Source organism: Lygodium microphyllum, chromosome 17 (assembly GCF_053477565.2).
Source record: "Lygodium microphyllum isolate KBCC chromosome 17, Lygodium_microphyllum_v1.1.10, whole genome shotgun sequence".
Taxonomy (NCBI): domain Eukaryota; kingdom Viridiplantae; phylum Streptophyta; class Polypodiopsida; order Schizaeales; family Lygodiaceae; genus Lygodium; species Lygodium microphyllum.
Genome location: NC_141151.1, coordinates 39,812,615 through 39,884,703, shown reverse-complemented (window position 1 = coordinate 39,884,703; position 72,089 = coordinate 39,812,615). Strand labels below are relative to the sequence as shown.

The 72,089-nt window shown below is 41.6% G+C and overlaps 1 protein-coding gene across 2 annotated transcripts; it reads right to left on the bottom strand.

The window, feature by feature from the left end:
* Positions 1–36,953: 36,953 nt before the first annotated feature.
* LOC148021808 (putative cystathionine gamma-synthase 2) lies at positions 36,954–58,375 on the bottom strand. 2 transcript variants are annotated; one of them, XM_087697326.1, is made up of 12 exons: positions 57,683–58,375; positions 57,246–57,349; positions 56,705–56,778; positions 56,450–56,618; positions 42,380–42,439; positions 42,219–42,269; positions 38,648–38,851; positions 38,479–38,565; positions 38,028–38,135; positions 37,832–37,927; positions 37,632–37,750; positions 36,954–37,463 (listed from the first exon to the last, which is right to left on the bottom strand). In XM_087697326.1, the coding sequence occupies exons 1-12, from the start codon at positions 58,149–58,151 to the stop codon at positions 37,340–37,342; spliced, it is 1,665 nt and encodes a 554-aa protein (XP_087553452.1). In that variant the 5' UTR covers positions 58,152–58,375; the 3' UTR covers positions 36,954–37,339. The 2 variants fall into 2 exon arrangements, with proteins under 2 accessions (XP_087553452.1, XP_087553454.1); XM_087697328.1 differs by lacking the exon at positions 42,219–42,269 and having other exon boundaries at positions 57,683–58,374.
* Positions 58,376–72,089: the final 13,714 nt, after the last annotated feature.

Here is a 72,089-nt window from a genome sequence, read left to right as displayed (position 1 = left end):
TAGTCATGAAGGGAGTGGACTATGATATCCTATTGGGCCAACCCTGGATGCGCAATGCTAGAGTCATCGAAGATTGGGGTAACAGCCTGATCTTCCTTGGCAATAGAACTGACGCTGTAAGAATAGAGATGGACACTTGGAAGACCTCACCAGTCAACCTAGATGCCATCTCTGCTATGCTCAAAGGGAACACTCAGGTCAGGGAACCCTATGGGTCCTTGACTAAGTATATCCCATGCCCAGAGGATGAGCGGGATTGGATGCATGTTCTCGCTACAATTGACCTGCCATTCTCAGACCATGAGGCGTATGAGCAGGCCATCAAGACAATTGGCAAGACAAACAAAGCACTCTCTGCACCCGTCTACATGATGGCAGCAAGCCTCCATGAAAGGCCTAAGCCTGTTACCTTCCAAGTACCATCCAACAAAAGGGAACTCCAGGGGGTACTGGAATACCTAGCAGACCAGCTAGCAGGTAACCCGGCTGCCAACTTCAAACTGCTCCAGGATCTCTTAGAGGATCCTAAGTGGCAATGGACTAGAGTGCACGAGCTAAACCTCATGTATAACTGGGCCCTGATTCCAGACCAACGAGACAGGGCATTCCAAGCCCTAGGAGACGATGGGCAGTTGAATGACAAAGATTCCTGCGATGAATACGAAGACTGCCAATCCTTCAGTGGTGAGAGTGAGGGTGAAGTGGATACCATAGAGTACGACATGGATGGATGAGAAATTGAGCAGATACGAGCAGATGCCAAGCCACAGAAAAGGCAAGCCCTTAGACTGGAGCAAGGAGTCATGCACATGGAATGTGATCGTGCGTGGTTGGAATGTATGGGGGCCATAGACCTGGAGCAAGTAGGCCTAGCCCAATCAGGAACGACATCAATACTTAGAACCGAATCGCCATCCGAATTGCTGCCACTAGGGGAGATCGTCTCTTCTAGCGAGGGTTTGACTCTGAATCGGAAGTTACTTCGAATAGCGACCCAGAGATCCCTAGGCGGCCCATGACCAGACGCACCAAGGGGGACTTACACGTCCACCTGAGATGCAGACGGTCACACCAGGATAGGGCAAAGCACCCCAAAGATACACGATCAGAAGGGCAGCGAAAGCCGCAGGACCTCCCTAAGTGATTCACTAAATTCAAAAAAGGGGATAGGATAGTGGTTCTGCTAGGTGCCAAGCATCAAGGGCAGACAAGCGAACCGATCGAAGGACCAACCAAGGTCAAGGAGGTAAACCTAGCCCTGGAAGGGGACATACCCCGACCAGTGTTCATTGCTGATGACTTGACTGCTAAGGAAGAGTTGAATCTTGTCGCTCTCTTGCGGGAGTACATGGACGTATTTGCCTAGTCCTTAGAAGAGCTACGGGGGGTAGATCCGAGTGTTGTGACTCACAACATACCCATGACATCAGACGCAACGCCGGTCAAGCAGCGACCGTACCCCATGAATCCAAAACACGCCCATGCTATCAAGGAGGAAATTGACAAGGTAATTAGAGCTGGATTCATTTACAAAATTGAGCACACAGACTAGGTATCACCCATAGTCATTATGATGAAGAAGAACGGCAAATCCGAGTGTGCGTCAATTACAAAAAGGTGAACGCTGCTACAAAGAGAGACAACTATCCCTTGCCGTACACCGAGCACATGCTTGAGAGAGTGGCAGGCAAGGAAGCCTACAGTTTTCTGGATGGCTTCTCAGGGTACAACCAGGTGCAAGTGCATCCTGCAGACCGCCTTTGCCACTGAGTGGGGCATCTTTGCATACGTAGTCATGCCCTTCGGGTTGACCAATGCCCCCGCCACTTTTCAACGCCTCATGTGCGCCATCTTCAAGGACATGCTTCGCAAGGAGTTAGAGGTCTTTGTTGACGACCTATGTGTCCATTCGACCTGGATCGAACACCTAGATAAACTCCGCACAGTCTTTGAACGATGCCGCTTATATCGTCTCTCCCTGAACCCCTTGAAATGTCAGTTTTGGGTGAAGCACGGATGCATCTTAGGACACGTGGTCTCAAAGAACAGTATTGCCACGGACTTCTCGAAGGTCAGGGTTATTGTTGACCTTCCACCCCCAAGTAATTACAAGGGAGTTCAATGTTTCTTAGGTCACACAGGATACTATCGACGGTTTGTACTGAACTACGCACTGATCGCTAGGCCATTGTACAAGCTGCTAAGTGTCTTCGAGTGGACCGAGGCATGACAACGGGCGTACAAAGAATTGAAAAAGGCTCTGACAATGGCACCAATTCTATGAGCCCCAGACTGGACCATTACCTTCCACGTACACATTGACGCTTCTAAGTTTGCCGTGGGGGCAGTGTTGTGCCAACCTGGTGAGCATAACCTAGATTACCGAGTGAGTTTTGCTAGTAGGCAACTCACTGAGACGGAGATGAATTATTCGACAACGGAAAGGGAGGGATTAGCCATGATGTTCACCGTGAAGAAGTTCCGGCATTACCTGTTGGCCACCCCCTTCACCTTCTTCGTGGACCATCAAGCCCTGCTCTATTTAGTGAACAAACCTTGTGCTACAGGACGTATAGCTCAATGGCTCCTCCTGCTCCTAGAATTCGATTTTTCCATGGTGGTACGGAAGGGAAAACAGCATTACATGGCTGATCATATGTCCCGTATACCCACAGGAGAAGCCGTTGGACAAGGCATCATGGACGAGTTACCTGACAGCCACTTATTCCACCTGTCCAGCGAAGGAGACCTATTTAGGGCCGATCTGACACCATACTGGGCAGACGACATAGTCCAAGTGCTCGAGCATGGACTACCCGAACGACCAATAGAACGGGCACGGCTTAGGCACTTGATCCTGAAAATCCAGCCGTACCAGCTGATTGCATGCCAACTCTATAGGCTGGGGCAAGACGGATTGCTATGTAGGTGCATGTGTGAGCATGAGATGCATGATGTGCTCTCAGAGGCGCACAGCGGTATAGCAGGAGGACACTTTAGCGGAGACAAGACAGCACGGAAGGTGCTGCAGTCCCAGCTATGGTGGCCCACACTTTTCCACGATGCTAAGCAATTCGTCAAGCATTGTGACGAGTGCCAACTGACAAAAGTCCCGATTCGTAAGGATCAAATGGAGTTAACCCCTGTTATTGCTCGCCAACGCTTCGAAAAATGGGGGATTGACTTCATAGGACCCATCAGCCCCGCTGCGCAATACTCACAAGCCAAGTACATCGTGGTGGCCACGGATTACCTCACAAAATGGGCAGAGGCGAGAGCCACACGAAAAAACGATGCTAGGACGACTGCCAAGTTCTTATGGGAGCAAGTAATCTCGCGCTTCAGTTGCCCCATCGAATTGGTTAGCGACCAAGGAACACACTTCATAAACGAAGTGATAGCCCATCTCCTATCCGCCTTTCTTATCATCCATCGCAAATCCTCGCCATACTACCCTCAGGCTAATGGCCAAGCGGAATCAACCAACAAAATTCTCATCAACGTCCTGACTAAAGTAGTCTCAGCCTCACGAAGCGACTAGGATAACAAGTTGATGGCAGCCTTATGGGCCTACCGAACAGCTTATAAAATGGTTGTCGGTCAAACACCTTTTAGGCTGACCTATGGGACTGAAGCCATTCTCCCATTAGAATTCTTCGTCCCTAGCCTAAGAATAGCGCTCCAATAACGATGGGAAGGGAAGGAAGCATGGACGCAACGCTTGGTCGAGTTGGAATGCCTATCAGAGACTCGTCTTATAGCCACCCACGCGCTTATCTGCGAGAAAGCCCGACGCAAGAGCTGGTTTGACAAACACGTCAAGCAACGGGAGTTTGAGCAGCGTGACTTAGGGCTCCTCTACTCAGTAAAAGGACATAAGCAAAAGATGAAATTCAGAGGTCTCGGACCCTTCAAGGTTCGGGCAATCAGCCGAACTGGTAATGTTGAGCTTGAGACACTAGACGGCAAAGGAATAGGCTTCTTCAATGGCAGTCGTATCAAAAAGTACTACCCTCCCACTCATCCTTTGCATGAGCCACCAATGTTAGAACCGCCTGTCAAAATACGAGTAGCCACAATTACTGAAATCTACAATAATGAGGAGGAGACTGTAGAACCCGCCTACCTCCGTGTCACAGTCATTGCCAAGCAAACGTGCTCCTTCAATGCCTTAATTGATGAGGGGGTACATTTCAATGTCTTAACACACAAGCATTGGATCCAACTTGGCAAACCACTACTTCACCACAACGGCCAAATTAAGCCCATACGGGGCTCAATCCTACGCGCTTCTCGGCAAATGCAAAGTCACCGTTTCTATCGAGTCTGAAACTGTCGCCATGTTGTTTTACGTATTGCCAAGTACCACGGACGCAGGCATGGAGTCATTGCTCAGGCGAACCTTTAAAAAGCAGACTCACTGCAATGTTGATTATGAGTTGCAGCGCATACACTTAGCAATCGGCAACGTGCACATTGTCACAGCTTTCAGCAAGGGCCTTGTAACACCATCACCGTTCACAGGGCCACCAATAGAAACAGCCATAGGCAAGACTAAGGAGGGGGGTAATGCATGTCTACCGCTCCTAGATTCCCATAAACCACAGGCCGCTGCAACCAAAGCAAAATTCCAATAGCCTCGCTTGCAATGGGTGCCTAAACAGCCTCGAGAACCGCCTAGGACTAGACCCGCATGTCTGCATAAGACCTACAACTCTAAATCTAGGAAACCAAGACACCATCACCGGAAGCGCCGCGTGATTAAGCAAATATGGGTCCCTAAAATCCTCCTGCATGTGCAAGGCTACTATGAGGGGAATGCCTCGCTATGGATCCCTAAGGCCCCTACTACCAAGGGCACTAGTCCTACGCCGACCTCAAGTCTGATCAACCCATGTCCCCCGACACCTCAAAACCATAGGCTGCAGTGCTCTCCAGAGTCCCAGCCATCCGCCTCCTCTATGTGTCGGCCCAAGAGAGTCGCACAACCCTATCGACCCAAACAACTGCCACCACCAAAGGTGGCATCATCTGACCAGGTCAACCCGCCTCTCTGTAGCCTAGCTGACTGCAGCAGCCTAGCTGTTGTGACCGAACCTAACCCACCCATCTTGCCAACAGCCAGGTTGCCGACTCAAAGGAGCCGCAACTCTGTACAGTCAGAACCTCTAGTTCTAGCAAACCTCAACCACCCGTCGGCCTTACGCCCTCCTATGAACGAAAGTCATTTCTAACGCTGGCCGCCGCTGACCTTACAGAGGACACTGGAGATGATGTGGTGGACTGCATCAAACAGCTCGATGCCACCTTTATATCTCTGGCTCTCAGTTATGACCGCTTGGACTTGGGTCTATTAACAGAACCCTTTGCAACAGAAGTGTGCAATATGCCTTGCTCTTGGGAGACTTTTGAATTCGCCTTTGCGCAGGCTTCTCGCTCTGCCGCTGAGTTGCTCGCTAGCGAGGTCTCCAAAGAGCAACCCATTAAGCAACGCCTCATCACATCATATGACCCACGGACAACGTCTGCTATCACCGACCAAGAGATCGCAAGGTTATCCCACCTTGCTGATATGGGATCACCCTTCTTGAGGCAGTGGTATGCTCTTAGGTTGCAATGGGAAGTCGACGGATGTCACATAATGACCAACGCCGAACAACGCCGAGCCATCAAAACGGCCGAGTATGATCCCACCTACGTCGCGCCTACCTCGTATAGAGTGTTAACCACTCTTCGAGATCGATCCATGGATGAGTATATCACAGGACATCCCTATCTTGACCGCCTCTTAACAGAGGAAGAGCTCCACATCGCAAGTCGGGTCGACTCCGGTGATTTCCTCAAAGATGTCCTCACATACATCACACATGTAGGAATTCGGCCCTTTGATCTGGACCGTGCTGCTCAACTGGAATATAACCCCAACTTCTACGCTCTACACAAATAAAGATGAATGCCTTAACCTCGCAACCTCCAATCCTGGGACAAATTCTTCTTTTCCAAAGGGGGAAGGGGTAGTAGGGGTAGTAAGGTTGATAAACGAAATAAAATCTAAAAAGTAAACCAAGTGTGAAACGCTTAAAATTGAAATGCAAAAGTAAAAGGTGGTGATAGAAGTCTGAAAGGCAAAGCTAAGGCTATGTTCAATAAAATCTGCTATGCTTTTGTTTTTCCAGCAAATTAGTTGCCAAAAAATACTAAAAATGGAAATGCCTAAATGTGCAGGTAGCAACCATGGCAAGCCAGGACAAAGCAGGCAAGCTTCCCTTCTTGGAGGAGGAACAAGTAAAGTACGGCCTCACTATGGAAACAAGAGCTTTCAACCAGTTAAGGTTTCGCCACGTCTTCAACCTTGAAGACGTAGCCATCGAAGAACCAGTGGTACATCAAATCATAGAGCAGTGCCACCTACAGAAGTACCTGGATGCAGTGGGCCAAAGGATAGATTACACCCTGTGCGCTAATTTCTTGCGTACCTTCAACAGAAACAGGGGCATCGTCACGGCGCGTGACAAGGAAGCTACCAATCAGGTGCAGATCGAGCTAACCCCCAAGTTGGTGGAAAGGGCACTAGGGCTGCCAAATAAGGTGGAAAGGAAGCCAAAAAGAGACATCTACACCATGTTGGGGATGGATAAAGTGAAGGTTCACACCAATGACGGAATTAGCCTGGCGGACATCCCCAACCAAGAAATTCAGTTGCAGGCAAAGATGGTGCACGCCCTGTTCTCAAGCCAGAGGTACAATAGCATTATGACCCGAATCAATGTACCTCTGCTCGACAGCATTGCAGCGCAATCGCTGGATGAGTTGAACCTTAATGGGTTCGTGAGAAAGACAATTGAGGCCTCGACAAAGGCCCTGGCGACAGGAGGAAGAGCCATGGCAGGAGAGTCCCTGTCGTCTCGATCGACCCGCAAGGCATCATCCTCCAAGGCCTCCACCATAGGGTTTGGAGGTGTCCTTACGACAATCATCCAAGAAGTGATAGGGCAGGGATAAGCAGGAGAAGACAAAGAGGGAGGTGACGAGGAAAGTGGTGGGTCACCGTCACAATCCCCGCCTCATGTAGAAGAGCAGCAGAGGTCGTCTGATGAAACGGAGACGGACGCCGACGAAGAGGGAGAATCCCAGGCTACACCACAAAGGCATGCGGAACAACGAACTAAGGCCTTGCATGGAAAAAGAGAGGAGGAGCGAAAGAAGAAAGAGAAGGAAGATCTGAAAAGGGCTCGAAGGGAGTCGGTGAAGGATGAGGAGGAAAGAAAAAAGAAGGCCGAGGAGGAGCTAAGAAGGAAGGAAGAGGAAGAATTGGAGCTGGCAACCCGTCGCTCCATCGAGGAGCAGCACAGAAGAGACGAGGAAGGAGCAGAGGGTCTGCACCAACTTGAGGCCCCCGTTCCCAGTACCGGTGTTCCGGAAATCACGCCCCTGCCCCTTGCAGAAGGAAAAGGAAAGGACCTGATCAGGCCAACTTTCCCCCTCCTCATACCGTCCATGCCAGCCACTCCTATCATGACGACACCCCTTGCCACCGCCACCCAAGGGCCGACCCCAAAAGTCGACAAGAGCAATGTGGTCACTTGGCTACAATTTTTGGTGGAAAGGGAGCTGGCAAGGGAAGCGGCCGTGGCCACCCCAGCTTCAGGAGCCAAAAGGGCAGCCATGGCTGAACTGGAGCCAGCAGAGTCGGAACTGAAAAGGAAAAAAATAGAAGATGTCGCCACCACTATGACCATGCCCCACCCCCCACCTCCTGCAAGCCAATACGATGAGTATGTTAAGGAACTGCTCTCGTAGTTGCAAAGGGCCAGGGAAGAAAGGAAGATAGCCGTGGAGGAGCTGGCAGCGGAACGAGAATCACAGCTGCCCTCCAGCTGGAGAGAACGAAGCAGATAACAGAATATCAAAGGGAAATCGTTGTGCTCAGGGAGGAAGCCAACACTAAGGAGGCAGAAGAATTAAAAGCCCTGAAGGAACATGATGCTGCCTGGGAGGGAACGAGAAAAATCTTGATGGAGCGTTTCAACGGGGAGAGGGAAACGAATGCCCACCTTTGGCGCAAAAATGATCAGTTATCTGCAATCAACCTAGAAGCGCAAAGCCAGCTTGACAAGATCAGACAGGAGGTTGCAGAGCTAGACCAATTAAGGGCAGAACAGGTGCGAAGGATGCAAGTGAAGCTGGACCAGCCCAATGCGCAGACCACAGATGAACGCCAGGAGCAGTCCCGCCTGCACCATGAGCTCGAGGCCCAGCAGCAACAGATCATGGCAATGACCCTCCATCAGGGGGAGAGCCTGGAAGATATGGAAAGAATGGCAAAAGAATGGGCTGATCACAATGAGCAGAGAGTACGGGACTTAGCATGCCGGCTAGCCAAGGCTAAAGGAGACAGGGTGCTGGCCGAGAATCAGGCAGAGGCGGCCCAACTCCCCATGATAGCCCAGTAGCACACCTTTATCAATGCGCTGCTCCACTCCACCAGACTGGCAGGAGATGAAGCCAATGATCAGCTACAAAGGAAACTAACCATTGCGCGCAGAGCTCTCACAGCAGGCCTGCACGTGTCGCTGTAGCTAGGAGGCCCGCCGTAGAGCTTAGAGGAGCAGAGGAGATATCTTGCACAGGTAGGCCTGACGGCGCAGGAAATAGATGACCTCGGTTTCACAGAGGCAAAAGCACAAGAAGACGAGCAAGCAGAAGGGGGTGAACTGGAGTATGATCTGGGACCTCAGGAGGAGGAATATGTCCCCCCACCCCCTCAGCCACAACAAGCGGAAGTGCAGCCCCGTGATACATCTGCCGAGAGAAGAGCGGCGCAAACCAACCGAAGAAGACAAGAAGAAAGCTGAATACCAGACCCGTTCCAAGACAGCCTACCCCTCTCCTACCGCGCACCCAAGATCCCCCTACTGAGTTTCGTGCCGAATTGATTATCTGAGAACAGCAGGAGCATAACTGCGACCCCTTCGACTTGCGCTTTGAGTTCCCCACTACCTTGAATAGGGTGCTACCCATTCAACTGGTAGAGGACGTCAATGCTATGGGGGCAAGGCTCAAAGCCAAGTGGTTAGTGGAGCGTGAGGCTCACCCAACTGCTTGGGGAGCCAAGGACCGTGAATTTTGGCAAGATAAAGTCCTCCAAGTGCCTAGATCAGTGGACGGCTATAATTGCCAACCCACCTGGAGGAGACGCATTTTTTACGTCAACCTGGACGCGTGGATGGCATTTTGCAACACCCTCCCTTCGGAGAGAAATGACCCTACTTTTATGCCATATCCTCGAAGGGTAGGGGTAGACTTCAATCCGTCCATCCACGGCAAGTTCAATTTTCCCATTATCTATAATACCAATAGCACCTCCCATAGGGATGCCCTTCTCTTCACCCTCCCCAATTTGTACAGCTCTATAGATAGATTTCTTAGCGAGTTCACCTCTTGTCCCGACCCCGCATTCATCACCACTTGTAATTATCTTAGGCTAATTAGGATCCTAGTCCACCAAGAGCCCGCATCCCAAGAACGCCACCTCCCACCCCTCTATTTTGACCCCAACGCCATAGACAGCAACACTATGACTCGCCTCATGATGCGTGCTTCTCTTTTGCCATCTTTCTGTGTTGCACTACTCGAAGACATGTACGACAGCAAATACACCCAGTGCAACCACCCCTTCCTTTCTACCACCACCCTCAAAATATGCCTCCACATCAAAGGCTACTTGTTGAGTCGAAAATTCCTTAACAAGGCCCCCCGCCCTCCACCAACCCCTACCCACCATTCAGATGACGAGGAGTAAACTCTTGTCATGCCCTTGTACCGCTTGCCTCCATGTATACGCCTCCTCATGCTATTATATTTTTATTTTTATTTTTTAAAAGAAAAGAAGAAGAAAGAAAGATGCACCACAATCACCGCACCTAGGATCCTCCCTAGCCCCCCCCCCCCCACTTCACACTTAGGGCACATCAAGGGCAGGACTTTCAGACCTGTCACCCTAAGACTTGCACTGCACCGCCAACAAAGCACGAACTGGGTCCTCAAGTGTGGGATGTTACCAAGGGCTTACCCAAGGTCAGACCCAGCTCCCAGTTCCACTGCCACATGCACCACGCACTACATAGTAAGACAAACACACCCCTTAGGGAGTGCACAACTTTTCTTGCAGGTTATGTTCGCACTTCAAGACATGGCTACCCGCGGAGGAGGATCGCCCACAGCTTCCCTTAATGATCAACACTTCTTTTCCTGTACCGGCATCTGGCCACCTGCCTGCTGATGGCCACCCTGAGTGAATCAAGTCAAGGCAGAGCTGCCATTGGCATAGATCTTGGAACCTCACTGTCCAATGATCCATGCCAAACGCCCCAAGATCTACGGATCGCTTATTGATTCCACCAGCCTGAAGACCTTCAACTCAGAATGGAAGACCTTCAAATCAAAGACAAGGATCTTCAATCGAAGCCACGGGTTTTCAAACCAAACAGTGTTCGAGGGGTTTCTCCAGAATAAATCCCTCCAATACCACCATCCTAAGGGATTGCTTATTACCTCAAGCGTTTCTCATACTCAAAAGACGACCGGCTACATAACCAGTGCCACAACCATGTGACAGACGCCGAGTATCTCCATCGAGCCTAAAGCACGCCGGCATCTCTCCTGGTCATCATCCCTAACCACCCACCTACCTGTTCCGCCTAACTTGCCACTATATCCCTCCGCAGTGCCATGGGACTGGCACTTGGCTAGGAAGGGGGTAATGTTATCGTGTTTTCGACCGTGGTTCCGCAGCACAAAGGAGCGGAAAATGGAAAGAAGAGAAAATAGCAAAAAGGCACAGGATAAAAGCAAAAAAAGATAAAAACAGAAAAAGGCGCCTTGACCGGCAACCAATCCCTAAAAAATTCAAATGATCGAACACGACCTGCAAGAAGCGTCGGTGTCGGGCCAAGGCAACGAAAGAGGAAAAAGGCGCACCATTAAAATGCAGAAGCACCCTCGAATCTATGTAAAAGATTGTCAGGCTCACTCCTGTGCAAAGTGTAGGCATTAGTTGGGAATATGATAAATTAGAATGGTGGGAAATGGGAAAAAGGGCCTAGGCTACGGCCGGCCATGTAAAAGAGGAATGACCGCCCAAAAAGGATTTAGGGATTTGTATATAAAGTTGAAAAAAGAGAATGAGAAGCTCATTCTTTTGGTGTGTGGCAAAAAGAGTCTTCTTCTTCCTCTCTTCTTCTCTCCTCCTTGCTTGTGTGTGCTCTTGAGAGAGGGAGTGTGAGAGTGTGAGGGAGTGAGTGTGTGTATGAGAGTGAGGGATCAAGAGGGTGAAACTCTTCACCATCTCCTCTCCTCTTCTTCTCTTCTCTTCTCTCTTCTTCTCTTGCATGCGCGGCTATGGAGGATGGAGCTTGGAGATGGAGGAGGCTTGAGGATGCTTGAGCTAGCATCAAGGTGTCAAGATTGTGGGAGAGAAGGAAGGAGTCTCACTTGTAGCTTTCTTGCTTGCACAATGGGGGAATATACACAGAGGTGGAGGCTGAAAACAGTTTTCCTCTTCTTAGTTGTGTAAGCCAAAAAGAACTCTCATACAAAGAAATAGAAGAACCCTATATATGGGTCTCAAACCAAACTCAACTAACTAAGGTGGCATACTAACTGAGCCACGAACTAGAGTAGATAAGGATAGCTGTCATGTAGCTATTATTCATGGGCGGTGTACCAACCGCGTCTGCAACTGACAAGTCGATGACATAAATACACAATGGTCACCCTGGCGTATCACGAGTGGAGCTCGATATCTCAACACAAGGATCGTGGAGCTACCGGAGTGCAAGAGAGAGGAGGATACTCAATCGGGCATCAAGGTAAGCTCACAACACTTGTAGGATGGACGGCGCGTCGTCTAGGTGAGAGATAGCCATTAGAGCTCGCTTGGAACGCTTGAACAATAAGCAGTCCGTGGATCTTGGTGGTTGAGCGAAGGCTCCCACAGTGTTAAACTTGAAGATATGGATGATGATGTTTGGATGGAAATTAATGAGCTATGCAAGTCTACCATTATTTTGTCACTCTCAAAAGAGGTCCATCATAATGTTGTTGAAGATGAGAATCAGAGTGCATGGGATTTATGGGAGAAGATTCAGGAGCTCTATGCGCAGCAGAGTTCTACATCATAGATGTATTAGCTGAAGCAGTTAATGGACCTTCGCATGAAGGAGGGGACCTCCCTTTCATCTCATTTCAGTCAGTTTCATACTATCATGAAGAGTCTGTTGTCACAAGGTATTGAGTTCAAAGACAATTTGCACCCATTATTTCTAATTGGCACCTTGCCTGAATCATGGGATGTATTCCGTACTGCCATATGCACAAACAAGCTTGATGGACTGAAAATCAAAGATGTTGAAAGTGCTTTATTGACTAAGGAAATCAACGGGAGAAACAATGATTCTTCCTGCTCTTCACATGCATTGACCATTAGAGGTGGCAGACATGGCAGGCACAATAATGATCATAAGGGCAGGGACTCTCAGAAGTCCAAGTCCAAGTCACGTGGTCACAGTAAGTCCCATGGATGGAATTCTGATCTTATCTGTCATTATTATGAGAAAGCAGGACATATTAGGCCACAGTACCATAAAATGCGTGATGATAAGCACAAGGAAAAGGGAAAAGAAAAAGTAGAGGAAAAGTCTTCTGAGTGCAGTATTGTACCTACAAAGTCTAGTGTGAAGATAGAAGAGGTTAATGTCATGTAGGTCACTGATTCAGATGATGATTACATACTTGTAGCTTCTTTGTGTGATGCCTTACAGTCTTCTAAGGTACATTCTATGTATGCGCAGTGCTGGCTCTTGGATTCGGGTGTGTCCTTTCATGTGATACCCTGTAGAGATTGGTTTCATACCTATCGTACCATGTCTGGCTCTATGCGTCTTGGTGATGACAGGTCTCTTGACATTGTGGGAATTGGAGATGTTAGGCTGCAGTTTCCTTTTGGCAATTCTTTTGTTTTGCATGATGTCCACCATGTACCTGCATTGATTCGCAGCCTTATGTCAGCTCGACAGCTTGATGATGCGGGGTATTTTGTATCTTTTGGAGACTCTTCATGGAAGATTACTCGTGACAGGCTTGTACTGGCAAGAGGTGCCAAGTCTGGCAGCCTCTGTCCCTTACTTTTATCTAGAGCTACATTGGATCATTTTTTGTCTGTGGGTTCTATTCCCCATGTATCCCTTTGGCATGCTCATTTGGGGCATATGTCTCTTAAAGGAATGAAAATGCTTCGCGCTTTGCAGTATCTTCCGCCTTTTGACTCTTCGCATTTTGATTCTTGTGATCATTCTTTGTATGGTAGGCAGACTAGAAATACGCATAAAAATTCCGGTAAGAAATGCATGGGTGAGCCCTTGGCTCTTGTGTACTCAAATGTATGTGGGCCCATGCCATGTCAATCACTTTGGTGGAGCAAAGTACTTTGTTACTTTCATAGATGATTACTCACATAAAGTTTGGACTTATCCCATAAAGAGAAAATCTGATGTCTTAGACACATTTCAATGTTGGCTTGCATTGGCAAAGAACTAGTCTGGGAAAAGGCTAAAATGCCTAAGGTCAGATAATGGGGGTGAGTATGTGTCACGTACTTTTGAGCAATTTTGTGATGAGCGAGGTATTAAGCGTAAGTTGACCGCCCCTTATACCTCTCCCCAGAATGGTATGGCTGAATGCATGAATAGGACCATTCAGGAAAGGGTCCGTAGTATGCTTAGCCAGGCTGGCTTACCGTAGCACTTTTGGGCTGAGGCAATTACTACTGTAGTGCATCTCATTAACAGGTCGCCTAGCAGTTGCATTGACTTTCAGATTGTAGAGGAGGTATGGGCAGGCAAGCCCCCCTCTTATGATCATTTGTGTGTCTTTGGATGTGAGGAATTATGCCATGTGCCCAACGACAAATGCAATAAGCTGGATCCTAAAAGTATCAAATGCATTTTCATTGGCTATGGAGATGCAGGAGAGATGGGTTACCGTCTATGGGGTTCACAAGCGCGGAAAGTGATCCGCAGCCATGATGTCATCTTTCATGAGGACAAAATGCATATGCAGGCTGAGAAAGTGGTTGAGGTAAGCAGAGTTATCTTTCAGGAGGAGCCACTTGCTTCCATTCAACTTGCTCCACGGCCAGCTAGACAGCGTGCAACATCACCTCATGCTCATGGTCCATATGTTAGACATGCTGATGTTAGACAAGATGTCGGTTAGGTAGCAGAGACTAGGTTGAGGCGTTCTAGTATAGAGATAGATGGTCTCCTGACCGTTTTGCACCCTCTATGGCTTATGTATTGGTTACATATGCATGAGAGCCTCTCACTTATGATGAGGCTATGTGCAGGGGTGATTGTCACTCTTAGGAGAGGGCTATGCAGTCTAAGCTCGACTCATTACATAAGAATCACTTGGGATTTGGTTTCCTTGCCTCAGGGTAAGAAGGCTTTGCCATGCAAGTGGGTGTACAAGCTGAAAAGTACCCTTGGACATCCCAAGCTGGAATACAAGGGTCAATTGGTTGCTAAGGGCTTTAAGCAGGAGCATGGTGTTGACTTTGATGAAGTCTTTTCTCCTATGGTCAAGATGACCACCCTACGCTTAGTCTTGGCCTTGGTGACACAGCTTGACCTGAACTTGTACCAGATGGATGTCAAGACGGCTTTTTTACATGGGGACTTGCATGATGAGATTTACATGGAGCAGCCTAAGGGCTTTGCAAACCCTGGCAAGGAACACCTAGTGTGCAAGCTAAAGAAGAGTCTATATGGCTTGAAGCAGGCACCTAGGGAATGGTACCATAAGTTTGATGCATTCATGCAATCACAGGGCTACAACCGTAGTGCTATGAATCCGTGCTTGTACATGAAGAAAGCCCATGACGGTTCTTTACTAATTTTGGTACTTTATGTGGATGACATGCTTTTAGCAGGGACAACTCATGAGGAGCTCTTAAGGCTTAGCTCAAGAAGAGCTTTGAAATGAAAGATCTGGGATAGGCCTCTCATATACTTGGTATGCGCATTACACACGATCAATCTCAGGGACTACTCTATCTATCACAAAGGGAGTACATTCATAAAGTTCCTTGAACGCTTCCACATGCAGGATGTTAAGCCTATTGGCTGTCATTACCTTCTCATGTGAAGGTTCCATAGGCTGATTGTCCGCAGACAGATGAGCAGAGGGCCGAGATGGACAAGATTCCCTATCCATCAACCGTGGGAAGTCTTATGTATGCCATGATAGCCACCCGTCCAGATATTGCTTTTGTAGTTGGGGTTGTGGCACGTTATATAGCTACACCTGGCAAGAAACATTGGAATGCTATGAAGGGTATCATGAGGTACCTGAAGGGCACAGCAAATATGTGTCTTTGTTATGGCAGCCAGGATACATGAGTCGTGGGGTACACTGACTCTGATTATGCAAGATATGCATATAGTAGGAAGTCCACTTCTGGCTATATGTTTACTTATACTGGAGGGGCTATCTCTTGGATGTCTAGGGCCGTAGAAGTGTACGGCTCTTTGTACTACAAAGGTTGAGTATATTGCAGCCACAGAGGCTTGCAAGGATGCTATCTGGTTAGGCCATTTGATTGCATACCTTGGTACGACAGATGCTATGCCTACACTGCATTCGGATTCTATGAGTGCCATTCAGTTGGCCAAGAATCCGGTCTTCCATGCAAAGACGAAACATATTGAGGTGAGGTATCACTTCATTTGTGAGGTCATTGAGGACAGGTCTGCTGACCTTGTCAAGATTCTGATTGAGCAGAATCCTATAGACTTGCTCACAAAGAGCCTCACTATTGAGTGCTTTGCCTTCCTCAGGAGATTGATGGGCATTGGATGAGATGACGTCTTTTTCCTCATCCTGTTGTACATGTGTACATGTTGTACTGTCTTTTCTTTTTTCTCTCTCACTGGGGCAGATTTGCCTTTAAGTGGGAGGTTGTTGGGGGTAAATGCGCCTCCACCTAGCCGCCCGTGTATTACTACACTGACAATACCCACCACTGCACACTGTAGGTGGCGGGCGCCTGTCACAGTCACTTATTCTTTATTCTTTTAGTGACGGTCTGAATAAAGGAAGGCACGGCCACACATTGTGGTTGTTGGAGTTCCCACTTTTGAGTCTCTCTCTCTCTCTTGGCTCTTGTTCTCCATCTACCATAGCTCTCACCGCCAAGCTTCTTCTTCATGGGTTCTACTTCCCTTTCACACATTTCTACCCTCCATCTTCCTACTCCATGGAGACGTCTTCTTAATGCAGAAGACCTAGTGCTTCCATCGAGTCCATAGTCACTTTCAATATGCTCGATGAGCAAGATAAGTAGGTTTTCTTGACCATAACAAAGGGAGGTTGGATAATCATGCAACAAAGAAAGTGGAAGAGATCTTCGACAACCAACCCTTTTTTATCATGTTGGAAGGGTAGAGCAAAGGATTTTAGGCTTGGTGGCTCTAAGAAGTGAATCAAAGAAGTGCATGTGCAACATATTTTCATGTATAAGGAGCTTCACCTTGAGCCCACTACCTATAATCTCCTCTCCATAGACCCAACACACCAAATCAAGTCCATAAGCCTGAAAGCTCATATTATTTTTTGTAGGGGGAGAAAGATTCAATCTATTCTCCTAAGACTAACTCCTACTAACAAGGAAGTGACCATCAAGCAATCAACCTACAATCTATTTTGTAGTAAAACGGTTAATCAAGAAAAATATCGATAAGTAAGTTGTACTTTTATTTTTTCTTTTAAAATAATTCTAATGGACATTAAGTACTTTTGTAAATGCTAGACACAGCTCCACTCCTATGTTTCCCATTCTACACCTAGCATTAATCAAAATAAACTATTGTTTACCACACAACAAAGGGTGGAGTTTGACCTAGAAGTAAGCATATGGAGAGTAGGACCAATACAGTTCCAATTCTTGACAAATAGGTTGATCAACACATATTAAACTATGAGGGAATTGGTTTCCAAGTGTGGTCTGGTCAACAAGGTCCATGCCAATGACACCAATGTTCACATTGCACTAAATAGAGAGCTACCGAATATGCCTTCTACACCAACATGTGAAAAGGATACATAAGGATGTTGTCCTCAACTTAGAAAATAATCATGAAATTGAAAGTACTAAAAATATCTAGAGGCCTACCATTTGAGAAACTTCCTTGACCAATTGGATAGACCAAGTATATGGTGGCATGCTAAGCTCTCATAAGAAACTATCATCCAAACACCAAATCTATAAGGTTCTCCTCTGCTATAAAACAAACAGACGTGTATGTGGAGAGGATCAAAGAAGCTTCCTTAACCTATTGGATAGATCAAGAATATGGCACCATGCTCATCTCTCATCAAAAATCATCCAGACACTAAATTTAGCAGATTCTTCTATGATATAAAACAAAGAGACAAGTATGTGGAGAGGATAGTGACCTTCAAGCTCAATCCACACTTGAAAGAAGAAACTCCAAGCATAAAATGTAAATCCTAAAAATATGCTAGATCACATTAAACACCACAATCCCACAAAGGGGAGATGACACTATCATAAACAATGAAGGAATGCTATTAAAATCCATTGTGGATGATTACCTTTGAGTCATGATACAAGCATTCCACACCTTTTCACCTATAATAAAGTCACCACCATCCCAACCACTGTTCCCAAGTGGTTGTCAGAAGATATCATAATAGACAATATTTCAGTTAGGATTTAAATGCTCTCTTGACAAAATGTATAACTGAGTCCTTAACCAAGGTAAATAAAGTCCTCTTGAAATACCCCAATCAAAAACTCAATCAGACATAGGTGCGCAATAGCATTATCAACTATGATAGTGCATTGATGTGAATCATCGCAGTCAGTATGGCTATGTTATCACAGGATATCCTACCATCCATGTTTATAGCCTAGCAAAACAACATCAAGTACCACAAGAGAATAAAGAGAGTATAACACCCAAGAAAAAGGGAATAGAAAGAGGAAGAAGAGAATCCAAACCCTATCAATGAGGCAAAGGAAATGAAGAAGAACTCGTTTCCTCATTGAAGCATGGGCCAAATCCACCAACTGCACTTATCAGAGGTAGAAGAAGCATGTTGAGCATAAAATATGTTTGCCATGTCTTGCACCCTCCTCGGGCCAATGCGAAACCTATTTCCTTTCAAGTATGCATTATACCTTATGCTCTGTAATAATGCAATGGACGTGTCCAAACCTAATGCTTCAAACAAAGTTAGATGTTATTTGTATCCAACATAAGCCCTCATGCTAGCATGCTTTGTCTCAACAAGGTTTGTATGTGGCACAAAAAATATCACCATCATATTGGGCAACAAATCTTGACCCCCAATGAAATGCTTTGATGCCCCACCATACCATGTCTCAAGAGCAAGGATTTCATTGTCAAATTGCATGTCCTATGGTCCAAAACTTTTTAAGCTCTTACTTGCATATGGCTAATTGCATTCTCAAATGATGCATTTTTCCATTTTGGACACAAGATTTGAATTTCATGTGAAGAAGGTTTGATACATCTCCTATGCATTTTCCATTTTTGACACAAGATTTTATGATCTTCCTTTGAAGAAGGTCTGATACATCTCCTCATATGCATAGTCATGCTTTGCTCATGGCACTATATTCTTTGTCCCTCTAAAGTAAATGGTGCAAATAGTAATCCAATTGGCTTGTGCCTCATTGGCCAAATCCTAGAGACTTAGACTTCTAGAAGCCTCTCTTTTCTATCACAGCATTGACCATCCTCCAAAATGCTATTTGAGCAAAGTTATCCTCAACCTAAAATTCACATGTTGCAATTGTGAGAAGCTCTTCGATGTATGGATCATAAACATGGGGTGACATTGTTAACCAACCCCAAACCATATGTGCCTGCTCAAAATTAACCCACATGTGCTCAAGGTTCCCACCTAGTCACAGTCTATTTACTAAGTCTAGTTGATTGACATCTTAAATACATGAGACTAGTCTCTCAATTCCAACTGACATGAGAACAAAACATTATGAATGAATGGATACCTACACTTGTTTCTTAGTTCAAGAACAAGCTCCAAATCTTTGGAAGTGATGCTTTGTGCACACTTTTAGTCACTTTTTCATTTTATTACTATTGGATAAGAGTGTGGCATATTTTAGAAGCTCTATTAGCTCTCTTTAATCTCATTACCATTTGCACTCTTGCCTCCCACGAGCATCTCAAATATCATGCCCTTGGTATAGAAGTTTCCAATTGCTTTGCTATAGTAAAAGGATTAGATTTAGTTTTTGAGATCACTCTCTCCTCAACTCTCTCTAGATGCAACCTATTTCCACCCTCTTCATAGGGATGATTGTAATTACCAAGATGAAGAATGCACCTAGTTGTTGTTTCATGATCTTTTCGCATGCAGTAGTTTTAACATTCCTCCCCATTGGGTCTCATTTTCATAATTCATTCTTGCATTAAATGAGCAATCTACACTAACACATCTTAGATATCTAGAGCATCTACTAAGTTTTTATATGCTAGGAGAGTCACGGTTAAGGTTGGTTCGTCTATCGAATCCTAGTAACTTTACCAAAGCCATGCCAAGTAAGACATGAAGATTTCAAAGGCGTTTCATATTCTATCTATGGATGACAATCATTCCATTGGTCCATTCCATAGCATGACTTGTCTAGAGCCAGAATGGGGCAACTCAAAGGCAATGTAACCATCATATTGATTTTGTAGTTCCTTGACTTGTTTGAAAGTATTTATATTTTGAAATCTAGTGTGCAAGCTATTGTGTATAGGTAGGAATTTGATGAGTTCAAATATACTATTGTACCTTACAAAAGAATAAACATCAATCTCATCCCTCTCTTCTACAATTCCCCTTGTGAGCCACTTGTACCACTTAGAGTCACCTTATAAAATTGATACAAAACTTGGTTCAGAAGATATATTCCCCGAGTCTAAGAATAGTTGAGTGAGCATTCAACTTTGACACAGACCTAATTTAAACCTAGTGGCATCAAAGAGAAAGGGTGTCTTTTTAGGTTGAAAGCATCTCTCAAAACTGAGAGCTTCAATGGCACCACTCTATCTTGGCAAAGTAGCACTAGTTTATTTCCATTGGAAGGTCCATAGAAAGTGATCTCTTGAGTCATTTTCTTTCTTGCGACTACAAGATCAACAAAGGAGCAAGACAATAAAAAAATCACAAACCTAGATCATTTGGTCTTGTTTACATGACATGATTTTCTTATTACTGCTTCAAAATATCCATTTCATGAAAATCAAATAATTTGCATTCTCTTTGAAATAACTACCACCCTAATTAGTAGAGCATACAGTATTAATTTTCTATTCTACAGCACCAAAAATAATATACATCCCTAAGCTTTTAAAATTTGGTTGAAAAGTAATTACTAACCTTGTCATCATTACATGGATAGATGAACTATTAAAATACAAATTTCACTTTTGTTCTTCTCTCATTTTGTTTGGAATCAAAATCTAGTTGAAAAGCAATTAATAACTTTTTCATCATTATAGGTGATGGAAAGGTTACATTTTTAATTAAGAATTTTGTTCGGAGTCTCTTTCTCTCTCCTCTCTCAAGTATATAGATTCTATAAAATATAGAATTTATTTTTGGTTCATATCTCATTATGTTCATGTCTCAAGTACTTGTTCACTTGGAGAAAAGGAACACTCATGGTTTTCCTTTACCTTTGAGCCCTACCACTTCCAACATTTTTCACTCAGTTTACTCGACGACCTACTAGTGGATAGCGGGTTTGCCATGTGCATGCATTCCTTCTACCTGAAGTCATCACTACAATTGCATAAGTTTGTCAAATAATATCTTTTGAATAAGGGTTGTCTTTTATGAAAGCTCAAGCCATTCCCTGAGTAATTTATTTCTCCTCATTCATCACTTATAACTTATTATTTATTGTATCAAAAAATAGAAAAAAGGAGGAAAAGAAAAGAACCAAAAAGGAAGGAAAAAATAGAAAAGCACAATGTAACCTTATTGTACCTAGGGAAACACCCTAGCCCACTCCCCATATCTCGACCTTAGGAGGTCACATCAAGGGCAGGGCATTCTAAGCTTGCTCAAAAAACCTATCACCCTAAGAAACACCACAATCTCTCACCAAATGGGTCCTCAAGTGTGGAACAACATTCCAAGCTTACTTCAAATTCGATCCAACTCCCAATTACACTTGCATGCATACAAACATTGCACAAGTAAAGGTAGAAACACCCTGTAGGACGAGCATGAGTGACTTAATAGGTACAATGGAGCTTCTCAAGGCCCATCAATATCGTGTGTGTGCACCTTTGCCTTTGATGTTGCCTACTTGCCACTACAATGGATAGGAGATGCTGCACAAACTCAAGATAAGAAGAGAAGATAATATGCATAGAGCTTCACATTCCATGTCCCTTACACTCTCACAAGCTCTCAACTCACTCTCTTTACTCTCACTCTCAAGGGAATGGTTGCAAAAAATCAAGGAGACAAAGTTTGCACATACATGAATAGTCTTTTTCATTAGTTCTCATCTTTTTATACAATAAGGTTAAGATTAGGGTTTCCCCATATCCCTTACACATCCTACCCCCTTTTTTGGCCTTTCTAGTTGGTCATGGCTTTTATTCAAGTTTCTAGACCTCAATATTTAATTAAAAATTGACTAATATAATTTAGTAAGTATCAATTGGTTGTTACAACTTGCCTGGGGGTAGGAGCTCAGCTCTCATCAAAATAATAGTATAAGGTATTACAAGACCATTTCTTTTTCAAAAAATTGTGGGCCTCTTTTCTTTCTTTTCTCCTCCTAAATGAGTGCCAATACCATGGCACTTACATCAAAGGTATGGTGTTGGGCGAGAGGCTTTGGGACGTTTGATAAGGGATCATGGTAGGGCAAGATGGTGGGCTGTGGCAAAAGAATTGAGCTACTGAGAGGCTCGATGATAGGTAGGTTATTTTGAAGAGAGAAGGAGTTTTGGAATGAGGGAGACCCATGCGTAGACCATAATGAAGAAGGTAAGTACAAGTAAGGATGTTATGACATCTTGTCTAGATCCATTGGGTGAGAATGCTAGGTAAAAGCGAGTCACAAATTTCGTAGGTCAAAACTCCTGAAATAATAGAAATGTGTCCAATGGTCCTAATGCATATTGTTTCCTGCTTGTGGAGACAACATTGTATTGGCTTAGTCTTCCCCCAGTTGCATGATTTTTAGCTTGGTTTTGGGGCTGATTTGTTGTTATTACAGTAGCTCGTATTCTCTTTGTTTGGCAAACATAATGGTAGGTGCTTCAAATGCTTCCACTGGTAGTGCTATCATCAACATAAAGAATTTGGATGCAAATAACTTCCAATATTGAAAGACTGAAATTTTATAGGTATTGGTGCAAAGGAATCAAATTGAGCCATTGAAATTATAGGGCATAAAGCTAGAACTTTGTGATACTAAGAATAGGGGAGGCTTGATGAGGTGTGTAAGTCTACCATTATTTAATCATTCTCAAAGTAGATATACTTCATTGTCATTGAGACTGAGGGTAGTGCTTATGCATTATAGAAAAATATTTGTGATCTCTATGATAAGCAGAGTCTTGCAACACAACTGTATTGGCTTAAGAAACTCATGGGCATTCATATGAAGGAAGGGACATCTATGTCTTCTCACTTAAATAAGTTTCATTCCATTTTTAGTCAACTTACTTGGGGGGCCTTGAGTTTGAGTAGAATATTAAGTCTCTTTTCTTGCTTATCACACTACCTAAGTCTTAGGATGCATTCTACACTACTATGACTGCAAACCCTCTTGATGATGGCCTAAAGCTGAAGGATGTAGGGGGTGCTTTACTTATAGAAAAAGTAAACATGAATAATGTTGATGCAACCCATACTTCTCATGCACTTACAATGAGAGGCAAACATGGTGGTAATGAAAATAATAAGTGTGCAAGAGAACTCAAGCCCAACAACAAGGACAAGTCTAAGTCTCGTGGATAATCATGCAGTAAGTCTTGTGACCCTAAATCCTCTCTTACTTGTCATTATTGTGGGAAATAGGGTCACATAAATCCATAGTACCATAAGATACACAATGATAGGTGCAAAAAAGGCAAAGGGAACATGCAAGATAATGCCAAATCTTCTAATGATTATAGCATTGTTCCTAAGTCTAGCGTTAAGATAAAATAGATAAATACCTTGGAGTACAACTCAAATGATTACATACTTGATACTTCATCACTTGATGATTATAGCATTGTTCCTAAGTCTAATGTGATGATTATAGCATTGTTCCTAAGTCTAGTGCTAAGATAAAAGAGATAAATACCTTGGAGTACAATTCAAAAGATTACATACTCGCTACTTCATCACTTGATGCTACTCAATTACTTGATGTTCAATCTACTTATTCTTAGCATTGGCTTCTTGATTCGAGGGTTTTTTCCATGTAAGCCTACATCATCATTGGTTTTATATCTATCACATTGCGATAAGTTCAATCAAACTAGGTGATGATTGTGTATGCGATATTGTTGGCATAAGTGATGTGAGATTATAGTTTAGTACTAGTGCTCCATTTATACTTCTTGATGTATGCCATATCTCGACTTTAACTAAAAGTCTTATCTCCATGGGATAGTTAGATGACAACAGGTACCATGTTTGTTATGGTGATTCTGGATGGGAGATTATACATGGTAGTCTCATTTTTGCTAGAGGTGCCATGGTTAGTAGCTTGTATTCTTTACTTGTATCTAGATCTGTTAGTCATATTTTGGCCATGAGACTAATCTTCCTCATGTATCTGTTTGGCATCGCCAATTGTATCTCTCCAATTGTAATATTTGCCATCTCTTGACTACTCATGTTTTGAATCTTGTGATCTTTGTTTATATGGAAGGCGGACTTGTATCTCTCCTCACAAAAGTCTAGCTCTATGTGCATCGGTTAGCCATTGGCACTTGTGCATTCAGATGTTTGTGGTCCCATGCCATGTCAATCATTAGGTGGTGCTAAGTATTTTTTCACGTTTATTAATTATTATTTGCATAAGGTTTGGACCTATCCCATAAAGCAAAAGTTAAATGTATTGGCTACATTTCAATGCTTTCTAGCTATGGTTAAGAATCGGTCTAGGCATAGGCTAAAATACCTATGCTTTAACAATAGGGCTCAATTTGTCTCTAAGACATTTGAGAAATTTTGTGATGAGAGGGGTATTAAGATTTAGTTAACCCCCCATATACCCTACCCCAAAATGATATTTGAGAGCGCATGAATAGGACTATTTAAAAAAGAGTCTATAGTATTCTTAGTTAGGTAGGCTTAACATACCATTTCTAAGCTAAGGTAGTTACTATTGCAATACATTCAATTAATAGATCCCCGCGCATTACTCTAGGTGGTCAAGTTGTTGAGGAGGTATGGTCTAGCAAACCTCCCTCATATGCTCATTTGAGAGTCTTTGGATGTGAGTCATTCTATCATATTTCCAAAGACAATAGCAATAAGTTGGATCCAAAGTTCGTCAAATGCATCTTTCTTGAATATGGTGGTGCAAGTGAGATGGGCTATCGCCTTTGGGATCCATAAACTCAAAAAGTTATATGCACAGCCATGATGTTGTGTTTCACAAGAGTATAAGGTGCATAAGAAACCTGAGTAGATGGTTGAGATATGTAGGGTAATTTTTAAGGAGGACCCTCTTGTTACAATACAATCAGCCCCCTTAAACAACCAGTAGTAGTAGTTATTGATCATATAGTGGCCCAAGATCCATCTATTATGCTAGATCATGATGCTCTAGTAGAGCCTTACATCCTCGTAATCATTTTGAGATCTCTATGCATTAGATCATACTGATAGATTTTAGTGAGTCCCTTACTTATGAGGAGACTATATGCAGAGGTGATAGTCACTCTTGGGAGAGGGCTGTGTGTTCTAAATCATACATAAGATTTGGTTTCCTTGCCAAATGGTAAACATACATTGCCATATGAACGGGTGCACAAGTTGGAGAGTACCCCTACTTGCCCTAAGCCTACATATAAGGTCAGTTTGGCTGCTAAGGATTTTTATAGGAGAAGGGAGTTGATTTTGATGAGATATTCTCTCCTGTAGTTAAGATGACTACCCTATGCTTCAAATTGGCCTTGGTTATGCATTTGAGTTTGGACTTGTACCAGATGAATATAAAAATGGCTTTCCTACATGGGGACTTACATGAGGACATTTATATGCAACAATCTAAGGGCTTTGAGAAAAAGGACAAGAAACACCTAGTATACAAGTTGAGGAAGAGTCTTTATGGACTTAAGCAAGTACCTAGGGAGTGCTATTATAAGTTTGATGCCTTTATGCATTTACAGGCTTATTTCCATAGCGATATGGATTTGTGTATTTACATGAAGAAGGCCCATGATGGTGGCCTTATCATTTTGGTGCTATATGGTGATGACATGCTAATTTCTAGGAGTGCTCATGATGAGGTGGATACTTGGAAGATTAAGCTCACGAAGAGCTTTGAGATGAAGGACATAGAACATGTCTCTCACATACTTGGTATGCGGATTGTGTGCAGTCGCTCTAAGGGACTCCTCTACTTGTCATGGAAGTACATTCATAAATTCCTTGAGCAATTCCATATGTAGGGTGATAAGCCTATTGGCTACCCACTACCTTCTCATGTGAAGGTCAGTTAGGTAGGCTTTTCTTGAGCAGTTCCATATGCAAGGAGGTAACCCTATTGGTTACCCATTATCTTCTCATGTGGAGGTCAATCAAACAGATTGTCTCTAGTCAGCACATGATGAGAGAGCTAAGATGGCCAAGATCCCATATACATCTGCGATAGGTAGCTTGATGTATACCATATTAGCCATTAGATGTGGCATAGTCTTTGCGGTGCATGACCTCTAAGTAAATTGCAGCCATATTGGGGATTGCAAGGAGGCCCTATGGTTAGGCCCATCTAGTGATATGAGTATGACTCCTACATTGCATTTGGACTTTATGAGAGCCATTCAGTTGGCATGTAATCTAATCTTTCATGCAAAGACCAAGCACATTTAGTGTTGGGGGTAAAGGCACCTCTGTCTAGCCGCCCGTGTATTACTATACTAATAGTACCCGCCACTGCACACTGCAGGTAGCGGATGCCCATCACTATCACTTTATTCTTTATTCTTTTAGTGACAGTTTGAATAAAGGAAGGCCCGATCACACATTGTGACTGTTGGAGTTCCCATTTAGTCTCTCTCTCTTTCTTACTCTTTCTCTCCCACCATAGCTCTTCCAAGAAAGCTTCGATCCTCCTCACCTTTCAACCAGTATCAAATCATGGTTTCTCGAGCATTCCGACTTGCTTCGTGACTCCTTCAACTTCCTATCGATTACCTACACTCACTAGGTCTCCTTCCTGGCAGCCATAGCCGACTCTCCCGAGTTCCCGTCACTCCCCGACTTCCTGAGCACCTACTCGGCCCATTTGGGCACCCTCAAGGCATTCCTTTAGGGTATTAGAGCTTTCTTTTGTTATCTTACTTCAGTCCACAAGCTTTGTGAAGCAAGGTAGCCATGTCCTCTTGCTTCTTGTAATGCCTACTCTCTACCGATGACTTTTCCCTTCAAGAGGGAGCTCCTGGGGATCCTTCACTACTCCCCCAACCCTACCTTGACCTTTCCCAGCCCTTCCACAGGCCCTAGATTAGTTTGGGCTAGCTTGAAGACTTACAAAAAAATCGTTTTTTACTTCATCCTTCCCTTGGCACTCATTGGCAGCTTGAAAACACCGCACTATACACTTAGTTTATGCTTGGCATTTGATCCCGAGCCTTGGCATTGAGCATTGATGTGATTTACTTCAAGTTTGGGGCTGTTATGTTTATAGGAAGCCCACAACACTGCTACATTAGCATTTTATGTTTGGACCACTTTGGCATTGACATTGATTGCCCGAGTGGTCCCAAATGCTAAATGTGAGAAACATTTGGTGCTGAATTTATTCAGTCATTGACTATTTTACACAGTCCACATGCAGCCCAAAACAGGGCAGCCCTCTGTCATTACACTTTATGCTCATGCTACATAGTCATTTGATGCCCGATTGGTGCCTATACATATGGGAAAGTATGCCTATGGTTTATCTATGATTTTGAGCTTGGATTGATCCATTGTTTTCTCAGTTTTGGACATTTATTTTCCATCGGAATATTCAGGGCTGAAGCTTATTTGCTTATGTTTGGATATGCATATTGGATTCGGGCTATGTCTTGGATGTATACATTGATGTAGTGACTCTCTCGGATCGACATAGAGCTTGGATTTGCTCTCGAATCATTGGCTGACCTTGAGCTTGTTTCACATAGCATTGGGATCTTCATCTCTTATGTACTTATGGCATGTATTTTGCTTATGTCTGACCGGTCTTGACATGCTTGGCCTATGTCACTACTACATGCCCTTACATTGTTTGGAGTTGGATGCTACTGAGCCTTGCTTTGGCTTGACATTTGATTTCCATGAGTTTACTTTGGCTATTTCTCAGCTTGCCAGAGTTACAGTTTGGATGTACTTGATATCTATGGATGTTATGTACGGATGCTACACAGCCTATATGCTCATCAAGTCTTACTGATGCTTGATCTTGGATCCTCTAGCACTGGTGCTATCATATGCCCTTGTTGAGCTTCTTTGCTTGATATTTACGGCTTTTGTGCTAGTGGGAGCATCTTGATACGCTTGACAGGCATTAAGCAGGTAGTTTATGCTACTTGAGCATTTGGATACTTGAGACTGGGATCTTCACTTGGATGTTGCATGGTTGACATGCGGTGCTCCTCACGGATGTACTTGGGCTGATTTGGGCTTTGCACTCCCTAAGCATAGACCTCTTTATGTCAAGTCTTGCCAATGTTATGTACACTTTGCCCTATTACACAGGGGGTGTGCCGGCTTACTAACGGATTCATTTGACTTGCTTGGGTGTTTGCTCAATGTCTGTATGACTGTCACATGTTGATTTATGCCTGCTTGATGCTGGTTATGCTTTGAAAATTAGTGGTTGACTTGGTGCATTCATTTTGCCTATAGTTTGCTCTCATTGTACCTGGATGTAATTTATTACAACAAGCAGTTATGCATTGGGGCTGACATGGACTTTTCATGTTGAATCATCCTAATTTTATGTACTTTTGATGGTACTTGGTGGGCAGTATCATTAGCTATCATTTCTGGTCATTTTGCTTGGTTTTGGTGGTATTTTGGTTATTTACAGTAGAAAACAACAAGCAGTTTTGAACTGTCAGCACCATTTTGGATTGCAGTATGGCATCTTCTTCCACTGACAGTGCCATCTTCAACATCACTAAGCTTGATGGTATGAATTATGCCTATTGAAAGAGCCAAGTTTGACAGGTATTGGTGCAAAAATTGCAAATAAAGCCACTAAGGATGCATGGCGAGCAACCTGAAACTATGATTGATGACGAATGGGATGAGCTTGATGAGTTATGCAAGTCCACCCTCATCTTGTCTCTCACTAAACAGGTGCATTACAATGTGGTTGGGGAATCACAGAGTGCTTGGCAATTTTGGAATAAAATTAAGAACCTCTATGACAAGAAAAGTCCAGCAAGTCAGATGTAGTGGCTGAAGCAGCTTATGGACCTATGCATGAAGGAGAATATAATAATGTCTACTCATTTAAGCCAATTTCATGCTATTCTCAAGAACTTGACTTCACAAGCTATTACCTTTAACGATGAGGTTACTCCATTGTTTTTGCTCGGGACTCTAAGTGAGTCATGGGATGTATTCTGCACTGCCTTATGTGCTCCTACTACTATTTTAAACTTGCATGATGTAGAGAGTGCTCCTCTGCAGGAAGAGATCAACTGTAAGAACTTGGATGCCTCTCATGTGTCGCATGCTTTGACTGTTAGAGGCAAAGATGATAATGGAAAGAATGACCATGGGTATGGACGTGGCAGAGACTCACAGAAGTCTAAGTCTAAGTCACATGCTAAGTCGCGCAGCAAGTCTCGTGGGAGAAATGCTAATGTGACATGTCATCATTGTAGTAAGAGGGGTCATATATGCCCACAATGTCATGAGTTGCACAATGAGAAGCGCAAAGAAAAGGGGAAAGACAACATATAGGAAAAGTCCTCTGTCGAAGCATTATGCCTATGAAATCCAGTGTGAAAATTGAGGAGATAAATGTCATGTAGAGACTAATGACTCCGATGGGGACTACATACTTGCAGCTAGTTCTTATGATGCTACGCCATTGACTGAGGTTCACTCTATGTATGCGCAGTGTTGGCTTTTGGATTCTTGTGCTTCATTTCATGTTACATCCTACCGTGAGTGGTTCCATTCCTATTGCATTGTTTCTAGTTCAATTCGCTTGGGTGATGACAGGTCACTTGCTATTGTTGGCATTGGGGATGTACGGTTGCAATTCTCTACTAGCAGTACTTTTCTATTACAGGATGTACATCATGTACATGTGCTTATACGCAGTCTTATGTCTGCAAGAAGGTAGCTTGATGATGCTCGGTTTCATGTTTCATTTGGGAATTCTGCCTGGAAGATCGCCCGTGGCAGACTTGTGCTTGCTAGAGGTGCCAAGGCTTGCAGCCTCTATCCTCTTGTAGTTGATGGGTCCTCTATTGACCATGTTTTATCAATCACTTCCATCCCACATATATCTCTTTGGCATGTCCGTTTGGGCCATATGTCCTTGAAAGGATTAAAAATGCTTTCTAGTTTTGCAGTACTTACCGCCCCCCTTGACTATGCATGTTTTGATTCATGTGAGCATTGTCTTTATGGCAGACAGACTAGAAATACACATAAGAAGTCCGGTAGGATGCACATGAGTGAGCCCCTTGCATTAGTACATTCGGATGTCTGTGGGCCCATGCCCTGTCAGTCTATGGGTGGTGCAAAGTATTTTGTGACGTTCATTAACAATTTTTCGCGTAAAGTCTGGGCTTACCCCATTAAGCTTAAGTCACATGTCTTGGTTGTGTTTCAAAGATGGTTTGCATTGGTTAAGAACTAGACTAGACATAGGTTGAAATGCCTTAGGACTAAAAATGGGGGAGAATATGTGTCATGTGCCTTTACTGCCCCCTATACCCAACCCTAGAATGGTTTGGCTGAGCAGATGAATAGAACCATCCACCAAGAGCGTGTACGCAATATGCTTAGCCATGCACATCTACCACAGAGCTTTTGGGCTGAGGCAGTCAGTACAGTTGTGCATGTCATCAATAGATCTGCTTCAAGTGATTTGGATTTCCAGGTTGCAGAGCAGGTATGGACTGGGAAACCTCTGTCTTATGTGCATCTACTTGTCTTTGGATATGAGGCATTCTACCATGTGCCCAAGGACAAGTGGACTAAGTTGGATCCTAATAGTGTCAAATGCATTTTCCTTGGCTATGGAGATGCAGGCAAGATGGGTTACCGCCTCTGGGATCTGCAAGCGCGGAAAGTCATCCGCATCCATGATGTAGTCTTCCATGAAGAAACGATGCATGGCAACCTGAGAAGGTGGTAGAGATACGCAGGGTTATATTCCAGGAGCCACTTGCTCCTGCACAGCTAGTTGGACAGCCTACAGCAATAGTTGGTACACATGGCCAGGGTGTTAGACAGGATGCTAGACATGCAGCAAAGCCTAAAGTGAGACGGTCTACTAGACCTAAACATCCACCTAATAGATTTGAGCCCTCGATGCATTATGTCTTGGTTATAGATGCAGGAGAGCCTCTCACCTATGATGAGGCTATGCGCAAGGGTGACAGTCACTCCTAGGAGAGGGCTATGCAATTTGAGATGGACTCCGTGCATAAGAATATGACTTGGGATTTGGTTGCATTGCCCAACGGCAAGAAGGCTTACAAGCTGAAAAGTACCCCTGGGCACTCCAAGTTGGCTTATAAGGCAAGACTTGTTGCTAAGGGTTTTAAGCAGGAACATGGAGTTGACTTTGATAAAGTCTTTTCTCTTGTGGTCAAGATGACCACCCTTCGCTTGGTTTTAGCCTTAGTCGTGCAGCTTGACTTGGACATGTATAAGATGGATATCAAGACTGCATTCTTGCATGGAAATTTGCATGATGAGATTTACATGGAGCAGCATAAGGGCTTTGCAGAACCTGGCAGGGAGCACCTAGTGTGCAAGTTGAAGAAAAGTCTTTATGGCTTGAAGCAGGCACCTAGGGAGTGGTATCATAAGTTTGATGCCTTTATGTAGTCACAGGGCTATACCAGGAATGCTATGAATCTGTGTCTTTACATTAAGAAAGCATATGATGGCTCATTGCATATTTTGGTACTTTATGTGGATGATATGCTAATAGCAGGGAAATCTCATGATGAGCTAGATACTCTTAAATCTCACCTGAAGAAGAGCTTTGAGATGAAGGATTTGGGACAAGCCTCTCACATTCTTGGTATGCGCATTAAGCACAACAGCCATCAGGGACTACTCTATCTCTCACAAAGGGAGTACATTCATAAAGTCCTTGAGCATTTCCGCATGCAGGACGTCAAGCCTATTGGATGTCCATTACCTTCTTATGTGAAGGTTTCACAAGCCAATTGTCCGCAGACGGATGAGTAGAGGGCCGAGATGGCCAAGATACCTTATGCATCAGCCGTGGGCAGTTTGATGTTTGCCATGATAGCCACTCATCCAGATATTTCCTTTGCAGTTGGTGCTGTGGCATGCTATATGGCTACACTTGGCAAGAAACATTGGGACCTCGTAAAGGGCATCATGAGATACCTGAAGGGCACAGCAGATATGTGTATTTGCTATGGCATCCACCAGCATACAAGAGTTGTGGAGTACACAGACTCCGATTATGCAGGACATGCAGATAGTAGGAAGTCCACTTCTAGCTATGTATTCAGCTATGCTGGAGGTGCTGTCTCTTGGATGTCCAAGGTTTAAAAGTGTACAGCTTTCTCTACCAGTGAGGCCGAGTACGTTGTAGCCATTGAGTCTTGCAAGGAGGGCATATGGTTGGGTCATTTGGTTCATGACCTTGGAATTGATTTCTCCATTCGAATTCTATGAGTGCTATTCAGCTAGCGAAGAATCTGGTTTTCCATGCGAAGACGAAACACATTGAGGTGAGGTATCACTTCATACGTGGGGTTGTGGAGGACAAGTCTGTTGACCTTGTTAAGATCTCCACTAATGAAAATCCTACAGATCTACTCACGAAAAGCCTCACTATTGAGTGCTTTGCCTTCCTCAGGAGATTGACGGGCATTGGATGAGATGACATTTTTCCTCATCTAGTTGTACATGTGTACATTGTATTGCCTTTTCATTTTCTTTTCACTCCTCACTAAGGCAAATTCACCTTTAAGTGGGAGGTTGTTGGGGATAAAGGCACCTTTGCCTAGCCGCCCGCGTATTACTACATTACACAATACCCACCACTGCACATTGCAAGTGGCGGGCGCCCGTCACCGTCACTTTATTCTTTATTCTTTTAATGACAGTTTGAATAAGAAAGGCCCGGTCACACATTGTGACTATTGGAGTTCCCATTTGGTCTCTCTCTCTTTCTTGCTCTCCTACCATAGCTCTTTCAAGCAATCTTCGATCCTTCTCATCTTTCATTTAGGTCCATTAACACTTCATTAGAGAGGGGGTTGAGAACAAGCAGAAGAGCTTGTCAAGATCTCGATTGACAAGAATCATGCAAATCTTCTCACTAAAAGTCTCCCAGTGGAACATTATGCCTTTCTTAGGAAAATGATAGGCATAGGATGAGATGGCATCTATTCCTCATCCTATTGTACTTATATATGCACATTGTACTTTGTTACTTTTTTCTTGTTTTATTTACACTTCGGCACATTTGCCTTTAAGTAGGTGGTTTTGGGAGTTAAAGGCTACCTATTCTTAGGCACCTATATTCACTTGAAACAAAACTGAGCTATAGCCACCTCTTCAAGAACATTAAATGTGACAAGAGAAAAGAGAAAGAATATATATTTTCACCAAAAGTAGCATACTTGAAGCAAGAATTTAAGAACTTGATTGAGAACTTAGGCTTTCATATCTACAAAATGTCAAGTGCATCTGCCAAACAAGTGCCCATGGCCTTGGAAAGTATGACTGTGCACTAATTTTGAAGGTACAGCCATGATGTAGTATTATGTGCTGCACCTAGAAGGATCCCCTGTAATCTATATCCTATAAATAAAGGAGCAATCTATGGAAAAGAAGCTCCCTTTGCACTTTTAGCATGACAAGAATAAAGGCAACATATCCTATGATAGTAATTGATCCATTAGAAATATCTAGGCCACATGCATACTTTGTGACTCACCCTTCTAGTAGCTTCCTAGCTCACTATGTGAAAGAACCCATAAAAGAAGTCTATGCAAATCCTTATATGGCCACCAATGAGGATGGAAACTTTATCATTATAGACTACCATCATGTCACTATCATGATTGTGCTTGGAGGAGATAAAGGTAGAAGTATGAGACAATCAAGAAATAGCATGGTGGATTTGTGGCCAACCCAATCACATCTCTTTATAAAGCCTTGGAAAGCAGGAAGCAAGAAAGACAACTAGCTAGATCAAAGATGATCTTGTAGGAAGCAAGAACATAGTACCACAACACCTAGAAGGGTCCCTTAGAGTTTATTTCCTATGAATAAAGGAGCAATCTATGGAAGAGAATCTCCCTTGGCACTTTCAACACCACAATAAGATTCAAAATACAAAAATGGGCTTCATGAATGGCAAACTAAATACAAGAAGCCCCTTATAAAGTGCTAGCAAACTTATTGTTGTGCTAATCATGGTATCTAGCATAGATAGTACATAGATAATCAAGGAGGATTAAAATAAACTAAGACAATCATAATTAACAAGAAAGGATAAAGAAATTGTACTCTCTAACAATTGTTCTCAATGTCATTCCATACAATAGTTGCATATATAGAAGGGGATACCTCATTTATGTCCTTATGTGACACATTACTACTCACACTTTACATGTATGCATCTACATGACACACTTCACATATCACATCCATGCTATACAACATACAATCTGAAGCACCTAAGAGTGTTTTCACACACACCTACAAACACCGAAGCTTACATTCTCAACACCCCCCTCTTTAACAAGGTGTTATCGTCACATCTTTACTCACCCAAGTTAGCATGGCACAAATGCAATTGTTGTCTCTCAATAGCAAAACAATACAATTCTATATTCCCGTTGTTATCCATAATGACCTTGTAGGAAGCCTACTTAGACTCTTTAGCTCATTCACTTATCTTCATATCCATAAACCTCTTGACAGAGACAAAAAATGAGTTCTTGGGGCTCACAACGACCTATCCCTTGGCAAGGTCAACATTTCCTTTGATATTGCAGCTACACTTCAAGCAATAACTTTGGATCCCTTCCTTTATTATCTCACTGACTCAATTTTGAACTAAAATGGCCATTGGCTCCACTTGACTTACAAGTAGCTATCTACAAGCCTTTTCTAGTTCCACACTCCTTGACCAACTCATCCATGTTTAGACACCATAAAACCTCAAGCACCTTAGAGTGCTTTCACACACACACACACACACACACACACACACACACACACACACACACACACACACACACACACACATACCCCAATGCTTACATTCTCAAGATAAGAGGTTCTTAGTTACATCAATTTAAAGTGAAGACCAAATTTCACCCTCTCTTTAGGGGACCCTTTTAACGTTATTGAAGGAGTATATAATGACATGAGGAAATCAACTTGGAGAAAACCCACCCCATGTATATGGATGCAAACTTGATGCCTTTGTATGAATTTTAACCACATTTGGAAGGGAATCCCATTCAAGTTAGTAATACACCACCCTAATGGAGCTCAACTTTATAGTAGCAAAACAATGACAATAGATTATGAATACATAATACGCAACTCATGGAAAGGAGACTTTAGAAGTTCAAGCACATTAGGTTGACCTACAAATTGAGCACGGTGATTAGCATCCACCATTGTGGTTACAGAAGAATCTACATACAATCGCTTTCAACACCGCAAAATGGATTATCTTCTCTTGCCTAGCTATCATCTTCATCCTACCAACAAACACTCTTACAACTTTCAAACAACTCATGCACCATTTTCAAAGACATGCTTCATAAGCTTCTTCGAGTGTTCATGGTTCATATAATCTTACTAATTGTAGGGCTTGAAAAGGTTGGCAAACCAACCCCAACTTTATGTTGACTCTTTTGATTTTTGTTCCACGTCTTCTCTTTCTTCTTGATGAAATTCTTTTCCTAACATTCTTGAAGACTATCATGCTGTTCTTAGCAGCTTGGGTCTTCCCCTCTATACTATGAAGATTTCTATTGATGGTTATCTTTTCTCCACTTGAGCCTTTGAGTGGTTTCTTCAATACTACCTAGCCATCCTTACTAGAGCTCTTGTTTGACTCTTAAGGTAATTTTATTCTCTAGAGAAGATACTATTGATGTGTCAAGCTCAACACAAGCTAACAATCATGTACCTTCATCATTTCTACATTCATACCATTGCCATGGTTGGTGTCTACATTGGCATATGCTTCCAAGGATACTTTATAGTTGAAAATCCATTAGTCCACTTATGCAAGTTACAAGATATCTATCTAGTCATATTAGTGAACGCTTCAAGAAGGAAAGACTTTGATTAAGCGATCAACAAGCTAAAATGAGGCTCACTTATTGCTTGCCACATGTGCTATCATTGTGATGAGAACATTGGTCTAAGAACCATGTCAAACTAGGCTAGTTTGGGATTTATAACCAAATGTTATCATACTCTACTTAACCATATGTTGAAGGAACCCCAATGAAATGAATTCCAAACCCAAGGTCATGCAATTTGTTCGCACCATTCACTTCATCCAATAAGAATAAACCGTATGCCATAAAGTTGTTTCTTAAACTAGTGAAATCAAGTTGTTTGGCTTAATCATGGGATCTACAAGAAAAATATTAGGCACACAGCCATGTATTGCTGAGCACCCAATGACAATTGAACCCCAAACCTCCTAGAGCAAGCGACTATCAAAGAATTTCAAAAGCCCCCCCCTCATGCTTTAAATCAATTTAAGTTCTAGGGTCAACCACATAACAATATTTGGCATAGAATGGTTGCGCTTCCTTTTACTTCAACCAAACAAGCCAAAACACTATTAAGTTGTTATGTTTTGTTAAAAAGGATATTTCACTTTTTTTATTCCCAAGAGTTGTCAAAACATTTGAATTATTGATGGATTAGAAATTGAAAGGCAAACCCATTGGTGCAAAATACTACACAAGATTGCTATAAAGTCCTCATCAAACCATGGACAAGAAAACATGCAAACAATAAATGGGATATTACCAACTCTCATGATTGGTGTATAGCTGTAATGATTGCACTCTAAAAGTCCATTCCTCGTCTAAGATGGAAGTTATTTGTACAATGTTATTAAGTTATTATCAAACCAAAGACATGAAAGTATAGAAACAATAGATGTCATATTAATAAAACACAATGCCTTCTTTAAAGAGCTTTGGTATGGAATGCAAGCTTTTACATGAGCATCAAGCTTTTATCCATGGTGGTGCATCCACCCACTCCCATGTAAATATTGCTCATTTATGTCCTTGAGTGGAACGTTGTTTATGTATATCTTTGACTAAACAGGAACTTCAAAAGCTGTTAAACTGCTGCAGACTAATCATAAGACAACCGCGTTGCAATTCCCAAAACATGACATGCTTACATTGACAAATGCCTGATTAAAGAATGAAGCTTTGAGAACACTGTATTCTAAACTGTGATCTCTAAAATCTGGCATATCCTAAAATCTGAGGCCCAGTATTGGAACTAGCAGGAACAAAAGAAATCTCTAAAATGTACTGAAAGCTAGTCCACAAAGGAAACCAGTCTGCTGCAAGTAGTACCTACTCACTGTCCCCTAACCCCAAACTACAACATAGCACTGGACAGTTTTTGAGACAAAGCCAGCTTTACCAAAACACAATATCTGCTATGTAAAAAAGAGCTCAATCGCCATTGAAACAAAACTAAACACAATAGGCATTATTGTTTGATTCTAACACTAATAAGAGGACATGCCATCTGTGAAATTCCTTGAAAACATCGTGCAGGAGATCACAACACTCTAAACAGCCTCTAAAGCCTGCAAAACGTCCCTATATATGTCTTCATAGTCTTCAATTCCACAACTGAAACGAACAAGGTTATCCTTGATTCCCAGTCTTGCACGTTCAGTTGGACTTTGATCCCTGTAATGCATTATAGAGACAAGGTAAGCTACCATAAGGAAGCTGTGCGCACACACAGGAAGATTATCCATCAAAATACTTTCTACTACAACCACAGGTTTAAATATTGAAAAAAGCATGAACTCATATACCGCAGATTTACAACCAAACTAAGTTTCTGCACCATACCAGTAGGATATTATTGTCGGCTGTTCCACTAAACTCTCACAACCTCCAAGAGAGGGAGCAATGTATGGAATTTTTAAAGAATCAATAAACCTAGATGTTGCCTCTAAATTCCCTGCAATCTGTGTTCAACCATTGCTAGTTTAGCTCCACCATTTTATATGCTGGACTTTGCTCAACTTAATGAAGAAGAAAAGCCTCACCTCAAAACTGAGAACACCACCAAAGCCAGACATTTGTCGCTTGGCAATTTGATGGTCAGGGTGGCTTTCAAGACCAGGATAATGTACACGAGCAACCTGATACAGAGATTAAAAAATAACTTCAAAACAAGAAACCACCAAATTTTAACATGTACACATTGAAAGCCAGTTCAGCCAGCTAGGCACTTGCACAAACCTTTGGATGGAAATCAAGCTCTTGAGCAAGCTTGAAGGCTGTCTCATTCTGTTGCATGACGCGCAGATGCAGCGTCTTCAGACCTCGAATGATTAAGTATGCTGAGTTCTGTTCAAGAAATCCCAGATAAATTTTGAGAATGTCAGAATATGGGCATCCACACTCATTAAACTGAAGAACTAAAAGCTAACACACAATAATTTGCATATCCATCACTTAATAAGATTCAGCTTCGTCCACTTCTAAAGCATTAAGTTCTCAACTTGTTTGTTTGTTACATTCACTCCACAGTACTGGAAACAACATTTCCAGTCCAGCAGACAATAACTTACTTTCAAGTAAAATCTACCTGTGAAATTCTATGATAGAACAGAGATGCTAATCATAAAATGTTCACCAAAGAGTTAAGTTAATGTCCAAATGTTAGGCACACAAACAAGGGTACACTTACTGGGTCAATGACGCCACCCAAAATATTATGCAACGCCTTGACTTTTCCAATCACCTCCTTTGAGCCACTCACGCTGCCTGCAAGGACCTGCCCCATGCACATTATACTTAGTCTTGTAATATAACTTGAGAGTCAGACCTCTTTTGAGGGGTTTTAGATAAGAACTCACATCATTGTGGCCAGCCAGGTACTTGGTTGCAGAATGTAGCACAATATCTGCTCCTAGTGCCAAAGTATTCTGGTTAACTGGAGTGGCAAAGGTGCCATCAATGCAAACAAGTACATCCTTGCTGTGGCAAAGCTTGGATGCACATTCAATATCGATGCACCGTAGATATGGATTAGTTGGGGACTCTGACAAAAAAATTGAGACCTGCAAATGATTCCGTTACAAAATTAAAATCACTCATCCAAAGTAGCAGCCTTCAACCTCCTCTTTATACATAAAACATTGAAAAGCAGTTACAATTTCTAGTATAGACAGAAAAATAGGTTCAATCAGTTTGAATATTAGAAATGGCCAGCTAATGGTTTCTAGTAAAATGAGCATTTGTTTGTCTTGGGCTTCAGAGTTCTATCTGGGCTGTGAACTTAATTTGAGCCTGAATGTCCACTTGAGTCTGTCAATAATCTGGGTTCCCAAGGCCAATCACACTTTGAACATCCGGAAGCTAAGTTTTGAAACACCCAAAGCAGCACACTATGCCACATCAGTAATGCAGCAGCCCAAAAAAAAGGAGCAAGCAAGCACAAACAATGGCAATGCTCACATGCATAAATAAAGCTTGCGCCCTCTAAAAGGCTATTATCAAGTTGGTAACAACCACAAGTTGTGCATGGTAAGCAAACAGCTGTTAGAAATTCAGCATCACCATGAAACATTTCAGCCTTGAAACAATTCAGCTTGAAATGTTTCACTGCTAGACAGATCCTCGGAGAAGTGCTAATTGAAACAACTATGTACCTAGATGCGTACATAGGAAAAACAATGAATTTTAGAACATGGACACCAAGGGCCTTTTAAGCATGGCGGCAATGGTTAAGTGCTTCAAGCATGAAACAAGTTTCAGAATGAAGTATGCTTAGAGGTGCCATGGCCCTAAGTGATTCTAGCAACTTACTAAGCTACGACTACGCAATGTCTCTGTTTAAAATCCTAACCCAAAACTATGAATGTTCACACATGGACACAAAGGGCGGTGGGTGCAAAGTTGTGAAGTGCACAAAGATAGACAATGAAGCACTAGTTTGGTACATCAAGACTTGAAGTTTCCATTTGTTATGATATTTGGCTTATTGCTCTGAAAACAAAATGTTGTTTATTTATTTTGGGGATTATCGTTATTACCTTCTATTTAGTGCGTAATAATGACTTGTTGCACATATATATAGTACCACTACCAACATTGTGCCAGGTGAATAGGCATGGAACTTATGTGTTTTGTGTTTCTGGTAAGCAAATTATTAGTACATGGAGTAATGCATACACAGTAATTTTTATACTCACCAGTACAACATCTCTAGTTTGTGGATTTATTTATACGCTTATACTCAAGATTATTTACTATTACCATAGCATTTGTATGATAGCCTTGGGGCAAGACAATTATTTTTGTTAGGTTATATTATGATTTAAGCCTTAGCAAAGATTAGATAAGCCTTAGAAATCATAGCAAAAGCAAGATATTCGAGCAAAGAAACCAATAAGCCCAACAAGATGCTTTTCATGATTTTTAAGCACAAAAAGCAGAGAAATATATCATTAAATACATGATGAGGGAGGTTTCCACTCAAGCAAGGAGGATTTTAATACCCACGTGTCAGAATCTAATAGGATTGAAACAAGATTCATGTGGAGATTTACTATCTACAAAAATTGGGTACTCAAAAGTGCATGAAAAACAATTAAGACAGCAGTCATAAATTCCTATCTAAAAAGTTGATAGCTTTTAGCAAATTGTAATGATCAAATGCATGGTGTATATACGAACATATGTTGCATGAAAATTCAACCTAACAATCTTTGGAATGAGTATGAAAATTGTCCTACTTTCTACAAAAATGTTCTCAAAGGTGGCCATGAAAATATACACTTCATAACTTAATTTTTTCCCCTTTTATTTTGTTAAACTCTATTATCTTAAGCCATCACCTTTCCCTAAAACAATTTCTCCAAAATCTTTATCGTTGAAAAGAAAATGAATTTTAGTAGAGAATCCAAATAGCCACAAAAGTGGCTTTTCTCCGACAGGATTACTGTTAAAAAGCATGTCTTTCTTGGATACAAAATTGTCAAAGGTTGAGGAATGCCTTAGCTCTAATGCAGTCCTTCAGCCCTAAAGAATTACCCCATTTGGAGTCCACCTAATCACTGGAGACACTTTGGTGATTGCTGCCAAATATTAATCACCCTTGTAGAGAAATGCCATCACTTAGCCAATCCTTCCAATTTAATAGTATCTACAGTTCATGCATAGTCTCATAATAAGGTTAAAACCAACAGCAATATAATAGTATCTATAGTTGTCATCATCATCAAGTATACTCATCAAAGTTGAAGTAAAGTCTATAACAAGGTGGCTTTTCACACTATCTTCTGCAGCCAAATATTCAAGATACTCGGTCTTCCGTACACCCCAACACACAACTAATTGACAATCAGGAACACATTGTCAACCTCCACTTTAATACAAGACTGATACCTTTCCACAAAAAATTTCATTTCCCAGGAAGTTTCAAAGATGTTCATCACATTTAGGACTTCAAAGAGGCACAAATTGAAGCACCACTTTGCCAGGTAAATGCAAGCCCATGAAAAGAACTATACACAAAGTGATTCGAGCTATCTCAAATCATTTCCAGGATTCTAATCCACAAAGAAGATGAAAGTAAACAAAAAGGTTTACACCAACAGCAATATAATAGTATCTACAGTTGTCATCATCATCAAGCATACTTGTCAAAGTTGCAGCAAAGTCTATAACAAGGTAGATTTTCACACTATCTTCTGCAGCCAAATATTCAAGATACTTGGTCTTCCACACACACTAGCACACAACTAATTGACGATTAGGGAACACATTCCCAACCTCCACTTAAATACAAGACTGATACCTTTCCACAAAAAATTTCATTCCCTAAGGAGTTTCAAAGATGTTCGTCACATTTAGGACTTTAAAAAGGCACAATTTTGAAGCACCACTTTGCCAAGTAAATGCAAGCCCATAAAAAGTACTATACACAAAAAGTGATTCGAGCTATTTCAAATCATTGTCACGATTCTAATCCACAAAGAAGATGAAAGCAAACAAAAAGGCAGAAGCTGGAAGATCCCACAACCAGCACACCAACTAGTTTAGTTTTCCAAAGAGGATTATTGTAAACAAGTGAAGCATGCAAGTGGTCAATGTCAATCACTTGAGTCTAGGGAGTGCTTGTAAGTTGCATTATTCACGAAACCCAAATAGATTTTTGGCAAAATAAGTGCAACACGCAAAATCTTCATGTAGTCCAAAATTAAAACTCTATTAAACAACTGTGTCTGTCACAAATATAATTATTATCAGAAAACACAACATTCAACAGGCAAAAAGAAAAGGTGCATATCAACTATTGTTTCTTTGTTTTTCCAAAAATTGAAAAACAAGTCCACTCAAACCAGAAACTTTTATTTCCCAGTTATTGTAAATGCCACAATACATCCAGCATACAAGAAATCTAAGGGGTATAAAAGCATCAACCTGCTCAGTCCTTTCACTGACATCTAGTGCTTTAGGTTCCACAATCTGATACTACATTGCCCAATACGATGCACACGCAAGACACCACAAGAGTTAAGCCACACATGAATTTACACATATAACTGAAGCCTATGCTGATTTAAATGATAGAAAATAAATACCTCATGTTCATCCAAGGCACGCTCTAAAGAAATCATATCAGCTGGATCAATCACAGTGACCTGTGGTAGAAACAAGTCTCTCTCTCTCTCTCTCTCTCTCTCTCTCTCTCAACTCAAGAAGAAGAAGTTTGAATTAATGAAGTGAAATAGAAACACGAGGCCTTCTAGCCAACCAAGCAAGACTCAAAGACAAGAAGAGAAAATGGCTTTGAGCCCACTTGATTGGCCAAAGACAATTTTCTCCCCGTCTTAAAGAAGACTCAAAGACAATCTAAAAGATACTCTCTCTCTCTCTCTCAAAGCATAGTGTTGAGCTAAAAATAAAGTCCAAACTTAATTAGCTCATAATAACAGCCCCAAAACTCAAAATTACTAAACTTTTATTAAAAAGAAATGCTATCTTGGAGAGCATTTGTGTCCCATAAGCCAAACCCTAATTTGGGAGGACCCATCCATCTATAAATAGACAGGCTGCCCATCACTCAGCCTTAATCTCATTGTTGTAGATTGCCAGTGCCAAAACTCTGCTGTCCATATATCTCAGTTCAAGTCACTGTCCACTGCTGTATACTGTTGGCACTTGCTGTCCATCCCTCCCCAAGTGTTGATGACTGCTGTCCACTGCTGTCCAGCCTGCGTTAACTGCTGTACAACCATTTGCTGTTGCTGCTGCTGCTGAGACTTTCCAGCCGGTTGCCAGCCGTGCCATGGCAGTTTTGACCATGTTTGCTGCTTCAGACTGCTGCTGGGAGTGCCACATCAGCAGCTGTACCTGTGTTTTGCTGCTGCACCGTTGCAATGCTGCCATGTCATCAACAGATCTACGTTTTTGCTGATTCCGCCCATCAAACACTAATCCAGCCTCTTCTAAGCTGCATTGGCTGCTGCTTGACATCTCCCGAGGCAGGTTGCTGCATTTCGCAATCCATCAAAATACAACACAATCTGCTGTTCATACTCTCTGCCCCGGTCCTAGAGACACAGGAGTTCACGTCAATATTTCACCTTTGCATAGTGTGTTTGTTGCATTAAGCATCATATATATTCAGCATTCGCTATTTGTTCATTATCTTCTTCGATGTTCATTGTCTCTGACTTACCCTAACCCTAATCCTAATGGTGTTCTTTACCAATCTATGCTTTGTAGTACAATTGTGTTTGTTATCTATAGACGAGTTTTTCTTTACATGGTATCAGAGCTAGGTACACATTGAAGAAACCTAGGCTTTTGATTAAAGAGATCATCATCAGAAACACGTTCACAAAGAGAAGATGACTTCGAACACATCTACACCACTTCAGTCTCCAAAGACCTCCATGCAAAGACCCAAGTAGAAGTGAGCTTCACAACTTGCTTCACAAGATTAGAGACATTGGACTACCATGGAATCCAAAGACCATATGGTATTACACAAGCTGAGTACGATCTAATCCTAATGCATCGGGCTTGCTGGAAGGTAAACCTTTGTTATGTAGTGACGGGTGAGGCACAAAGATCGAGACAGTCAGTCGTCACGCGCAACGGAGAGACAAAGAGAGTGAGAGAGAGCAAAGCAGAGAGTGAGCACGTTTTTAGGTACAATGACAAGTGTGTACCTTGAGGTTTTTAGATAGATATATATGTGTAAGTACAAGTGCTAAGGGTGTGTTCACACCCGAGCACGATTAAAGGCACAAGGGCCTTTATTCCCAACAACCTCCCACCTAAAGGCAATGTGCCTTAAGAGGAGAAAAGAATCAGCTAAGTCTAGGTATGTACAAAGCTGAAATACATATATCTATCCAACTCCCATCATCTGTCTGCAATGAACAAACCGCTCTGCTGGAAGATCCTTCATGAGAAGATCTGCAGGATTATCATCTGTATGCGCTTTGACAAGCTCAATGCTCTTGTTGTCAAGTACATCTCTAATGAAGTAGTACTTCACATGTATGTGCTTTGTCTTTGCATGAAAGACAAGATTCCGTGCAAGCATGATAGCACTCTGAGTATCACAATGGAGAACAAGTAACTCTGTGATGCCAAGCTCTCCCACCAGACGTGAAAGCCATAAAGCCTCCTTGCATGCCTCAGTGGCAGCTATATACTCTACCTCTGTAGTAGACAATGCAACACACTTTTGTAGCCTGGAGATCCAAGAGGCTGCTCCTCCTGTGAAAGTAAACACATACCCAGAAGTAGACTTCTTGCAATCCGCATGACCAGCATAGTCTACATCCGTAAAGCCAACAACAGATGCCTTTTGCTTCCCAAAACAAATGCACAACTCCTTTGTGCCTTTGAGGTATCTCATAATACCTTTCACTACATCCCAATGCTTCTTGCCAGGGGTTGCCATGTATCTGCTAACCACTCCCACTGCGAAGGCAATGTCAAGACGTGTAGCAATCATAGCATACATCAAATTGCCAACAGCTGAAGCATATGGTATCTTGGCCATTTCAGCCTTCTCATCATCAAATGTAGGGTTGTCCTCTGCACTGAGTTTCACATATGGAGGCAATGGAATCCCAATCATTTTCCCCTCTTCCATATTGAAATGCTACAAAACCGTGGAGATAAACTCCTACTGAGATAGATAGAGTAAGCCTTTTGACCTATCTTTGAGTATTCGCATGCCAAGAATGTGATTTGCATCACCAAGATCCTTCATGTCAAAGCTGCCATGAAGACTTTGCTTCAGGAAGTCCAAGGCATGAGTATCCCTGCTAGCAATCGACATGTCATCAACATACAAAACCAAGATAATCAAGCTGCCATTTGCTGCCAACTATCACATGTGTGTACGTCCATGTGGATATTGAAAGGCCAACACCAAAGCACACAAAGCTCATAGCCGAACCCCTAACTTGGGGCGAGTAACAACATGTTTGCTCCCGCTATGTAGTTGTCGCTGAGGAAGCCATGAAGGACCATAGCTAGAGAATTACGCTTGATACCCTCACTCTTTATTGCTCAATGTGAGAGAAACAAGGAAAAGCTCGAAGCAATCAAACGAAAAGGGAAAGAACAAGGTGACTTTGTGCAGAAATGGTACTCCAACCAAAGTTTGGCAATCAAAATTGGCCATCGACGAATGACATTCGCCGAGTAAAGGAAAGCCCTTTGGACATCAATACATGATCCCACGTACGTTGCCCCGACCTCATTAAGAGTGTTGGCAATGGTCCAGGAGGTCCAGCTTTCTGCCACTATCCAAAAACATCCCTTGTACGATAAATTGCTTCTAGAAAAAAATCTACACATGGCTAGCAAGCTAGGAGTAGGGAGCATAGTTCTTGATGTTAGCGCATATGTCTTCTACCTCACTCAAGACCCTGCAATCCTAAATCTCTATGCTTCCCATCAATACAACCCTTACTTCTTCAACTGGTTCCATCCAAGCCTACAGGACAGGAACCCTAAACCGTCTCTTGGTTCTACACTAAAGTCACCCGAACCTCCAGAGCAAGAGAAAAATAGCTCTAAACACAACACCTACTCTGATAAGAAGCAATGGAGGCATGTTCCAATGGGTAAGGATAAGAGTCTAAAGCAAACGCCCAACCAAGAGCAACTGCCAATGCAATTCGATAAGGGGCTAAAAGCAGGGGAATTAGCTGAAGGGCTAGACTCTCCAAGAAGAGAGGCAGTTGTACCCTCACAACCTAGCGAGGCTATACAACAGGCCGCGGCTATGTCCCATGAGGACACACCAGAAACAAAGAATGTTAAGGCCCGACCAAGCACATCAACGGTTAACCTAGTTCAGGGTCCTAAATCTTTAAAGAATACACCTCAATTGCCCAAGAAAAAGAGGAAAAAACAACGAAAACAACGAAAACAACGACAGTTGCAAGTGGCTGTAGACACCAAGAAGATTGAGATCAAGAGTACTCGAGAGCTGAGAAATGAAGCATCGAGTCCACCCACAAATGAACCCATTGCCATCTCTCCTAACAGCGGTGAAACCTCAGACACATTTGTGTGTTCTAATAAGTCAAAGCAACCAATACCATCAACGGTTGCTTGCAACACTCAATCCACTGACAACAGAACTTACATTGACCAATTAAGAGTAGATACAACACTATCACAACAAGTTGACAAAACTATACCAGTCATATCCAAGGAGAACCATGATATAATAACAGCAAAGCCTCAAGAGAAACATAAAAATCTCAAGGATATAAGCAATCCTAGCATTGACCAATCTTGCTCATCTAAGCCTAAGCCCCCAGCTATGCTAAAGCCTAGGGAAACTACCAGAACCATGCATGAGATAGCAACCGAGCAGGCCTTCATAGAACATAGAAGTGTCACAAAGTGCTTGACTGAGTTGGATGCTAAACTCAAATTATTCGCACGTGTCTACGTCCTTGTAAACATAGGCACATTCCCTAGGGAGCAACTTAAGAAATACTTGTCATATCCTCTATCTTGGAAAGAGCAAGAATATTTAACGAGCACTATGACAAGCTCCTACATGAACGCATGCAACTCATCTCTGACGAGAAGGCCGACGAACTACGCTTAACTGTGACATTTAATGAAGCGCTTTGCTAACCAAACCTCTTTGAGATAGAGCAACTAAAGCGACAATCGGAGGATCGAAGTCAATTTGAAAAACGTCAGTTTGAAAACCGCGCTACAATGGCCAAACTTAGAGCCCAGATTATGACAGTCTCAAAGGAGCGATTGGCTAAATGGTGGTCTTAAAGAGACCCAACCTATGTGGCACCAACTTCCTTTCGAGTACTAACTATCGTTCGGGGTATAGACTTAGCCGGAGCTAGCCAAGAGAACTCTCCGATTGATAAAATTTTCACTAAGGAGGAACTACATGTTGCCAGTAGACTCGGACAAGGTACCATACTACTCGATGTTGCAAAATATTTGTTGATATTGAGTAAGCTGCCACGAGTACTAGATACGTGTGCCACACTCTAGTACAATCCTGAGTTCTACAATTGGTTTTTATCCTCACGAAGTAACATAGATTTATAAACATGTATATAAATAAACAATGTATTTTGTGACTGTGTATAAATAATACTAAAAGAAGCAAAGCTAGCACACACACACAAGCAATGATAATCAAGCGCAGGTAATATGCATCGAAGTCAACACTGTGGAATTTAGATAAGTGATGTCTTTTTAAGCTGCACCTGTTCATTATGGTAGAAGCATATGACTTACACATACTCTCATGAGTTGCCAAGTGAATGCATGACGACATAGGTCTCTGTATGAAAGCGTTCAATATCCAAGTCACCACAAGACCACCAACCCCACAAGAACCATTATGGAGAAAGCAACAGAAATACCAAGAAACAAAGAGCCATGATGGAAGCTCCGCTGGAAGAGAAAATCACCCCTGCAAAGAGCACACATTGCATAGTCATTGGCTACTCCCCCTTTCTTAGCTAGACTCTACATTCGGCTCACTGCAATTGCTACCTTGATTGTTCCAATGTCTCACAAGTTACAAAGAGGTTTGCAAAATCTCAAATGTATCTCTTTATCTCAACAATTGTTCCGCTAGCATCAAGGCTAGTAACACAATCATCCTTCATCTTTATAATATCCATTTTTCACAGCCTTTGGATCTCGACATGTCTTAGTGCAAATGAAAGACTGATAGTCTCAATGTGTTGCATTGGTTGTATTCATTTTATCAAAAAAAAAAAACAAGAGAAAAAAGAAAAACAGAGAAACCAACAAAAAAAAACAAAAAAAAAGAAAAGAAAAGAACCGAAAAGAACAGAAAAGAAAGAAAGAAAGAAAAAAAGCACTCACGATCCCAGCACAGCACCTAGGGGTCCTCAAATTAGGTATGTCTAGTGACCTTGGTCGACTAGCTCCGTCCCTAGTTCCCTAGCCCTTTACACATCCCCCACAATGGTTCAAGGCACATCAAGGGCAAACATACCTAGGGAGCTTGTCTCGCCTATAGTTAGACTTGTCACCTTGAACTATTTGCACAATTCTTTGTCGCACTCCATCTCAATAGTACCATTACAATCAATAGTGGTAAGCAAGGCACCAAAGACCATGGAAAGTACACCATACTCTTCAAACAATACAAATAGCCACCAGCTACAAAAAACTAAGGCGTCAATGAACTTAATTATGCTACATCGTGTTATCAAAATCGCAAATAATGTCTCAAGAAGCCTTTGTGTGTACTTCTCCTAAACATCAACAATTTTTTCCACCCCATTGAACCCTTGCTTCATCCACACATTGCTACAAGGAACCAAACTAGCAATCTTCTAACTACGTAATATCTAAGCATGCACGTGCACTCACATAATATCTGCACCACAATCTATACACAATTTGGGTCCTCAAGTGCAGGACATTACTCTCGGCTCGCATAGAGTTCATCGACCTGTCTCCCAAACTAATCAAACTATGTCTTATACACGATAAGACAACTAGCACTACCCCCAAGGAGAGACCACATATAAGAGGCTTTTCAATTGCAAGTATTGAAGACTCCAACGAAAGTACCGTCAGCTCTTCATTAACACTCAACTCTAACCGTGCAATTTATAAAGATAGATGAGCAGTAGGAAGAAAGCTAGGAAGATAGGAGGACCATGGAAAAAAGAACCTAGGCCACAGTTGACCATGTAAAAAAAGGGATAAGGGAATAACCGCCCAAAAGGAATTTAGAATTTTATATATAAAGTTGAAAAGAGAATGAAAAGCTCATTCTTGTGTGTGGCCAGAAGTAGCTCTTCTTCTTCTTCTTCTTGCTTGCTTGCTTGCTTAAGCTCGTGGTTGAGAGAGAGTGTGAGTGTAAGAGAGTGAGTGTGTGAGAGTAAGGAACCGTAGTGGAGCTCTCCATCTTCTCCTCTCTTCCTCTCGTCCCTTCTCCTCTTCTCTTCTCTTCTCTTCTCTTACTCGCGGCAATGAAGCGTGGAGCTTGAGAATCGAGCTTGCTTAAAGCTTGCACTTGGATCGTGGAGCTACCGGAGTGCTCGTGAGAGGAGGCAACTCGATCGGGCATGGAGGTAAGCTCCCTACATGTCATAAATCGACTGATAAAAATGAAGAGAACGGAAGGGAACATAGTCCGACTTTCAAATGGCACGAGCTCCCTTTTTGCCTCCCAGCCTTGCCTAGTTATTGCTAGCCACTCGTATCGTAATCCGATTGCCAGCCGTCATTTGTTGGTGAGTCCTACTATTCCTAGACTCTCTTTAATTCTAGGCTCCCCTAAACCCCGTTCGGGCGCCCAAGGCCCCGGACGGTCATCCCTCGTGCCTGTTTCCCGTAATTTACCTTATAAATATAACATTTCCTTCCCCTTAAGAATCGGTTTCGTCCTCGAAAACGATACTTGGAAGGTCTAACTGTGAATTGGGAAACCTTTTCCTTAGGGTACTTACTCGCTCCCATGTTGAGCTTTCTTCTGAACAATCTTTCCACTTAACCAAACATTCTTGATAAATAGCGTCTGTTACGAACATTTAATATTCTTTCTGGTTCATGTGGATTAGATTGGTCATCTAATAGCTCCTTAATGTTATCATTTAAGATTAGATTATCCAAATCACCCAGCTTCTTCCTTAACTTACTTACATGAAAAACTGGATGTATTTTACTACCAGCAAGTAGTTGGAGTTTGTAAGCCAGTTCTCCCACCTTTTTAAGTATTGTGAAAGGACCACAATACTTGGGTAAAAGCTTTGGACATTGTCCCCTTTTCATGGTTTTGGTTTGTTCAGGCACCTTAAGATAGACCAATTCTCCTTCTTCAAAGGAGATGTCTCTTCGGTGAGGATCTGCATAAGCTCTAGCTCGATTTTGAGCTTTTTTAATATTTTCTTGAGCAAATTTTAACATACTATTCATATCCTCCAAAAAATCCTTAGTTGCCTGAACCTTTTCCTTATGCAGTCCTACTGCATGAGGAGCTATGGGCTGAAACCCATATATTAACATAAATGGACTATATCTAGTGGATGGCACTATTATATGCAAACTCTGCTATCGGTAGATACTCTTCCCAATTAGTTTGCCTTTTACTTACATATGCCCTAAGCATATCTTCAAGGATTTGGTTAACCCTTTCAGTTTGCCCATCAGTTTGCGGGTGATCCGCCGTACTCATGCTAAGTTTAGTATCCAACTTCCTAAATACCACACGCCAAAATTGACTATCAAATTTTCTATCCCAATCAGAAACTATATTTGCCGGAAGGCCATACAATCGGTATATGTTCTCTACGAACAATCTAGCCAATTCAGGTGTTTTAACATCAGTTGAAGTTGGAATGAACCTAGTCATTTTGGTTAACCTATCCACAATCACGCACACAGAGTCGTGCCCCCTCTGTGTTCTGGGTAATGCAACAATAAAATCCATGGAGATACTCTCCCATTTTCCTGAAGGAATCTCTAGTGGATGGAGAAGTCCTCCCATTTTCAATCTTTCAGCTTTATTAACCTGGCATTTATTACATTTGACCACATAGTCAAGGACGTCCTTATTCATTCCAGGCCAATAGAACTACCTTTTAATAAGACTATAAGTCTTATTAACTCCTGGATGTCCCACACTAGGGGTATCATGACACTCAAAGAGTATCTGGCGCCTTATTTCTGTATCTTTCGGGACACATACCCTACCCTTGTAGAGTAAATAACCATTATCAATGGTAAAATTATTCCACTTGAATCCGGTTTGAGCAACCCCCAATGCTCCATTTCCTTGTTGAACATCCTCAGATATTCCTTCCTCAGTAGAAGCACTTTCATTTGGATCCGCATTTTTTATTGCTTCCCATATGTTGGAATATGCCAGATCAACCTGGCATTTCCCTTTTAAAGATTCAAGCAAGTCGGAAGTGAACTGAGTAAAACTCAATTCATTTATGATGGGCATTCTGCTAAGTGCATCAGCTACTATATTATACTTTCCTTTTCTATATCTTATCTCATAGTCGAACTCTTGGAGGAGTTCGGCCCATCTGGCTTTACGCCCTTGTAGATCCGGTTGATCATTAAGCCACTTAATGCTTTCATGATCCGACAGGATCAAAAGTTTGGCACCGTACAGATAGTGCCTCCATTTCTTCATTGCATGTACTATTGCATACAGCTCTCTCTCATAAACAAAATAATTCTGTTTTGCACGGTCTAATTTCTTGCTTTCAAAAGCAATTGGTCGACCCTCTTGTAATAAGACCGCGCCTATCACCTTATCACTAGCATCAGCTTCAACCACAAATGGTTTATTGGGATCCACAATTAATAATATTGGAGCTATAGCAATAGCTACCTTAAGTTTTTGAAAACTTTCATTTTGGTCTGTTCCCCAATTAAAGCTCTTTCCTTTCCCTTTAAGTTGGTCTGTCATTGGAACAGCTATTTTGGCATAATCTCGAATGAATCTACGATAAAATCCAGATAAACCTAGGAAGATCTGCAACTCTTCCAGGTTCCTTGGGGATGGCCATTCAATAGTTGCCCTTACTTTTTCTGGATCCATCTTGATTTCCTCTTTCGAGATAATATGTCCCAAATATTTGACCTCTTGTGCGAAGAATTCACATTTAGTTTTCTTCGCATAAAGGGAATGTGTTCTTAACAGTTGGAATACCAATTGTAAGTGTTCCAAATGTTCTTCTCTTGATTTGCTAAAGATCAAGATATCATCCAAGAAGACTACTACAAAATGTCCTAGATAGGGCCGTAAGACACTATTCATCATCTTCATAAAGATAGCTGGTGCATTAGTGAGGCCAAAAGGCATCACCAAAAAATCATAATGCTCGTATCTAGTACAAAATGCTGTCTTAGGAACATCTTCTGCCTTAATTCTTACTTGGTGATAGCCGGATCTAAAATCTATCTTTGTGAAAAATTTTGCCCCTTGTAATTGATCAAAAAGATCTTCCATTCTGGGCATAGGAAATTTATTCTTCACCGTTATTTTATTACGTGCTCTATAATCAACACAAAGTCGCATAGAACCATCTTTTTTCTTTACTAATAAAATTGGTGAAGCCCAAGGTGAATTACTGGGTTGTAAAAACCCTTTATCAAGGTAATCCTTAATTTGTCTTTCAACTTCTTGGTGTTGTGTTTCACTTAACTTATACGGAGGTTTAGAAATAGGGTGTGTATCCTTATTTGTATCAATTGGGTGATTTATATCACCCCTATCTGGTGGAAGGCCACTAGGTAAATCAGAAGGAAACACATCTTTAAATTCATCTAACAAACTACTTAATTCATTATTTACATTCAACTCACAAACATAAGAAAATTGTTGCTTTATATTACAGAAAGTAAAAGTGTTTTGTACAGGAAGAGACCATAACATGTATACCTCACAAACTTCCTTCTTTATCAGCTTCTGAACCTCAGTGGAACACAACAAAGGCTTATCAGATACTTCATGTTCACCTTGAATGACAAAAGTCTTACCATCCCTTTCAAATTCCAGTGTATTATGATGATAACTACGTTTAAAGGATGGTTCCAATCCCCATAGCCACTCCCTCCCTAGAGCAATATCGGCTCTTTCCATGTTTATAATTTGAAAATCAAGTTTATCTTTATATTCTTGAATCTCAATTTCCAAATTGGATACCATTGTATCCCATATTGTATTATCTTGACCTTGCATCATACGAACAACATATTGATGCCCACTCTTTTGTTGGGGAAGTTTCAATTTTTTGACAAGTGCATAATTTATGAAATTGTGGGTAGCAGAGTCATCAATCATGACTCTAACCCTCTTTCCAGCTATCAATCCATGCACTCTAACTAAATCATGTGGCCCAAAGGTAGGCTGCCACATAGAAGTTGACATACAATACTTGTGTTGTACATCCATGTGCAAGACCTCTAAAGATTTATACCTTTCATGCCCCTTTAATTCTAAGGTCTGCACTACATGGATTTGTTTTTCTTTTCCCTTGCCCTTGTCCTTATCCTTTCCTTTGTCTTCCCTCTTTTTCCTTTGAGGGCAATTCCAAGTAGCATGGTTAGGGGATAGGCAATTGAAACACAGCTTTTCTTTTTTCGCCTTATCAAAGTCATCTGGACTTAACTTTGGCCTTACATATTGTTTCTATTCAAAAGATTGTTTTTTACCCTTTAAAAATGGCATTTTCCTTTTAAATTTGCCCACAAATTTTGAGGTTTCCAATTCCTTAGACTTGGGCTCCGTATCAGTGAGACTAGTGAGTGTACCTAGACGTGTACTATCTTCATTGATTAATGCAAATTTAATTGCCTCTTCCAACGTCTTAGGTGAACTCCTTTTTATTTCCTTTTTACAGGCCTTATCTAGTCCCCTAATGAATCCTCTTGTCTTTTGAAACATTCTTTCCTTTGTCTTTACCTGTAGTGCTACTAGATGCGCCTGAAGATGTAGAGCTACTCCTTAGTCTCCCACCCAATCTTCCCAATTTCTTTCCATTTCATTTTCAGGAAGGAATTCTTTCAAAAAGACGGATTCAAATTGAGCTTCGCCTCCTTTAAAGTTTGCCACCATTTATACGCTTTTGGCCCCAAAGTTAAACTAGCCTCCAGTGCTTGGAGATGTGGTGGAGTATTTTTAAGTTTATGTAAATCTTCCCATTTTTGGAGAAAATTAAAGATTGTGTCTTTATTTCTATCTTTTTCCTCCCCGTGAAACTAAGGGGGTTTCATATCTTTTAGAACTGGATTATCCCTCAACTTGTGGTGGGTTTCCTTAGGATCTCGCATAGTCACATCTAAATCTTTCGATGAAGATGGGATATCCGAGGTTTCTATCTTATTTTTATCCCTTTCTAACAATAAAGTTAATTGAGATTTTATTGCAATGAGTGTTTGAGTTAAAAATTCCATTTGAACCCCCTGAGCCTGCACACGAGCAGTAAGATCATCAAATTGGTCTCGTATAGCAAAAAATTCTTCCCACTGTTCTTCTTACATCTCCGTTTCATGGGGATCTACCATAGGGTGGTCCCCAGAACTAGAACCTTCCATTACTCCTTCTTTCCCTTTTTCTGCCATTAATACACTGGAATTGGAAAGCAAAGATAAGAAATTTGCATACAAAGTAAAGTACTTCCCTGGTTATGATGACAGGGCAACTGTTGCTGGTTTTATTAATAAACCCGAAGAGTGAGGAATAATTTTTATCTTCCCGAACTAAGCCAGTCACGCCGGAAAAGAAGTTCTTTGGCAGAAAACGGGACTATCACGTGAACCACCAGTATGTCTTTTATGTGTAGGACGAGTCTGACTGATTTCAGTCAGCTGATCACGGATTTGGCTCCTAACTTCGGTTAGCTAGTAACGAACCGTTGAATGATTGCTCTCCCAAGACAATTGCTGTGACGTGAGACACGTGAAGTACTGTCTCACGCTTTTGATCTCCCTGCGGCGTCTCATGCGAAGAGACGTCTCCTTGCGGCGTTTCACGCTTTTCACCTCCCCATGCGACGTCTCTTCGCTTTTCGTCTCCACACGGCCAGTTTTAACATATGACGGGTGACGTGTCCGTCAAACACCTGGCCCTCGCCTGAAAAAGACTTCACGAATAACTAACAAAATCAGGACCCGACGGCTCCAGCAAGATGCGATGGTAGCTCTAATACCAATGTCATAAATCAACTGATAAAAATGAAGAGAACGGAAGGAAACATAGTCCGACTTTCAAATGGCACAAGCTCCCTTTTTGCCTCCCAGCCTTGCCTAGTTATTGCTAGCCACTCGCATCGTAATCCGATTGCCAGCCGTCATTTGTTGGTGAGTCCTACTATTCCTGGACTCTCTTTAATTCTAGCCTCCCCTAAACCCTGTTCGAGCGTCCAAGGCCCCGGATGGTCATCCCTCGTGCCTGTCTCCCATAATTTACCTTATAAATATAGCACTACACTTGAAGATAGATAATGCATCAACTACGTAAGAGGTAGCCATTAGTGCTTGGCTTGGAACACTTAAAACAATAAGCGATCCGTGGGTCTTGGCGGTTGATCGCCTCTACACAAGAGATAACAAAGCATGACAAACATCACTACTAATATGAACAATAATACATCAATATGACTTTCTTTTTGTTTTTGAAATGGTAAATGAGCTCAAGAAAAAAGATGCTACAATGAATTTACAAGTGTGCTATCTCGTAAAACAACACCTAAATAAAAGGAAATATGGATATATTTGATGATGAAGGAGTGGAGAATGATGATGGAGGTGGATAGGATCAGCTTTAGGTTATCTTTAACTGCTGTACAAAAGTCTACAGCCAAGAAAGCTTATATAAAATGATCAAAAACAAGCTCTCTTTATAAAATAATAAAAAAAGCTAAGTGACTACCATAACCTTTGACCACTCATCAATGAGCAACTCTAATGCACTTTTTTTTTATATCAAGTAAGTGAAAAGAAAATAAATTTAATAAATAATTAAATATACAAAATAATATAAAGAATACAATTTTTTTTCTATTGTGCTATGACATGGGAGGACTACTATTTTACCCTAGATTCCCTCTAGGGAGATCACTTTTTACAATAACAGTTGAATCATCAACTCTAAAAACTTGCTTCTCCCTAAGATAGCTTTGTTTGAACTTGAAATACTTTTCCTGCTCAATTTTGATATTCTATTAGCTGAGACAATCCGGACACTACTTTTGTCCAAAAAGCCTAAATCACTATGCAATGGATATTCCATAAAATTTTATGCAACACCTAAATAGCCTTCACCAATACCAAGGAGTGGACTCCTAAATAAGAAAAAAACAAAGAGTTTAAAAATCCCCTTAAAATCATTTAAAAGGGTATCCCTGATTGCAATCCTTTGTATTGAGGTGCTACAACCACCATCACACACAAGCTCCAAGGTGAATAGTAATGAGGAAATGTCACACTCTTTACACTAATTCACAAATACTTGGAGTTGTTACACAATTTAACTCATCCATAGGAGTAAAATCTTAAGCAAGTAACATGACTCTTTAATAATTAGCTAGATCTCCATAAAATTCTAAGATGACATAATTTCAAAAGTAAACCCTAATTAGTCCAAATATCTCAAACAAGAATAATAGACTTTGCAAACGCACCGTAATGCCCATTTTGGGTAGCACTGTTTGAATAAATTGTCTAGTTCTACGATAGCAGTCGGTGGTTGTAACTATATGCCCATTACTAGGCACCAAAGCTAATAATAGAGTTGTTGCTGCATTCATGCCTGAAGACATCAGCAGAGTTGCTTCTGCCCCTTCAAGTGCACTGTACCAACCAGGAAGGTGATCTCAGCCTCCTTTCTATCCATCTGTGTTTCATGAAAGCCATACAGAAATAAGAAACGTTTATACCTTATTTTCTCCTCAGCAGTATGAGTCGTTGGGTTCCCATACCGACCATACTCAAAGCTGGTATACCTTCCCTCCTAGTAACATAGAAAGAAAGACATCTTAATAAGACCAAACACTGGAACCAGGGCTGACATACAAGTGTACAATAAAGACATCAACAACCCTTTAACTGGGTAGCATTTCCAAAGACTTCAAACATTAACTCCTAAAAGAATTCTTTCATGCAGAAAACAAGCAGTTAGGCCATCCAAAGCTATTCAGAGCTCTGCTACATAACTAACCAATTTCTGATCTCTTGAAATGTGCTCCCCACAGGAAATCTCAACACACATGCCTGCCTCTACTTTGTTAGACAGTCTTGCCTAATACAGGAACAGGATTACAAGTGCAAAAGAGGCAAAGAGTTGACTGCCATGAATAGAAGGATTGTTTTCAAGAACCAGATAATCTGAGACTGGCACTATTTTGAATAAGGCATGACACATAGAACCTAAAACTTCAAAAAAACTTGTTAAACTAGCTATCAAAGCATTTGGCACACCTGAAAGGCAATCAGCTCTGCTGTATTACTAAAGAAGTATGTTGAAGTTTGAACAATGGGAGTTGTCAGTGCATCCGAAACTTTAGGTCGACCTGTCCGTTCACCTGCCATGTGAATTCTGACATGAGAAAAGGCATCTAACTCTTACCGCACACTGTCCTTTATGAAAGAGGAGAGCATGATAAAACAGGTAAAACAACACATTGCATCACTTGTAAAGTCCACAAAAGTCAAAACGTCAACTTCCAGATGAACATTTGCCTTTCACAAAACCCCAGATGAACATCATTAGTTTCTCGCTATCCGCATGGCGCTGGGTATGGTAGAGACAAACTAACACAAAACAGAGTCGAGACTACACTCCAAGTTGAACCAAGAAAATCAAGTTGCACAAGTTAAGTTGTCATCATAACCAGACGATATCAAGGCAGTGCTACCTGCATGAACAGCGAGGGTCGAGGAAGATGTAGGCCTCTGACTTGCAGACCCATTTATAACAGTAGTATTACATGGAGGAGGTGGAACAGACAAAACCGTCTCATCGGGTTCTGTCATAACCCTGGTGCCGCTGGGCACCCCTCCTACCGTAGCCGTTTTCACGGCTGCATTTTCAGGGGTGAATGCAGGGGAATTCATTGCAGAAGCCGCAACGACCTGGGCGACACCAATGTTGCTGCAGTTGCGCCGGGCCTTGATGCTGAGCTGCCGCGCAAAATTCGGAGGAAACCGGAGGATCAGAGGCGGGGACGGTGGTGGTTTTGGAGAATCGAGGCATCGCCGCAGCAGGGGAGGGGAGGGATCAGAGGAGGGCATGCCGGAGGAGAAGGAATCGGACGGCCCGCAACCAGACTGCGGTGGGAGTATGTTGGAAGGGAACAGGCATGCGCTGCAGAGAGAAGCCGCCATTGCCGAGAAGCCCTGCTTCGACCCTCGATCGGAAAAGCTTGAATCGCAGGGAACCAGATCGGAACTCGGAAGCACTTCTCCTCTTCTATCGCTCTGATTCCTAATATGGCTGACAATCTGAAGGCAATGGCCTCATGTGTGGCAGAGTCCTGCTCTGAGGAACCCTCTGTAACCTGTCCTTCCTTACCTTTTTCCAAGGACCCTTTGGCAGAAACTTAAGGAAAAAGAATCTGAGAATGATGATGTGGTGATCATTCATACTTCTGACCATAAGACCCTGTTCATGCAGCGCTGTAAGAGTGCCTTCACACGGAGCAGCCGAAGTGCACCTTCTGCATTAGATGCCATCAAAATTTTACATTCGCCTAGCAAACAAAGCCTCACTTCTGCAAACTTTTGCTCTATGAGGTTATACTTTGGAAAGGGAAAGCTCTACGACGAGATTCATGGCATACAACTAAGCCATGTGTGAAGTTCCTCTAAGATGTCAAGGTTGTGATCAACCCATGCAAGTGATGGTAGTACTTGTTTACTAGTGTGAGAATGTGCTTGTCGTAGCATTCCTGCATGTTGATCGACCTACATGGGAAAGGCTTCTTACCACGACCCAAATTTGTTAGCATTGCCCTAAGGCACAATGGTTAGTAATTGGTGTCAAGTTGAGATTTAGATTATCTTGTGCTATGCATAATTGGTAGGCTTACACAATCTAACGTTGTTGGAGTCTCTCTTGCATGCTTGGTGATATTGTTATTGTTTCTTAGCTATTTAACTTGAGGCATTATATTTGCTTTGCACTATGTGCCTCCTTACCAACACTTGCAAGTATGTTTATGTGACCCTATTAGTGTTGCCCATGTTTGTACATTGTGATGACATTACCCTTGTATATCGTGATGATAATGGCATGTTTCCCAATGGTGTTGTTGTGCATGATGACAACCAAAAGGCAACACTAGATAAATTTTGGTCTTTAGCCACCATTAGCTACCCATGTCTATGGATGATGGCAATGTTGTGATGTTGATGGTGTCGCTATTGTGTGCATGAGGACGATGTTGCCCCTATGTGTGCATGATGACAATGCTCAATGTATTGATTTTCAAGAAGCAAAACAAAAGGAGCATGAGGATATATGTGAGATCTATTTCAAGTCAACTTGCTCCTATTAGGAGCACTCTTGTAGCGAAATGGCATGCTATAAAACTTTGTGATTGTTTTAATTCATTTGTTTGCTGTACAAGTGTCTAGGTTTGAAAGTATAAAATAGCTAACAAAGATTTGTTGTAATAGTTGATTGTTAGGTGTTTTCCTATGTTTGTAAGCTTGTGCAATTGTCTATCCTCAATCAAGTAAACTTGTCAAGTGCTATAGAAAAGTTATTATCTTGGACCATCTAAGCTTTACAAAGCAAAGTTATCAAAGTGGCAAGGAAAGATATTGTCTTATGTAGGCAAATTAAGTAAATAAATGTGTTGAATGAGCGATTAGGTAAGCTTATTTTTAATAAATGTAAACCAAGTTTTGTTCATCGTGGTTAGCTATTAGCTCGATATGCATGCATGAATAAATATGTACATGTTATGTTTAAGAATGGTCTCTTGAGTCTATGCATCACCTATTGTGCTTGTAGATTATGTTCATGGTTTTTTTATTGTTAAGATTGTGGCTACTACTCTCAAGTTCCTAAGTCTAGGTTGCGTTGTGATTCATTGTGTAGGTCGTGTTCATGCTTCTCATGTTAAGAGATAGTTCATAGTTTGAAATCTCGTGTTTATGCACTCAACAATTGCAATATATTGTGGTGAGTTCTTTCATCAAGTAATCGAATGGCCCACTAAGCAGTGAGCGAAGTATCACACAGCAACTTCGCTCAATAATCTATTTCCCCTCTTTTCCCTTTTCGTTTCCAAGTTATTTCATTTCTTCCTCTCTCTCTCCCTCTCCTCTTGCCCTACTCCCTTCCCCCCCCCCCCCCCCCAATTCCCCATGTGTCTAGATGTTTTTCCCCTCCCTCTCTCTTCACCCCCCCTAATTCTCTCTATAAATCATATTTATCTCTCCCTTTGCCTTTTGTTTTACTCTATTCCTTCTCATCTCCTTATCTCTCTCTCTCTCTCCCTCTCCCTCTCCCTCTCCCTCTCCCTCTCCCTCTCCCTCCCTCCCTCCCTCCCTCCCTCCCTCCCTCCCTCCCTCCCTCCCTCCCTCCCTCTCTCTCTCTCTCTCTCTCTCTCTCTCTCTCTCTCTCTCTCTCTCTCTCTCTCTCTCTCTCTCTCTCTCTCTCTCTCTCTCATCAAACTTAAAACTAAAAGCAGCTTATAAAATTTGCAACATAGAATGCCACAAATACAAACAATCTCTTTCATGCATCTAACTTATAACGTTCACCCTTACATAAAGGCAAGAAATCACTTGCTTGCTTTGCACGATACTTAGAAATAGCAATGTTATATTGAAAAATGGATCACACAATTGAAACAAAGACCAAGCACCGCAGCAAAAGCACTTTCTCTAAGCACAAATCGTTTTCATCTCCAAGCAGGGCATTCACAAGTTAAGCAGCACTTGATGCCATTATCATTGGCCTCTTTGTACCGATCATGCCACGAAGGGGAGGTATAAGACATCCTACTTCCTATTGGCAAGCTATGAAGGCCAAGTTTGAGACATCCTATATTGTGTCCACACACACCCGATTGTTTCCAAGTACCACATGCAAATGGCCAATGCCATCAAAAAAGGGCGCCGCTTGAGAGGTGCCTAAGAGGAACAAATCTTCATTTTCTTTGAGAAATCATTGGCGAAATCGCCATCCTCAAGCAAAACATGCGAAGGCGTAGTAGGGGTTGACTCCACAATTTCCAATGGTAATTGCATAGGGGATGCGATAGTCCTACCTCTCTTTGTAGCACCTGCATGTAAACAAAATCTCAACATAAGTATGTGGAACGAGTAATAAACACCATATCATTCCCAAAATAATAATACATGGCCAAAACACTTGTGAACCATTTAGTAGCTACTAACAGACGTTGATGTAGTGTAACAAAACAACCCAAATCCTTGAATCCATACTTAAACAAATGCCTTAGAATCTTATTAGTGTGAGAGCATCGAAACCTCTTTCTCTAGTCAGCCTTGTACATATGCACTCAAAAACATTGCATGTATCCACAGTGTACAACTTCAATAAATACTGAGAGCTTAATTTCTATGTTGACATCATCGTGTAAATGCTCAACAACTCTTGCAAGCGTCCTTTGTATGATATTATCACTCGTTACCGCACGCAACGTGCACCGTAGCTCCTTTTGATAGTCAAAAGCTGGGTAATAGCCCCACTCTAGGATAGGCATCTGTAAAAGTCAAATAATTACTAAAACACGTCAAATAATCCACTTCCCAAAGAGTACATACCAACCAAAAATGGCATGAAGAGCAATTCACATGTATGTCAAACCAATAACCCTACACAATTAATAATAACAATGCACATCACTGCACCTTGCAAAGCACATCCTTGTATACAATGTTTATGGTCATGCCCCCATCCTTGTCATTCAATAGGACCCAAGTAACTCTGGATCTCGTCCACCTCACAAACTTTGCCACCATTTTGCATTGAATCAACACTGGTAGAAAATTTGATGGTTGCATGGTCATGTCCCTTGTACACGTACTTATACAAATACTTAACAACCGCCATTGTTGAGCACACCTCCACATTTATGTGCATTATTATTCTTACTCAAGAAAGGATTATATGGAATAACCCATTGATTACCAATAACATTACCATTTATGAACACCGTGTTTTTATCATCTCACCTTTGATAGATGGGATAGTTAGAACTATCAACTGTTGTCATGCCCATTAATTTTCGAGGGTAGCCTTTAGTACATTTACCATTTTCCATGCAAGGATTCTTGGGGTTCAATTGTCCGCAAGGGCCATGAATGTTGCATTTTGAAATTGTCTCAAATAAGGCTGGAAACTTAACTCTGTCAGGCAACTTAGCACAAACCATTCTATCGTAGTGACTTGCTTCACAAGGTTTAAAAGATTGCTATAAAATTAGCAAAGTATGAGAATGTGGTAGTCTCCTCTTTTGGAATTCAATCACAGTAACATAGTCTACAACCTTTCCAAATAGGTCTCTTTGCAACAACATGTGCATCAAATCAGCATGTTTTTTTGTGAAACATGCGAGTAGTCAAATCTGGATGGTCATAACCACTCTGTCCAGCATTAGTTATCTCTAACCACTTTGGATTACATGTCATTATTATAAAAGGGTCAGGTTTTCCCTTGCATCGCACTCTAGCCATGGCATCTTGATACAATTGATACATGTGCCTTGGCCCACCTGTAAATGATGATGGCAAAACTATCTTTCTACCAAACACAGAGGCACCAACAATCTGCACTGGCCCATTATTGTTTGCCCCCACCATGTCTGCCAAGCCTTTATAGGCCTCAAATCGCAACATTTAAAGATTCTAACAACACCAAGCCAACCTGCACTACTCTATACTACAATAAGCATCAACAATAAATTGTTGCAATAGTCAACCACTACACAATATGCACACCTCGGTATCTTCATGCACCTGGGGTCGAAATGCATAAATTTGCATCTGGGTAACACAATTTTTATTGGGCAATTCACGTATGTTAATAGGAACATTGACATCACGATGGGAAACCTTTACATGCCAACCATCATCACCTATTGGAAAAATGAGAACATATAGCATTGGCATAATACTCTATGCAAGTTTGAAACAACAACTCATCGACCACCTCGAGTGTAAACATGAATATCCCGACGATCAAGAGCATTCTCATCATGTTGCCCCAGCATGATAGCAGCAACCTCTGTTGCCACAGGAGCCAAGTAGTATTTGTTGGTTCTTTGAACACCAAAAATACTAATTCTTAACTCTCGCACAGGATTTTTTGTAATTGCATATCCACAGACCTAAAAGCTTATGCATATACGTTGTGTCGATGCATCATAGATTGCAATTCCCCAAGCAAATCTGGTAATGGGTCATGCACGACCCCCAACTGATTAAGCCTCGTGTTCAATATCATAAACATAGATTTGTGCAAATCTTGGCCTTTCTCGACGTTTCATATCAGGAAGCATAGGACCTATACAATGATACATAGAGCCATGCACTCCAAAGGTGTGGCCATTCCCAACAACAGGCAGCTCATCAACATTAGCCCCAAGGGATACAAATGCAAGAGCACTGTTGTATGCTCGTATGTTATTCTTAAATATCCTACTCTAACGGTGCATACCATACAACAAATCGTGCAATGGTTGCAGTGGACACTGTAATGGTGGCAACATTACTTTTCCATTCTGACAACAGTGCTTTCCAAATAAAATCGACCCTTGCACCCAATCCTCGCACCTCCACAATTAAGCTAAACACCTCTCACATATTTCAGAAAGACTCCCCATGGAATGCATATCTAGCTCTTGAAATAACAACACCATTGTTGTTGCTAGATGAACATCAATTGCAGCAAAGTATGCAAAATGGAGCACAACTCACCATTTCGGGAATCAAAAATTGCAATAATATAAACGTGTGACTCATTAACCACACAGAGCTTTCCACATTGCAGCGATTCATAATATCACAACCATCGACTTATGTTAAAATGTTAGACACAACATGATCAACATGTCATTCGACCAAGTCATTATTCCCATAAACCACTCCATTATGATTCCCTTCATCTTGGCAGCTAAACATTGAAACATTATTAACTTGTGACTCAATAATCACATCATTCTCCACACTCCCATGCTTTGGCCATTGCAACTGCCTGTTGACGCCAAAACATTAGTCAAATCCACAGCAAATTGTCATTGAGCCAGCCTACTATCGCCATTTGCATTCCCAATGTGAAAAGGCATACCAATCATATTACCTTACACACCCATGCGATATCGGTCATTGCAACCAACCGGTGATGGTAAAGCATTAGCCAGATCCTCACCAAATTGTCATTTGCCAAGTTCACGATAACCATTTGAAATCTCTTGATGAAAAGGCAGGTTCTCAACACCCCTACGAATGGACATGTCGTGCTCTAAAATCCCTCTATGAGCCGTGAGCCTGGCAACCTACTATCATTCATGCCTAGTGGAGCTAATCACACCCCCAACTCATGGTTTTAGCTAGTTCCTCGATGCGAACACCCCATGTTGATTGGATGCCCATAGAATCTATTATCAACACACTTTATCAAACGCACAACTCAATATAAGCATACATGCATGTTGAATGCACCATTAATATTTAAATATTAAATACCAAATATTGAATGTAAATTAAATACCAAATATTAAACACTAATTATCAAAACTACTCCATGTAAACCTCGAGAAAGAAACATTACATTGTATATACTCAATAATGTTCACCTACATATGCTTTCTTACATCAAAAGCATTGCACATCTTAGCACATTCCATGTAGCCTTACAAAAAAAAAGCATATATTATCACAAAAAACCACTTGCTTAAGCACTTTAAAACATGTGAGATAGTATAAGCTTATAAGTTTCTTCCCAAGCAAGTCTTGCACATCTTAGAACATCCCACGCAAGCTTCTTTAAAAAGATATACGTCTCATCACAAAAAAATGCTCACTCGAGTACTTTGAAACATGCGAGATAGTATAACTTCCCCCCCTAAGTAGGTCTCCCTCCCTAGCTACGACTACCCATTTGATGACTCAATTGTTGTAGCAAGGCATTAAACCTACTAACATTCATTTGAAACTGCAAGAATGGCAACCGACAACCCCTTTGGCAAATCACAGGCTCATGGCCATCCCCAAGCCCCCAGAATGAGGCCTACATATCATTCACCGGTAGATTTGTTAACTTGCTTATATCAGAAATAACTGCCAAGAGCGTCCTTACTTCACCACCTAGATCAGTGACACTTGGTGAAGAACACTCTAGGTGTGCTTTGTCTCACACACAACACCATGTAAACCTTTAGCTTGTTTATGCAACTCCATCAAGAACATGGCAAGTGCATGATCCACATGTGCACATAGATATGTTTGCTTTTCATCGACTCATTCATCTTTGTCTCATGTTTTTGAAGTTTGAATAACTTGGAGTACTCTTCGTGTTTCTTCAAATCCTTGTAGTTTTTGCACACTTAACAACATGTGTTCCTTGTCTCCTTGCAACCTCTTTCTTCTTTCACATAGTCTATTAGAGCCCATGTTTTGGTTGCAACAAAACATACAAATGGTTATCTCCAAAAATGGCAAGCACAATCAAAACAACTATCTTCCATACCCATGCAAGTAGCTCCAAGTTGGCAAGCATCAAAGAGACGATATTGTGGCTGCTTTGTTTAACTTTGTCGAATCCATTACATTCAATGGAGTTGGAAGCACTGTGTCTAGAACATCTCCCATGGCTTCGGCTTGTTCTATGACCACACCAAACCTTCAAGAAAACGTAAGAGTCACACAACAAATAAATCTCAAAGCTATTCAAGACATAAGCGACAGACATACTTGCAACCGCAAACCATATATGCATGAACAAATGCATATATGGCTAGCCAAGCATTGTCTTTCTAATGGATGTACATTCATCTACACCTATACAAAGATACATTATTGAGGAAAAAGAACATACCCTAGATGGAAAGGTGTCGAAGTCTGGAAACTGCAAGAAGGTTATGAAACTATTTATTGCCACATAAGCCCCAAGGTACATTGGTTAAAAGAAACAACGAAGTATGAGCGCACAGAGGAACTTCAAGGCCAAGTCACAACATCAACAATAGAGAGCGAGACAAAGGGAAGAATGCACTATCAAAATGGCCTAAAATAGTATTGTAAATCGCAAGAGTTAAACAATGTGCTTCAAAATGGATATTTTCAAATCTCCATTGCATGAGCGACATGGCGACTCACCTGCATTAGCATTGCCGAAAATTTGTCAAGACAAACTTCCAAAGAAGTAAGTTGCACATCAAGGGAGATGTTCTCTAGTGCAACCAAGATCTGGCAATCAACTCACACACTCCATCCTCTATACAACTTGCAGCAATAAGTAAGTATATCATAAGCCCATGGTTGTATCATTACGCACCTCTAGAACACCTAGAGACTCACTCAAATTCAATTGCAAATCTCGACCCTACTTTTCAATAGTGACATCACTTTTCCACACAAAAACATGCTACGAAATTCTGTTCCTTTAAGCTTCAACTATTTTGTCTACTAAACCAAGTAATGGGAGCACTTTAGTTAAATTGCATCCACCATGTTTGATTTAAGGAAACCATTTATTACCACATAAGCCCCAAGGTACTTCAAAATGGAGATTTTAATCAAAAACTCATTTTAAATGTCGTGTAGAGACTGTATATATCAAGCAAACTATGGCAATGAGCGTATGTGGCGATTCATCTACATTAACATTGTTGAAAATCTCTTAGCTTAAACTTTCAAAGAAGTAAGCTGCACATCAAGAGCCCACTTTTTAACGGTGACATCACTTTTCCACACAAAAAAAAAGCTATGAAGTCACTTTTATGTCCTAACACCTTTAAGCTTCAACTATTTTATGTACAAGTAATGAAAGTACTTTAGTTAAATTGCATCCACCATGTTTGAGGTACATTGGCTACAAGAAACAATGGAGAATCAATGCACGAAGAAACTTCAAGGCCAAGCACAAACATCAGCAATTGAGAGCGAGACATAAGGAAAATTGCACTATCAAGATGGCTTAAAAACAATATTATAATTTTCAAGAGTCAAACGATGTGCTTCAAAATGGAGATTTTCATAAAAAACTTGTTCCAAATTTGTGTGGAAATTGCATATATCAAGCAAACTATGGTGATGAGCCTATGTGGCGATTCATTTGCATTAACATTGGCAAAAATCTATTAAGATAAACCTTCAAATAAGTAAATTGCACATCAAGAGCAATGTTCTCTAGTGCAACCAAGCTCTCATTCTTGTGGGCAATTAACTCACACACTCCATCCTCTATATGACCTACATTGCTAATAATGTCCTTCAGCTTCTCCTCTTGATCATCCGAAGATCTAGTATGCGGCCACCAATTTTTCTAGATGTGTTCATAAATGTCACCAATATAACCCCTGATCTCTTCTAACTCCCCTTGTATCGTTACTCCATTAGCAAGGTTCCCTTCATACTTCTCTTTCAATATTCTCTTAATCCTCAGCAAATGGTCACTAATGTTCTCATTAAGATAAATTGAAGCTTTTTGTCGCCGAGACAATGTCTTCACCTACTTTTCAATCCCATCCAAGCTATGAATGATCCTCAAGAAACCACCAAAACTATCATGCCGTCCGATATGCCTACGTGCACAAGGAATTCCCTTCTTTCTTGTGGCCTCTTTCATTTTGCATACAACATTTTGTACACACACATTCTTGTTCACTGCTGTAGAAGCCTCCATACTAGACAAAAAACATGTGTTAACCTTGAAAGATATATAAACCATTCTCTATGCCTAGCTAACTAACTTACTAACTAACTTACTAACCAACTCACCAAGTAAGTAACATAACCAACATAGTCGACCTACTCTCCCTCCCTCCCTCCCTCCCTCCCTCCCTCCCTCCCTTCCTCTCTCTCTCTCTCTCTCTCTCTCTCTCTCTCTCTCTCTCTCTCTCTCTCTCTCTCTCTGTGCTTAACCAACTAACTAATTAACATAATTAACCTACTTCTCTCTCTCACCTCCTCCTTTCTCTCTTTCCCTCCCCCTCTCTCTTTCTACCCAACTAACCAACCCATAAAATTCGTGAGAGAGAGAAGAAGAAGAATAAGAAGACAAAGAGAGGAAGAAAGAGGTGAGAGAAGAGGAAGGAGGAGAATAGAGAGAAAAGAAGAATGAGAGATAGAGAGAGTGTGTGTGTGTGCGTGTACATGAGACAAAGAGAAAAGGAATGAGAGTGGGGGAGAGAGAGAGAAAAGAAGAGACAACCTACTAATATCATATATCTCTCTCTATAACAACCTAACCAACTAACCTACTAACTAACATAAACATAGACTAACCTACTAACCAACCAACTAATCAACGTAAAACAATCGATTACTAATATGACTAATAACAACTAAACACAAATGTAAACTAATCTATTGTCTTACTAACATAACCAACATAACTAACCTACACACACACACACTCTCTTCCCCGCTCTCTCTTTCTCTCTCTCTCTCTCTCTCTCTCTCTCTCTCTCTCTCTCTCTCTCTCTCTCTCTCTCTCTCTCTCTCTCTCTCTCTCTCTCTCTCTCTCTCTCTCTCTCCTCTCTCTCTCTCTCTCTCTCTCTCTCTCTCTCTCTCTCTCTCTCTCTCTCTCTCCTCTGTATCATCTTACACCCAACCAACCTACTAACCAACATAAACACAAACTAACATCCTAAACTCACAATAAAGAATGGACATACACATATTTATTATGCTTTGACAATGGTACTCTCTAAAGAAAGTAATCTAATATGGAAGGCATCATTAAGAGAAAAGAAAGATAACATATTGCCCAACCCTAAACCTTCAATCCAAATAATGAGGCTTACAAGCAAACATTGAGCCGTGGAAGGCAACATTTTGTAATAGAAATCAGCACTAACCTAACCACCTAACTAACCAACCTACCTACTCCTCTCTCTCACCTCCTCCTCCTCTCCTCTTCTCTCTCTCTCTCTCTCTCTCTCTCTCTAACCACCCAACCAATTAACCAATCTACTCACCAAACTAATAATAACAAATAAACTAACAAATATATCAAAACAAAATCAAACAAAAAATCCAAAATTAACAAACAATTAAAATAACATGCTCTCTCTCTCTCTCTCTCTCTCAAAACTTCTAACAATGAAACAAACAAATAAAAAATTAAACTAACCCTAAACAATTTAAACTTACTCACCAAACCAATAATAACAAATATAGCAAAACAAATTACAACATGGAGAGAGAGAGAGAGAGAGAGAGAGAGAGAGAGAGAGAGAGAGAGAGAGAGAGAGAGAGAGAGAGAGAGAGAGAGAGAGAGAGAGAGAGAGAGAGAGAGAGAGAGAGAGATCACCAACATGAACTAATTAGCAACTTAATCATTTTATTATATAAGTGTCTTTTTTGAGGTAAATTTTCCAATGCTTTGAACATTGTGGTCAATATTGATGACACCTCGCTCACTGGTCCTAACAAGATATACATTATTGATTTTAAGGTTGAGTTGAATTCATATTTTGACACGTTAGATTTGAGCCTATTGCATTATTATTTTGGCATTTAGTTTAAGATATGCGATGTAGATATTGCTTTGTATTAAACAACATATGTCCAGATAATATTGCAGAGACCTGGTTTTGATGAAGCTTATAAGCCTCCTACTACTCCCATGAAGACAAGTTTAAACTCGAGCCTTTATGATGCCAAATGTTACTTTATTATCTTTCTCTATTAGCAGGCTATTAGATGCTTAATTTATGTATGCATTATAAGCCCAGACATTAAATTTGTAGTCTCATAGATGAGTAGGTTTACACATTGCCTAGGCCCCAAGCAATGGTAGGCAATGAAGTGTATCTTTTACTACTTGAGTGATACTCAACAACGTGGGTTGTTTATTAGAAGTGAGGATAATTATTGCCATGTTAAAAAAAAAAGATTCTAACTAGGCTAGTTGCTATGATATTTGTGTATCCACTTATATCCATAAGTATATCCACTTGTATCTACAAGTGGTTTTTGCTTCATGCTTGGTAGCCTATGCATGTTATGGTTAAGAAGAAGTAGCCCTTGTGGCCACTTTTAGTTGTGAAACTAAGTACATGGCAACTTACACGAGGTCATGATCTAAAATTATCCATAAAGGTCATTGTTCAGCTCTTTCCTAGATTATCCTAATTCTAATGCCTTGGAGGAAACCTCTCAGCTCACCAAGTCCACCCATCATAGGGCAAACCCATCGGGGGTTTAGCCCTCTCACTTTCCTGAATGGTGTGTTTTAGTTATTTTATTAACCTAACATATTTATGTTTGACATACAAAGATAGCTTCCTTAATTAACCATTAAACACTAGCTCCTTCAAGTAATTTATTTTCACATACTTAAAGATAACTGATGCCAGGAGGCATATTTCATAGTGGACTCCGTGCCACGGTGGATTCCGTAAACTTTGTTTACCGGGGCTCATACACAAAGTGGATTCTTTGTGCGAGAAGTCGATGGGGACGCCTATCCTTTTCGGGCGTTTCGTTAATTTAGTGTGTACATGGGTGATTCCATAGCGGGTGATTCCGCAAAATACATATTAAATTAATAAATGTTTATGAGTTTAGAGTGCGTACTCGTGATAAATTAAGGTTAGGATTGATTTCTAACCACTTGATTTATTTATGTAGCTGAAGACTGCTAGGTATTCACTTTTGTCGGTTTAATTATATTATTTTACTAACGATTGTGAATGCTTCATCTGATGTGTAGAGATAGCAGCAGTGGTGGAGGAAAACATTGGAGGATAGCGTGTATTCGAGTTATCACTTATATTTTGATGGGCGCATACCTTAGGCATGGCGCCTATATTTTGTCGCGCCTATTTATTAAGGCGTTGGATATTTATTTAGTATTTTTGTATGTGCATGGACGCACAATTATGATATTTGTATTTGGACATTGTATTGGGTATGCCTGACTCTTTGGGCGCCCGCCCATTAGCTTTATTTCTATTGGGCACTAAAGCAAACTCAAAAGCCAAAAGCGTGCTATTTTGTAAATTGGGCTATTATTTGAGCTTGAAGATGATTAATACATAAAATACATGCTTTGTGGAGCGCTCACATAAGGCATGGGGGGAGATTACACCCAATTGGTCTCTTGTTCATGTCGTGCATGCTTTCTACCTTGAGTTTTGTGCAAAAAGTAGAGTTGTTTTGTTCTTGGAGACCTTTCGACACTCACTACACGAGCATACAACATCCGATCTGTGCACCAGTGGTATCAGAGCGAAGCTGAGATCGAGAGCTTCCAATCACTACCCATCTGTGCGAAGGTGGAGCTCTTGGAATGATCAAGCTCTACAGTCAGTTTCATCGCGAACGGTCGATACGGGTGGATTCCTGGCAGTCAAGAACCTCTGTCTGTAGCCTCTGATCACGAAGGATCAGCTTGAGGAAGCGGAGGACCACTCCTACATCTCTTCTATCAAGTTGTTTTTCCCAGTCAACACAGATAAGCTTCATCTCTTTCATAAAGCTTAAAAGCTTAAAACTAAAGATTAGAAAGCTTAGAATTACGCTTCTTAAAGCTTAATACCACGAATTTGTCATCGGGCGGTGTCAGTATATTTCCGTCGCGTTCAGATTCGTCGACGACATATCGCATTACTTCAAAATCATATAGGATTTTTAAAGCCTTAAACTGCTAAGAAACTCCTAAGTTCTGCAAGTCTTCAAAGTCTACAAGTCAAATTTAACTACTCTACAAGTCCTGCAAGTCCTGCAAGTCAGCAGAGATCAAAACAGACTTATTCTAAAAACTCCCATAAGGACTGTTCCTGCGCAGAAGCATAGAACTACAAAGTTGTTCCCTGGAAGACTCTATTCGCAGACGCAGACTTGCTGAACCAGTTTCAGCACATGCAGAAGGTCATACGCAGATTTAACAAAGACTTTAAATCCCGCAACTGCAAAAATCGAAGACCGTGAAAGGCAAACAAAAATCTATAAGCCTTGTATACCCGACTATCAATTGTATGCTAATCCAGAAAAGAGTGAGTTCTTTCAAACAGAAATTGAATATTTAGGTCATATTGTGTCATCAGAAGGTATTAAGGTTGACCCTAAGAAGATAGAAGCGATATTAAATTGGCCTATATCTAAAAATGTGCA

Excerpts from the sequence above, each read along its gene's own strand:
- LOC148021808 (XM_087697326.1), bottom strand. The coding sequence starts at position 58,151 with ATGGCGGCTTCTCTCTGCAGCGCATGCCTGTTCCCTTCCAACATACTC. Across the intron at positions 56,779-57,245 it reads CAGAGCTGATTGCCTTTCAG|GAGGGAAGGTATACCAGCTT; the intron begins GTGTGCCAAATG and ends CTATGTTACTAG. Across the intron at positions 37,464-37,631 it reads CCGACAATAATATCCTACTG|GGATCAAAGTCCAACTGAAC; the intron begins GTATGGTGCAGA and ends AATGCATTACAG.